Below are 71,333 nucleotides of genomic sequence, written 5' to 3'. Positions count from 1 at the left end.
CTTAGCCATTCTCACTGGTGTGAGGTGAAATCTCAGGGTTGTTTTGATTTGCATAGGGCCACACCTTCTAATAGTTCCTGAGCTGAGCAATAACAAACCAACATACTTATTATACCATCCTTAATTTGAAATAGCCAGTTTTATTACCAACTTTGACTTATTAATATATTCCTGTGGGTTGGGGATTTAGCTCAGTGGTAGAGCGCTTACCTAGCAAGCGCAAGGCCCTGGGTTCGGTCCTCCGAAAAAAAGAAAAAAAAAAAAAAAAAAAAAAAAAAAAAGAAGACTGTGGTTGCAAGCTACTCTTGCGTCTCTCTTAGAGACCACAAGAGTTCAGACCAGTCTGTCTTGTTGGAACATTTGTTTCCCAGCCTTGCCAAACCTGGGAAACTGTTAAAATCTGAGCGTCCAGAGGGTTTCTTTGCCCAGTTGCCTGGATTGGACCTTTCAAAGCTTTGTACTCAGCCACGAAGAAGCTCTTTTTCAGCCTCGCCCCACCCCCGCACCCCTTCTCTAGGACCTTCCAAATGCCAGCCTCTAGAACAGGCCAGGCTGGAATGGAGAGCTCCTAAGAGACACTGTCTCTCAGCCTGACTCCCAAACTGTTAAAACAATCGACCCCAAAGGAATAGGAATTCCCTTAGGAATCTCATGCTTGGAAAAGGAGCAGGTAGGTACCAGCCAGAAGGGGAACCTGTGTCCCTGGAAGAGGTTCCACACAGTTCTAACTTGTCAGTCCAGACAACGGTAGGTTAGTGGTGAGCGGGCACACACCTTGACCAGGCTTGCTCTGTTGTGCATATCCTCTGCTCTAAACTTTGGTCTCGCCTTTGGACCCTGAAGATGGGCTTAAGGGGGGGGGGGGGGGTTGGGAGGTTCCTGGACTTTTTTGTCCCCTTGTCCATGTGGTCACATTGAATAAACCTCCCTTTTCTGCTTCTTGCGATTGAATTTGTCTCTTTTGGTTGGCTTATTGAGACCAGGTGACTGGATCTGACTTGGGTCATACTTAGGCTGTGACACCACTGTGCTTTCTGAATTTGATGCCTTGATCTCGGTGAGACTGTGTGTCTGCCAGAGAGCTGGGAGTGTTGTAGGGACGAATCCTCATTTTCTCACTGTGCTGTGCCGCGTGTTGCCAAGCGAAAACAACTGTTCTGCATTTCCTACCCAGTTTTCTCCTTGTTTCCTGTTGGGCAGGAAGTCCCGCCCTGAAAGCGTCTGGAAGTCTCTGTAGTAGTTACTGTCTGCACAGCTCAGGTGGAGTCAATACAAATATTTTTCCTGGACAGTTCAACCCCAGTCTTCTCTGGTTTTCTCCCCCGCCATCACGGAAAAGCTCTTCCTTCCTCCTCTGTGCTTTTCTTTTCTCCCTAGAAATCTGAAGAACCACACTACCCTTGTCTTCATTTTAGTGACTGGTCTGCCTCTGCTGGTACCTGCCCCCCTGTCACTTTCTCTGGGGTGGGTTTCCTCCAGGGAGGCTCTGGAACTATCTTCCAGGTATCCCAGTCTTTCTCGTGGGGATTCCTCTGCTGGTGTCTGAGGCGGGCAGCCTGTCTTCTGACTGGATCAGATGTAGGCAGCAAGGATTCCTCCCTGTCTAGTTCCCTCTTTGTTAGAGCCCAGATGCCAGCTCAAGCTTTACCCTTTCAAAAACAGGGGACCCGACTCTTTTCTCTCCAAAATCTAAAATTATACACATATATCAGTACATTATTCCTTACACACAAACTATGTAGAAGACAGCAATAATCATCCGGTCAGCATCCAGCTAGAAAACCATGTAAAGTATCACAGCGGGACCTACTTTCCCTTCCTTCTTTCCTCTCCGTTAGGTGGTAACCAGTTTACTGAGTTTGGTGTGCTTTCAACTGTTAATCATTGTGTTAGTGTGGATGTGCTGTAGCACGTGTGTGGAGATCAGAGTACACATCTGTGCGATTGGTTCTCTCCTCCGTCTTTACCTGGGTCCTGGGGATCAAAGTCAAGTCTCCAGGCTGCCCAGCAAGTACCTTTGTCCACTGAACCATCACACTGGATCTGAATCAGTTTCTTCAATTCCCGGGGTAGGAGGGGAAGAACATTGTATTTGTAGTTTAGGGACATAAAATACATATATATTCTATGTATTCATAAGCAATACTTTACACATTTTAGTCCCATTCATTAAGGAATCCAAGGTTATCGTTTTTTTTTTTATTGTTTTTTGTTTGTTTTTTTTTTTTTTTCCAGAGCTGAGGACCGAACCCAGGGCCTTGCGCTTGCTAGGCAAGCGCTCTACCACTGAGCTAAATCCCCAACCCCCAAGGTTATCGTTTTATGAACCCTTGTGCATAGAGAAAAAAAGACAAATTAAGAAGACATTCAGCAGCATTACCAGAGACCGAGTAGCTATCCTGGAGTGTGGCTGCCATGGCGGGAAATGGAGCCAGTTAACTTGTCCATCTTTAGTCATTGCAGGAAAACACCACTGTGGCTGTGACCTGTGGCTGCTGTGCATTTCTGCTCGTTGGTACTGAGGAAGAATCCTGGGGAGAATAAAAGGGCTACCGGGAAGAACAGTGCAACCATTTCTGGGGCAGCCACAGCAGCGTTAGTGAGCCTTCCTTGGAGCCTTCCTCGTGCCCGCCCTGGGTCAAGCGCTGTGCTAAGTGTTTTCTTAGGCACTGTGTTTGTTTCCCAAAGCAACCTAAGTGAGCGTGCTTGCCTCTGCCTTTGAGATGGAGAAACCGGGACTGCACAGACTCTAACCACATCTTCCTCTTGAAGGCCAGGCCCTCTTCCCAAGTCTTAATGAGTACATTCACTTGAAGAATGCAGACATGTTAAACCCAGCATCCACAGTGTCTCTCTGCCTTTGTTCTTCTCACTCTGAATGCTTCCCAGCTAACAGCTGCAAATTAAACCTTGTGTTAGTTTATTTCCTATTGCTGTAAGAGAGCTGGTGACCTAAGGCCACTGGGAAGGAAAGGGTTATTTAGCTTACTCCTGATCACAGTCCAAAACAGGAACACAAGCAGGGCAGGAACCTGGAGGCAGGAGCTGACCCGGAGACCATGGGGATGTTGCTTACTGGCTTGCTCCCCAGGTCTGCTCAGCCTGCTTTATTATATCACCCAGGACCACCAGTCCAGGGATATCACTGCCTACTGTGGTTTGGGCCTTCCCACATCAACCATTAATCAAGAAAATACCCCACAGACCTCTCCATAGGCCTAACTGATGGAGACATTTTCTCAACTCAAGTTCCCCCTTCCCAGATGACCCAGACTTGTATCAAGTTGACAAAAAAAGAAAAAAAAATTAACAACAGAAGCCTCTTAGATCCAGGTCTAATCCAGGACTACCCCGCTCCAAATTCTTCACTAGCTCCTTGGTGTCCAAACAGTTGTGTTAAAAGGCCTCACCCTTGATGTTCCAAGACCGGCTCCCAACCTGGCCTTAAACAACCTGGCTGCCCTCCTCCCAAACCCCTGCTGGCTGTACTGTTTGGTATTCTCTGAGCAGCTGCTCACATGCCCATCTCGGCTGCCAGTGTCTGTTCTTCCTGACGGTCCCCTTCTCCTGCTCAATCATCGACATCCCACAGGTTCCCCGGTTCAGACTGGCCAGGGCTTCCTGTCACTTGTTCCTCGTCCATTAATCAGAATATTGCTCTTTCTCTTCAAGCCCTGACTGAATTTTTGTGTGTCCCCGATCCTCCTGAATTATCCTGTGCTCCAGTGTGCTTGCCTTTCCCAACTCCCAGACAATAAGCTGTTTCCTCCTCCCCTCTGCTCCTCCTGAGGTTCAGAAGGAAACAGGGCTAACTTAGATCCTTGAATTGATGTAGCACATTCCCTCCTCAGAGGATGAACACTCAGACAGTCCATGTTGAAATATGGAGCTCAGGACGGGATAGAATCGCATTCACAGAGGTTATGGCTGTACCTCACTTCCATCCTGCAGCCTCGACCCAGATCAGCTGAGAGAGACAATTACTATAACTCAGTGTGCAGCGTAAGTCAGGGCCCTGGATGGACAAGGGCATAGCTAATAAAGATGCTGGGAAGCTGTTGACATTTCACGTTGGCCTTACCCGAAACTGGGAGGCAGTGCTCGGTGGGCAGCTAAGACTTTATACCTGCTCTACACAGGCATCGTAAAGACTTTGACAACTCTAAGTGGAAGGTGGTTGGATGGGGATGATGGGTGGATGACAGGCAGCGTGCATTGCCAGTGTGCACACACTTGCACATGTGTGGCACATCACAGGCTCTCGGCCCCGTGGACAGTGCATGCTGCCTTATGCTGGCTTTCAGTTCGCTGGCACGGGAAGTATCAGAGGTAGAGGTTGTTCTCACCACACAGTCCTGCTGGCTGCTCAAGCACCAGAGACCCCTGAGGCGCGCGATAGGCCATGCACAATGGTTTCTGTCATGGTTTTTCTTTTCTGAAAGAGTAGAAGCCTGTGTTTGTATAATTTTCTCCTTTGCTCCCGCCTGCTCCAGAGTCTTCTTCGGTCCTCAGATTGATATACATGTCATCACCTCTCTTTAAAAATAAGGATCCAGCTCGCCAGCTCCAGTGACCTTAAAAAACTCTATTAACTCAACCTTGGACTCGTCTTTGCTTCCTGATTCTTCTTTCCTCTGACATCCGTCTTTTCTGCTAAAATAGAAGGGCTCCGCTTCTGCCCTTTCGGTAAAGGGTTCAATTCACTTGATATTACTGTTTTAAACCTTCGCATCATCTGTAATTCTTCTAACTTGATAGTTCCTACCCCTACGGACGGGGTGTGAATACACATGCATGCACACTCTAAACCCATGACCTTATGCATACATGCTGGCCTGGCACTCTACAACCCATCCACATCCTTAGTTCTCCATTATTTGAGCTCTTTCCACACAGCTCCAGCTGACCTTGGACTTCGCTGTTTGTTTGCATTTGTCTATTTTGGAGAGGTGCTATTGACTCCAGACCTTGCATATGTTCAGCAACTGGTCTACCACGATCGTCAATCTCAGCCCTCACATCCCATCTTTAACCAAAACTCTCTAGCATTTCTTTTGTAGCAGCCCCCACCATCTATTCCCAAAGCCACGTTTAGTTTAAACGGCTCATCACTTAGGAATTGGGGAAAGAGTAGAGTTGGGAGATTTATTTATTTTTTCCAAAACACAGTTCATCCGTCTTTTCTACCTTACGGTTATAGCTGCCTTTGGGGAAATAGGAATGATAACATGAAAAGACCCAATGGGTGTACCTGAGCACACTGCTGGGTACAATCAGTCCTGCACCTGGGCACACTGCTGGGCACAGTCAGTCCTGCACCTGGGCGCACTGCTGGGCACAGTCAGTCCTGCACCTGGGCACACTGCTGGGTACAGTCAGTCCTGTACCTGGGCACACTGCTGGGTACAGTCAGTCCTGTACCTGGGCACACTGCTGGGCACACTCACTCCTGCACCTGGGCACAGTGCTGGGCACACTCACTCCTGCACCTGGGCACACTGCTGGTAACAGTCAGTCCTGCACCTGGGCACACTGCTGGGCACAGTCAGTCCTGCACCTGGGCACACTGCTGGGCACACTCACTCCTGCACCTGGGCACACTGCTGGGCACACTCACTCCTGCACCTGGGCACACTGCTGGGCACACTCACTCCTGCACCTGGGCACACTGCTGGGCACACTCACTCCTGCACCTGGGCACACTGCTGGGCACACTCACTCCTGCACCTGGGCACACTGCTGGTAACAGTCAGTCCTGCACCTGGGCACACTGCTGGGCACACTCACTCCTGCACCTGGGCACACTGCTGGTAACAGTCAGTCCTGCACCTGGGCACACTGCTGGGCACAGTCAGTCCTGCACCTGGGCACACTGCTGGGCACAGTCAGTCCTGCACCTGGGCACACTCACTCCTGCACCTGGGCACACTGCTGGGCACAGTCAGTCCTGCACCTGGGCACACTGCTGGGTACAATCAGTCCTGCACCTGGGCACACTGCTGGGCACAGTCAGTCCTGCACCTGGGCACACTGATGGGCACAGTCACTCCTGTACCTGGGCACACTGCTGGGTACAATCAGTCCTGCACCTGGGCACAGTGCTGGGCACAGTCAGTCCTGAACCTGGGCACACTGCTGGGCACAGTCAGTCCTGAACCTGGGCACACTGCTGGGCACACTGCTGGGCACAGTCAGTCCTGCACCTGGGCACACTGCTCTGCACAGTCAGTCCTGCACCTGGGCACACTGCTGGGCACAGTCAGTCCTGCACCTGGGCACACTGCTGGGCACAGCAGTCCTGCACCTGGGCACACTGCTGGGCACAGTCAGTCCTGCACCTGGGCACACTGCTGGGCACAGTCAGTCCTGCACCTGGGCACACTGCTGGGCACAGTCAGTCCTGCACCTGGGCACACTGCTGGGCATAGTCAGTCCAGCCCTTGCTGCATGGTCACTCATCTCCAACCAATTCCTTTGACTTCTACTTCCCCAACCTGCTGTGCCGAAAACACTGCTTCTAATCTGGCATTTTCCATCAAATGTTCTCCAGCTCCTCAGCCCAGATCTCAGGTTGGGCATGAGATCGGCTCTGTCATGTGTTATCCCCTAGTGTCGCCTCAAATCTGCCCACCAAGCAGTTTCCTTGGTGCCATTCCCTACCCAGGACAGTAAGGGGCACTTGAGTGGCACTTACTCTGTGTTCTCTCCCAAGCCTCTGTCTCCAATATAGTTCTCTTTCCTACCTGACTTCACTGTCCAATTTCTTACTGGGGTCTCACAGATTTGGAGTGTCCAGCTATGTTACCACCACATCCCCAACCACATCCACTCACTCCACACACCTGGGGACCGTCCCTTCCTCTCCTATACACATCCAATAAGCCATCGAGTCATTTCCTATACTGTGTGTTTTATGTAATATATATTAAAGTACATATATTCAGATTCAGACACACATGCACACACACACACACACACACACACACACACACACACAATTCTGAGCTCCATCTCCCACCTTGCAAACAGATCCAGGTCCCCACTCTTTTGCTTTGGTCTCCTGGGTACCACTTTGCCCTCTGTTATCAGTTTGTCCTCTACACTGCCTACAGTGTAGTTTTCCTAGAATACAAATCTGGATCACATTTCTTTCCTGCTTTTTCCAAGTCTTACAGTATCTGCCTCCTGACTTGATGGGGTGCAGGGGATCACACAAAGCCTTTGGTAGCTTACCCCATCCTCACACCCCTACTGCCGCCTGCACCGAGTTCAGAACAATGTCCCCTGGGGTCCTGAGGCACCTCCTTTGTGAGGGGTCTCCCCTCCCCGTGCTTAGAACAGTTTCACTCATTTGCTCTGGTTAACCTGTAGCTCCTTGGAGGTCACAGGCTTCCATCTGGAGCCTTCCATGCCCTGCTCACCCAGGAGCTGTGGATGCTCACAACTCCTGTGAGTCTACTACTTTCTCATTAGAACACCACTATTATGAGGTTTGGGCTTTGCTTTTGCCTTTCGTTTCTCACCGCTTGTGATTTTTCCTGGGGATTTGATTTCTATTTAACCCAGTTAGAGAGAGATGGCCATGTAAGATAGAAGAAATGATTTCACAAAAGTCTAGTGTGGTAAACCAGCCAGTTTAATTGGGGTTCGTTCCAGGATCATAAGCACTTGATGGGTGGCTACACCAGAGGTATGGCTTGGCACTCATCAAATAGTGTTCTGAGGGAGACAGTGTCTCTGCTAGATCTAACCTCTTCTAAAATGAATTCTCTGTTAGGGCAGAGACCACAACATTTCCCTGTAAGATGAGCCTACAGGAGGCCTTTAATAAATGTGGTTTGCTCATATAGGTCAGCCATCCTGGATCCAGGGAGTTTTGAGAGATGGTCTTCAGGGCTAGAACATAGTGAACAGTTTCTAGCTAAGTCTGACCTGTTGGTTTATGCAACCCTACTTAGTTTCCACAGCCGGGCTTTAATTGATGTGAATTTTCACATCTGTTGATGAATTTTATACTTCAAACAACCAATAGGGCAAGGCATGTTGTGTGAGACTAAAGGACACTTTTGAATGAATGAAAACACTGTACACCATTATCTCAGTTTCCATCTAAGCTACACACACACACACACACACACACACACACACACACACACACAGATGCATACTCACACTCACACACAGAAACACACACACTCACACACACACTCACACACACACAGAGACACATACACACACAGACACACACACACTCTCACACACATACACACACAGAAACACATACACTCACACACACACTCACACACACACTCACACACACAGAGAGATACATACATACACACACACAGAGTCACATACACACACACAGATACATACACACAGATTCTCACACACATACACACACACTCACACACACACTCACACACATACACTCACACACACACAGAAACACATACACACAGAGACACATACTCACTCACACACACACACTCAAACACACACACAGACACATACATACAAACACACACACATATACACTCACACACACAGACACATACATACACACACTCACACTCACACACACAGAAACACATACACTCACACACACTCACACACAGAGAGATACATACATACACACACACAGAGTCACATACACACACAGAGATACACACAGATTCTCACACACATACACACACACTCACACACAGAGTCACATACACACACACAGAGATACATACACACAGATTCTCACACACACACACTCACACACAAACACATACACACACAGAAACACATACACACACAGAGAGACACATACTCACACTCACACACACACACTCAAACACACACACAGACACATACATACAAACACACACACATACACACTCACACACACAGACACATACACACACACACACACACACACACACACACACACACACAGAGGCTGGATTCTAAGCAAGAACAAGGGACTACGATAGCAAACAACCGGTTCACCCTCGTCATCTTTTGCCAAAACTTGTGTTCAGTTTGAATAGACTCTTCGGTTTCAACACTGAATTCAGTGTTGAAAAGAGAACACAGTTTTAGAAGAGGCAGACAGATAACCTCAGGATACTATTCTTTAAAAAAAAAAAAATCCTGAAGCAGGTAAGGCACGCCTGCGATCCTTAGAACTTAGGACACAGTGTGCCAGGGAGTAAGTTCCAGAAGAGCCTAGGCTCTGCAGTCCCAAAAGAATGTTCCTGCACGTGACTGAACTCACCGAGGGAGGCAGAGGAGGGCCAGAGGTGAGAGACCTTAAAGAAAGCTCCATTTTCTTCTCTCCTCCTATGACTCTTCACACAGGGACCTGGTGCACAGGAGACATGAGACATATAATGGAGATTACATTCATACATACCTACAGTCTCCTAGTGACTCCTCCCTCCTTCCATCCCCCTCCCTCTTCCCCCCCTCTTCCCCCTCCTTCCTTCCCTCCCTCCTTCCCTTCCTTTCAATAGGATATGCTGAGTAGCCCAGACTGGCCTCAAATATTCAACCTTCCTGCTGCAGCCTCCTAAATGGTAGGATTTTATGAACACACGGCACCTCACCTGGATTCATACATTTTGTTGTCGGTGGTAAGGGTTTGTTTGCCTTTTGTTGTTTTTGAGATAGGTTCTCCCTGAATGGCTATCCTGGAACTCACTATGTAGATCAGGCTGTCCTGGAACTCAAAGAGATCCACCTGCTTCTGATTCACACAGTTCGGAAAGATTGATAAGTTCTTGTTATGGGAGTCAAAGGAGAGGTTCTGGAAATGCCCGAGTGTTTCCAACTCAACGATTCCTGAAAGCCCTCACCTACGATTCTTCTTTCTTCCAACTGTACACAACAGCACACTGAAAATCAGTCAGCTTCTTGGCTTTTCACACTGATTTCTTCCCCCTTCAAGTCTGAGCCCAAGCAGCGAGCCAGGGAATGATTGCTGACATTCAGCGGCTGAGTATTTTAGAACAGCGACAGCCTCAAAGCTACCAGATGCTTCTTCCAGGTACAGGAAGAAAGGCCACGCACAGACTTATGTAAGAGCTGCAGATTAGCACCAAGCAGACATGCAGGCTCCTACAACCCTGCTTTCCATAATACTCCCTGAGGACAGGCACGTGTCAAAGCCCCTTCTTCCTCCAGGTCCAGTGCTAATACAAGATGCAGCCTACAGTATTTTCCTGTGGCTTTGGAGTTTTCATATCTGGTTGTATGCTGTGTAATTTGTGAAAATCTTTATAGTGATGAAGAAATGTCAGGAAGCTAATTTCTGAAACAGCAAGTTTTTCTTCTTTGATTGTTGCCTGCAGAGTTTGTTTTCTTCCAGCCTCATTTATTTCAAACATGGTTTCTGTTAAGTTTTCTCTGTCTCTTTCTTCCCAAACCAAATAAGGTATTTCCCCACAATACCATAAAGAGCATCTGTGGTAAGTTTTTGCTCATTTCCTTTGTTGCTGTGACTTTGGTAGTTTTTTTTTTAATGTACTTTTTCCTTCTGTTTTCTTTTGTTGAGGCATGTTCTCCTGTTACCAGGCTGGCCTCAAACTTGCTACATATTTGAAGCCTAGCTTTGGACTCCTGATCCTTCTACTTCCCAAGTGCTGAGCCTGTAGTATGTCTGAGCCAGCAAGACAGTGTGTGTGTGTGTGTGTGTATGTGTATGTATGTGTGTGTGTGTGTGTGTGTGTGTGTGTGTGTGTGTGTGTATAAGTTTGTCCCTCTCCCTGAGATGATCCTAAGGTTCATACTTTGTCTCCTCATCCCCAGGGACTAGCATATTGCTCATTATAAAAACATTGAGAGAAAGAATACCTGTAGGACATTATTATTGAACATGGTGAGTTTGTCAAGCTCAGGCCTTTTAGTTGCACACTGCAAAGACAATGGTACAGGACATGAACTTTACAATTCTGTCTGATTCCTCCTCTGCACAGGTCAAAGATGGGGTAGGGCAGGTGCTAGCAGACATAATTTTAGCCCGTGCTGATGGAGCACAAGGCTTCCTCGCTATGAAGAGGAGTCCAGTAATCGCCAGGAAGTGTAACACTACAGGATCTCCAGGCACATTTATATCTCTGCTCCTGTTCAATCCCCTGAACTTCTTGCCCTGAATAGATCTCCAATCTAACCATTCCGATCGACACTGGCCTTGGGGAAAGTCCTGGTTGACCAATACAACAGACCACGACAAACTGAGTTGAAATGATGAGCTTAAAGAAAAGTTTACCATTAAAAAGACAGAAATGGAACCAACTGAAAACTGACTTCCTTCCGCCTTGCCCTGCTACCAACTCTCTCTGAAGTCACAGGAATTCTAGTCATCTCAATACACACTCACATAAACCACATGGAATTTAGTCCTTGAACACTTATAAAATGGTTGGGCACTTGTCTTTAATCTGACACTTGGGGGAACAGAGGAAGGAGGATCACAAGTTTAGAGCCAGTGTAGGTAATTTGGGATGCCTCAAAAAACCAAACAACTGTGGAGTTTGGTTTAGGAAAATCAAATCAACTTATTAGTCAAAAGATCTTTCAGACAGCAATGAAAATCTTTGGTAAGGCAGTTTTGTTTTGTTGGAGACCGGGCCACACTGTAGTCCTGGATGGCCTGGAGCACACTCTGCAGAGCAGACTGGCCTGAAGCTTTCAGCATTCGACCTGCCTTTGCCTCCCAGGTGCTGGGTTTCCAGGTGTTTGCTACCATATCCAGCTGTAGATGGTTCATAGCAACCACATTTCTGTCTAGGATCCAGCTCCATTATTCAAGAGAAGAGGGTGGAAAAGGGATCTTCGACAAACACCTGTGCATGAAAGTGCTGTCTGTAAAAGGTTCATTTCTTCAAGTGGTGCCCTTCCAGGGTCACATGTCAACCCTTCCTAGAAGGCTGTGCAGCCTTTTCTTCCTCCCAGTGTGCATGCAAATGTGGGAAACAGGACTAACAAAGTGGGTGATAGAGCAGGAGCATGCCACCGGTGTGATGTAAAGTTGGGTCAGTTCTGATAGGGTTCCTGAGCTCCAGGGGTGTTCCCACATCCACTCACAGAAAGGCAACAATAACTGGACTTAGTGAGTTAGAAACAAATTATCAACCTGGGTTTTTTGATTTGTTTATTTTGAGACAATGTTACATTGTTTTATCCTTTTCCTCTCAAACAGTAACTTGAACTAGGAAGCATCCTCTTTTTTTTTTTTTTTCCTTTCAGGTCTTTGGCTTACCTTTTCTTTAAATCTTCAAAAACTTCTTCCCCAGGTGACCATTTCAGACAATACCCAAACACTGTGCGCCTCTCTCTTTCCCCCTCTCCCTTTCTCCCTTCCCTCCCTCCCTCTCATATCCATTGTCTTTATTAGAAATACCATTTCCTTGCCTTGTAGACATTTACTCTCACTTGTGGGGGTGCTGCACATTGAACCCAGGGCCTTGTGTATGCTAACAAGTGCTCTACCTCTGGGCTAAAAGTCCAAACCTGCATACTTTAGGTGACTAGAGAAGTGTGACTTCTGACTTCTCTGACAACAATAGAGAGCTTATTAAAAACAGGCATCCAACTGTTTCTCCATATTTTCTGATATTCTACATCAGGTCCAGGAGTCTGCATTTCAAATAATAGCCTCAGTTCTTTTTGAAATAAGGAATTTTGTAACTACACTTTCAGAAGCTATTGAGAGCTGAAAATTGTATTGTTCAATAGTGCCTATCTATTTCAGTAGATGCTAAGAGCAGTTAAGTAACCCAGTTCCTGCTTTCTTGGTGCTTCTGAATCTTCAGAGGAGAAGGAGCACACTGCCATCTGGGGTGGCAGGTCCTGAGGATATGAATAATATATACAATCGGAACACTAAGGGAGACATCCACTCAGGGCAGATTATTGTGCATAGCTTCACAGAGGATAGGTGTCTAGCTGGGCTTGGAAGGTTCAACAAACGGGGATGAGGTGGATCATTTCAAGATGTTGGAACAACTCTAAGTATCAAGAAAGCATGATGACTTTGTGGGATAGTGTGCCTGAACTGGAAGAAGGGGGAGAAAGAAGAGGAGGAGAAGGAAAAGGAGGAGGAAGAGTAGGAGGTAGAGGATTAGAAGAAAAAGAGGATGAGGAAGAGCATATACACATGCCTGGCAAGTCAGGAGTCAGACTGAACTTGAACTCTATTCTGCAGGGACATAAGACAAAGAACTACATGTAACTAAGAAAAGCTGAGAACTGGAGAAGAGCACACTCATTGGTTATCGAATCCCAAATGGTCACCCCTGACACATACATGTACAAGTAACATTATAGGGATTGAGCAGGTCTTATTTATATACCTAGGAATATACCTATCTCTATATATACATACATAAACAACTAAAGAAAAAGAGACTATGAATTTGAGAGATGCAAGAATGGTGGTTTGGAGGGAAGGGGGAATGATCTAATTATATTATAATCTGGAAATATATGTAAAACTGGCCCTTTGAAAGGCCAGCTGGCAGTGATCTTCAAACCCCTGAATTATGATGGGTGGTTCATTTGCAAATTGTTAAAAGAAAAAAAAAGCTTTGAACATTGTGAGGTAGTCTGGATTGGATAAGAAAGGTCTTGAAGTTGCTGATGCAGTCTGACTGAGCCTCTTTGATGGAAAGAATGTATATAACTTTTTGTTTTTTATATTTAATTTTATATTAGAAATTTCATACAAGTATTTCTTGTACATCAAACATATTCCCCTTCCATTAATCCCTTTAATTCCCTTAGACAATTTCATGTCTACTTTCATTCTGCAAATTCTTGATTTAACATACCTATGTAAAATCTAGGAACCGCAAACAAGAGGAAACAAGATGTTTTTATGTTTTTGAGACTGGCTTAATCAGCCTAATATGATTATCTCCGGTTGGGCCTCTTTTCTTACAAATGATATAATTTTGCTCTTTATGGTGGGAAAATTCTGTATACACATCATATTTCCTTTTGCATTCCTCTGTTGTACACCTAGGTTGGCTATATAATTTAGCTAAGGGAATGTTTCGAGTGTGGGTCTAGAACTCTACTTTTGCATACTTCTCGATCCTCCTCGAACATCAGGCCAGTCTACTTCACCTCAGTTTTTATGTCAAAAGGAAAAGGTGTAAGACTTGCAGGAGAGACTGCAGAGACTATTGGAGAGGGGAGATCACTTACTGTTGAAGCTCATACGGATGCCCAAAGCTAACATGAGCAGTCCTTGGCTTTAAATATAAAACTTAGACGGAATCTCCTAGGAAGAGATCCCAAAACCCCAAATCAGCTAATCTGAACTTGGCTACAGATGACTGAAGGCTAAACTTGGGCTAAGTTCGAGACGGGAAACTTCTTTTCAGAGGGAGTAGACTTGCAGAGTTCTCTGAAGTGGTAGAAACGAGCTTGCCCAAACCCCACGCGAGATCAGCGCTCAGTGAACCGCGGCGCCGAGACCTTGGGAGCTACAAATGGATTCCCCAACCACCAATTACGCGGTTTAGGACCAGAGAGAACGAAGGCCCGCCCAGGAGCCTAGCACCGCGCTCCGATTGGACAAGCTCATTCCTCTCCCCGGGCTCTTTGGCCTGTCAATCACTCCGCTCTGACACGACCTCGGCCCCGCCCCCGCTCCACTGACGCAATGCCTGGCGTTCTTGGGCGCCCCGGCCCTCGCTTTAGGTCCTCATTGGTCCCCAGGACGCAGAGAGAAGGGGGGGACACTCTTCTGCTTTTTGAGCTGACTGTGTAGTTTCCCTCTCACTCGCTGTCTGGAGGACAATTAGAGTTGAAGCGTAGCGCCAGAGTACACGGAAGCCGACCGCGGCGCCGCGTTTCCCCTTTCTCCCTCCTGAGAGCTCTCCTTTACAGTTGTGACGCACAAGGCACCCCGCTCACTGACTTCACTTGCGATTGGTTGTGGCCCGCGTCTGTCACATAGCCCCCTCCCTCCTTCCCACCCAGCTATGGACTCTTGATAGACATCCGGGAGGCCACGCCCCCTCCCCGTCTGCCGCTTAGCTCTGCGATTGGTCGAGGGAACTGGCATGCTTTCCCGCCCCGGCCCCCTCCGGAGACTCGGGAGGCTAGTGGGACCCCGCGGAAGTTGTCAGTCAAACTCCTCCCTCCACCCCCCGCGAGGACCTCCCCCGGGCCGCGGGAGCGCGCACGCACGCGCACGGAGTCCCCCCTCGCCCGTACCAGCCACCCTCTCAAGTTGTAGCAGTTGCTACCCCGGGCGTGCTCCGTGGGCGGCCGGTGGGCGCGGGAGGCTGAGCGAGGGCGACTCTCCAAAGATCGGGGCGCGGGTGGCCGCCCCGGGCGATGAGGGGCCAGCGCTGACAGGAGAACGAGAGCTCGGCGGCAGCTCGCGCGGACCCGCGATGGAAGCGCCCCGGGAGGAGGCTCCCGGCCGGGCGGACGGCGCGGGCAGCAGCCGCTGAGGATCTGCCCGGGCTCGGCGCGCCAAGGGGCCGCGAGGCGCGCCCGGCGTCCGCACCCGCGCGCTCTCCCCAGCCGTCCAAACTTCGGGCTCGCCTCCGCCCGCCCTCGGCGCCGGGCGTCAGCAACTTGTGCGGCCCGCGCGCCCCCGCCCTCCCCTCCGCCAGCCCCGGGAGGTGGCCTCGCGGCGCGGGGATGCGGCTGTGAGGCGCTGTCGGGTGAGGAGCAGCTTGCGGAGCGCGAGGGCGGCGCGGCCGGGGCCCGGGACGCAGGGGCGCAGGCTCGCCGTGCCCGTCCCCGTGCCCCGCCGATTTCCCGGGCCAGTCGCCTCGGCAGGCGCCGAGCGCCCGGGTCGCCGAGATGTCGTCGCCGTCGCCGCCCGCACCAGTTGCCTGCGCCGCCATCTCGGCCTCGGAGAAAGTGGACGGCTTCACCCGGAAATCGGTGCGCAAGGCGCAGAGGCAGAAGCGCTCTCAGGGCTCGTCGCAGTTCCGCAGCCAGGGCAGCCAGGCGGAGCTGCACCCCCTGCCCCAGCTCAAAGGTAACCCCAGCTGCCCCTGCTCCGCGCTCCCGGAGCAAGCCCCACTCCCCTTCCCACCTGCGCGCTTGCCCCACCTGCCCTGCCTTGGCGACTCCAGGGTCGCCAGGTACCTGCGTTCCCTTTCGTCGTCCAGTCCCCCTACTCCCTACTCCGCTGAGCCTCGGCTCTGGTTTTCTCCACGCTTAGCTAGTTCATCACTTTCTCTACTTGTCCCTCAGTCGCCACATCCAGGGTCCGAACAAACTGCTGCCGAGTTAGCTGGCCTGTAGGTTTAGCTATACAGAACTAGCTTGAAACCGGGACCAAGTGACACCTTACAGTCTCGTTAGACGTAAATGTTATTTCATAGAAGACCTCGATTGTCTTTGGAGAGGTTATGAAGGAATCGTGTTTCTTTGTAGTGCAACGGGAACTTGGTTCGCACGGCTGTGCTTCCAAGGACTTTTGTAAGGTTTTGTAAGTAAATTCAAATTGGTATCCGTGCCTAATGCCTCGCAGGAATGCTTGGCACCCCTTTTGGCTTACTTACTTTTCCCACCACGTTTGGGGACTTTTCACGAGTTGTTTACTGGTTCTGGCTTATTCTTTGAGAATTACTATCTTTTGATTTACTAATTTCACATCCTTGCCTTTTATGAGCTAGATGTCATTAGTGGAAACGATAATCACGTTCCTAGATATTTAAGAAATTCTTGTAACCTGATAGAAACCTAGAGAATGATTTACAAGGCCAAGAAATTAAAGACTCATGCCAAAATAGATAAATGATCAGCAGATTTTTCAATTCGTTTGACAAAGATCCAGCATCCCTTTCAAGGCCAATCTGGTTGTGATTTGTCTTTGAGTCTATGAATCCTCACTTAGTTTGGCAAGGAGTGTAAAGAAAACCCTAGATCAAATCAACAGTTGACCAGCAAGAGCTTGGAACCCCATTTAGACTCTACATCTGCCTCTAGGGGTGCTTCTGAATCAAGGACGTACCACAGGGTAGACTCACACGGACTTTGGAAAATAGTTTATGTTTGGTGTGTGCTGTCTCGTTTGTTGATTGATTGCCCTTTAACATGCCAGAATTGTTCAAACTGATACAGCACAGTCAGTGGAGTGCAGCCAGAGCCGAAAAGTAACCCTGTCCTACCTATTAGGATAGTGAATTGCTATTCAGAGGTTTAAGCTTTTATACTTAAATTAAAAAGTTATTTTATTCTTTGATTGGTTTTAATTAGTTTATCGTGTTAATTTTAGTTCAAAAGTCTCGATACTAGCATTTTTTCATATGTATTTAATTTGCTAACGTGGTTTTCTTCTTAGTGTTGTACTTCTTAGTTCCTCTGATCTAATAATTGAATTTTGAACATCTGGTTAGTCTCAAGAGATGCCTCTGTGATAGATTTTGCCTTTAAGACTGGCAAATTCACAGATCAGTAATCAGATTCAAAGTTACATGATATTTGATTGAAGATGTAGCAGGTATGGCCAATGTTTTCAGGTATAGAATTTGGTCGGTAGTTAAAAAAAAAAAAAAATTGAAACCCTAGGTTAATTTCAGGCATTTGCATGTATAGTGTTCCTCATAAGGTACTATTCATGATAAGCTGGTGCAGATTCAATTGAGGAAGTACAACGTTTTACTTGAAAATAAAACCCTCAGTAGGAAAAACAGCTTTAAATTCAGTTGTCAAAAGGCTTGAAAAGTGTTTTGGGTTTTTTGTTTGGTTGTTTGGTTGGTTTGGTTTGGTTTTTGTTGTTTTTTTTTTTTTTTTTTTTAATTTAGTTGTTTTACTTGGTACTTTGGCAGTGCCCTTGATACCACCGTGTGGTGAGCTTTTTCTGTCAGTAGTATTTTCCCCCATTTGTGGGCTTAACAAAAACAACAGCAGAAAACCCTTTCGTATGAGAGAGAATTTCTCTTACTGCTCTGAAATACAATCTTACGGTGGAGTGATTCAGATATCTGTGGGCATCCAAGATCTTTCACGTATTTTATATCAGCCAACCTGCTTGCTTTATACTTTGTCCACATGGATCTAAACTGGAAGGGTGCCAAGTCGTTTTCTTAAAAGCAGACAGTGAGTAAGGATTAACAAAACAATCCAACCTTTTCAGTTTATTTTCGCAGAATCCTGTAGGTGAGTGGGTTGCTTGATTTAAAAATAAATAGTAATTCCTCCGAGGGCCAGAAAATGAAACCAGGTTCAGTATGTGGGAATCACTGTTTCTGATCTGAAACTTACGTTCATGTAGGTTTTTCTGCCTAACACTTATATGGTAATGAACAATTAGGGGACTTGTTTAAAAAAGGTAGCCTTTCAGTGTGTTTAGCCTAATTTGGCTTAATTTCTGAAAGGATTGGCTTGGTAAAATAGCTGGTCCTTTCCGTGTACGTACAGCTTAGTATTTCAAATAATTATCTTTGAGAACAAAACAAGAGCACATGAACCAGTATTGTCCATGACAACTGGAACAGCCTAAAACTGTATCATTGACACTTGTTATGTGCCTTTTAACCTACTATGGTAATGCTATTAGGCTGCTATCTGACAGTCTGGGGCTCAGTGTATTTTCACAAATATCTTTTTTTGAGGTTTAAATGGGTTAGTTTCGGACCTGTGGTTATCTGGATGGTGCTTTGTCCGACTTTGGGACTCTGGTCAAATGCCAGTAGTTTTGCTGTAAACTCATTTTACATAAACTTGAAGTGGTATGGTTGAGAAAGTCTGGCCAGGAGAGGTAGTCAGGGTGGAAAGTTTTTTTATCTTCCTGGGTTATTTTCCTTATCTCCCTGGATTGGAGGGATTAAATGAAATAATTTAAGTGCCTGTAATAAAGCTAGCCTCCATTCTCTTGTGTTTGAAATACAGATTAAAATATTTTTAAATGTAGAATTATTAATAGTACTTAAATAAAAGCTTTTCCGGAACATTACTTTTAATTATGCGTATGAGGTGCATGGGTACTGTTGTCTGTAGAGCTCAGGGGTGGTGGATGCCCTGGAGCAGGATGCCCGGGAGCTGGATGCCCTGGAGCAGGCTGATCTTACAGATGGTTGTGAACAGCTCTAACTTAGGTGCTGGGAATCGAACTGCAGTCCTCTGGGAGTAGTACATACTTCTAACCTTCTAACCATCTATCCAGCCTGTAGTAATAATTTCTTACCAAAAAAAGGAAGTTTGTCATTATGGCTATACAGACACATTTCTCTTAATAAACAGCAAAGAACAGAAACTGATTTTGAGATCGAACTCTTCTTAAGGCAGAGTGGCTGGAAAGGTGGCTCACTGGTTAAGAGCACTGGCTCTTCTTCCAGAGGACCTAGGTTCTGATCACAACCTCTCTAACAACAGTTCCAGAGGATCCAAAGCCCTCCTCTGATCTGTGAGGACACCAGGCACACAAGTGGTTCACAGACGAACACCCATATACAAATAAATAAGCAAACAAACGACGAACAAATTTTTAAAAAGATGAAGTAAAAAACTTGGAAAATCATCCAGTTTCATTGTTGATCTCTGAAGACTGAGACCGGAACATTAATGCTGACTGAAGAAGTAGCTTGAAGTAGCCTTCTTAGAATTAGGGGGAAATGTATGCTCTTGTTTTGTTGAGGTATGTGGTCTTCTGAGTGAATTGTGACAGAATTTTTTTTTTAAGTTGTTTTGATTTGGGGAGGGGCACTCCTCCCCTTCTCCCCCCCCATTTAATGTTTAAGGTTCATGGATATTCACACAATACTTTGTAAATAGGGAAAATATAAAAGTTGAAACTCATCTGAGTAAGTTAAGAGAAATGCTTCAATGGGTTATAACATTTTAGTTATTTTGGGATTGTTTTCCGACTTGTCATATCCCATCTACAAGATATAATTAATTTTTTTTTACTATTTAAGAGTATACTTAGAAAAATTGCTAAATATTGTGTCTAGTACTTGTCTTCACATGAAGAAATCTTTTCTCCTTTAACGCTAACATCTTCAGAATATCTGTTTACGATCATATCCCCCTTATTTTTTCATCATCTTTCTTAAATTAATTTTGGACTATTTTTGGAAGCATCTAAACAAGTAAAGTGATAATCTAGGAAAACCTATCTAGCAAATTGGTGAGACCATTGGAGTAGAGTACTGGCCTGTAAATAGCAGATTTGAATTGTCTCCCTGCTTCAGTGATGACTCACAGTCGCTCCGGGCTAGCTGTTTAACCTCTATGAACTTTCGGTTTTTTCACCTGTCGGAATAATGTTCTCCTTGATAAAGGCACTGTGATGATTGCATTTAAGTTATTATTGCCCCTTTGAGTTTTAGAGTCAAAGGTTTAGCTACAAAATAATACATTTGGGGAATAATAGGTTTTTCTGCTTTGTTTTGTTTTTCAATTTGACTTTTAACATTGTAGCATATAGTGTAGAATCAATGTGTTGAGGACTCTGTGCTACATAGTATCGTCCTCCTTAGGCACTTGGAAAGCTTAAAAAAAAAAAACAGCTACACCTGGTCCACATTCCTCAGAGGCTGCTAATTGGTCTAAGGTGGAATCTAGGCAGGTTTATTTTTTAGAACGTCCACGGTGATCCTCAGGTGCAGTTAGGAGTGAGGGTCAAGCATCACTAATATAGTGTTAGGCATCTGCTGGATTAATTCATTAGCTGAAGCTTTGTCTTTCTCCGAGTCTCATGGTTCCTTATTCTCAGCCCATTAAACTTTCCTGCCCTCACTTAACCCTCTGGTATTTACAATTCACTCTCTTAACTCTGCTGCCCTCTATGGCTGGCTAATCGGTGCTGTTCTGTGTTTTCACAGGATGAGATGGTTCTGTTGTTTTCTATCTAAATGAAATCCCAGCTGTTGTCATTCAGTGCCAGATGATCGGGTTTTTGCTTGTTTGTTTTTGTTTTGTTGTTTTGAGCTGAGATTGAGTAGGCCACATTTCGGAACATGAGTTTGGTGTAGCTTTTAATATCATTTTTCGGGGTCACTGGTAATGATGCCAGTCACTTTGGAGTATCAAACTGTTGTCGCCTACCTGATGTCTTCTATTTGTTGAAGATCTTAGCCTAATATTTCTATGGTATAATAAGCAAAATGTAATAGTGACTGGCCCACACCCTTTCTTCTGCTACTAGAGTCAAGTATGAAACCATCCTGGTTTACATAGCAAATTCCACGCCAACCAAGGCTGCATAGTGGACCTATCTTTAAAAGACAAAGCAAGCAAAAGACTAGTGGGAAAGTGAATTGTTGAATTTAACTGTTTTGGGTCATGTCTTATATTTATTTTTTTAGCAAGTGTTTTATTCCAGAGAGTTTTTCATGTTGACGTTCAACTTAATCTTGACCATGTCTTTTTGTGAAAGGTAGCAGCGAGCCTCCAGAGCTGCTTTTAGTCCATAGTCCTAGTTTGTCTTTGGGCTTTCTGCTATCCACTCTGGATAGTATAACATTTGTTGATGTGCTGTGGGGTGAATGTTTAGTTGATGTGTAGTAGTTTGCTCTCCAGAATAAGATGGTAAATTTTATTTTGCAAAAGTAGATGTCATTTTTTTCATACCAAGTAATAAAATTCCCCTTGGTTGTCTTTTAGTCACCTACCTTCCTGCATTGATAGTGTTTTTTTCCAGACTTTTCAATATTGACTATGAGATCCATTCTTTTTTGTTTGCTTTGTGTTTTAACATATTTATGCCTAAAACAGTCAAGCTAAGTAAATGAATTCTGATTTCTTAGTACTTTGATCACAGTAAAGAGTAGGTAAGGCTCTGGCTTGGTCTAAAGTATGTGAGCTGCTGAAGTGAGCACAGGAAATGCCGGCTTAAAGCAAAGATACACCTGCCCCTGCATCTGACACAGTGTCACCCAACACTGATTGTTCTAGGAAAGCAGTCATGTACAGTTGTGTGGAAAAGTAACACAGGATTAACTCAGATATGGGCTTTTGTATTTAAAATTGGATAAACTGAAATAGTTTGTATTTGTAATTTACATTTTTTCTCTTTATTTTTTTGTGGTAAGATCCCACTGTGTATTCTGGACTGACCTTAGACTCACTATGTATAGTCCAGACTGACCTTGAACTCATGATTCTCTTTCCTCCCAAGGGATGGCATTACAGGCCTGCATGGTCTTACCCTGCTAGTTTATCTCTAAATTTGAGGCACAGTCTTAATTTATGAGGTGTCCTTTAAGAAAATAAAAAAAAACCAGACTTAAAATCTATAATTACTTTTAGAGCATTATTGCATGACAAAAAAAAAAAAAAAAAAGAAAGAAAGAAAAAGAAAAAAACCTAATTGCCAGAAGTTTGACATGACAGGCTGGGTTTGTGTAAAATAGACTCTACTTGTCTGAGCAGATAATTGAATAATAAGCAGTTTCAAGACTTTTATGTTTATCTTTTTTTTTTTAACTTTTTGCTGAAGGGATGTTTCTATGAGCTTTTTGGGTGAGTAATGAAAAAATTTTAAATCTTATTTTGATTCACACTTCTGTAAAGAACCTAGGTTTTATTTGGTCATCCCTGTCATTTGTAGTTTGCTGACTATGGTAGGTTTACATGATCTAAGAGAACCTGTTTCTAGCTTGGACACTGAGTGCAAGGGAGCCCTTGGTATCACACTTCACCTGGAATAGCTAAGCTAACTCACCTCGTCAGTTGAGCTCTCTCGGTACTGAACAGGAGGCCTCCGAAGTCATTCTCTTGAGCCTCCTTTGGGAATTGATTTCACTCCTATTCTAAATAAATAGCACTCTAGCCATTTCATCAGAGAGTCTCTGAAGAGAGAGGGGAGGTGGCTGCGTTTTGTGATGTCAGGAAATATGAGAGAGACACAGCCTAATTTTGTTGTAGAAGAAGAGGAAAAGGAAAACTTCCTGAGGAAAAACATCAGTTGAGACCTAAAAGCTAGAAGAGGCTAGTTAGGCAAAGATAGATGGGGTCAAAGACCTATCCCTGACAGTACGTTCAGGCCCACAGCTGAGCACAGCATATCTAAAGATTGCCAGCTTTGTGTGGTTAGAGAAGATGCTGGAGCACCAGTGAAGACCTTGGTTTTGCTTGATGTCCTATGTTAAAGAAAGAGTCAACAGGCATCATACTGCCTTTATACCTGACCATTGTGAGGAATGCAGGACATCTTCCTAAGTGAAGATGGAGTTATATCTCAGGCAGAGGACTTGGTGAAAGGAAGTCAAGAATGATACTGCTTTTCCTTGAGCAACGAGGTATATGGTAACAGTTTGTCAGTAGGAACCCAGGGTAGCCTCAGATGCAACAATCTTGCCTTACTTAGCCATCTGAGTGATTACAGGTGTGTACCACCTCACCCAGCAGAAAAAGCTTATTGAGAGACAAATCAAATTTGGGGGAAAATAACATTTCTGTGGTGGTGCCTGCGTGCGTCTGCCCACCCATCCTTCCTTCCTTCCTTCTGAGATAGGATCATACTGTAGTGCAGGCTGGCCTTAAACTCATGATGATCTGCTTCAGCGTTGCGAGTGCTGAAATTACAGGTATGAGCCACCATGCTAGGCTTTTAAAAGTAATCATTCTTTTGTGGGATAAGTTGAAGTACCTGTGGGAAACTGAAGTGAGGCTGACTGTTAGGACTTTAATTTGGGCCTAGAGCCGAGTACATGTGCCTGTGGTAGTAATTTGGGAGTTTTCAGCTTGTCCGTGGCATTCGTAGCAGTGGAAGTTGAAGCAGCGGCTCAGTAGAAATCTGTAGAGCGAGAAGAGGCCAGAGATTACCAACATCTAGAGACAAGAGAGACAGTGTGCATGGGCCCAAGGCGTCAAGGTAACAAGTCTTAATAGCTGGGTAGGTAGAGCGAAGCAGCCTGTGGTTTTGGCAGTCTTCCTGCCAGCATCCTTGGTTTTTAGGGGTATTTCAGAGGCTTGATAGACTTGAAGCAAGATACCTGTAGGTTAAAGGTTGCATGGAAATGGTGGAAATACAGCCAGTAAGTAAAGATAACTTTTAGAGATAGTTGGGGGGGGGATGTATTTGCACATGTGTGTATTTGTGTGTGTGTGTGTGTGTGTGTGTGTGTGTGTGTGTGTGTGTGTATGTATGGGCTTAGAGACATGGTTCAGTGGTTAAGATTATTGACCACTCTTGCAGAGGACCTGGGGTTCATATCCCAGCACTCACCCAGCAGCTAACAACAGTTCTTAACTCTAGTTCCAGAGGATCTGTCACACTCTTCTTAGCTTTCATAGGCACCAAGCATACATGTGGTGTACAGACATACATGCAGGTAAAACATCCATACATGTAGAAGAAAAAACTTAAGATATATATTGTGCTACAAAGAGTAGAATGGATTGTGACAGAACAGGGCATTAAACAAAGGGAAGGGCCAGCGTGTGTGTGTGTGTGTGTGTGTGTGTGTGTGTGTGTGTGTGTGTGTGGGGGAGAGAGAGAGAGAAAGAGAGAGAGAGAGAGAGAGAGAGAGAGAGAGAGAGAGTATGTGAGTCATGCTAGCTCCATCCAGAATGTCAGCTGCAGAAATGGGAGGAGGTTTGTCTGAAGTACCTATAGATAGGACGTGTTAATTGTTTGCAGTGGGCAGAGGTAGAAAGTGGAGGACATGTCATTTAAAGGTGTGTTTATCTGGACACTGGGTGCACAGCCCTGCTGAGGAGGATGCTGGTAAAGGAACCAAGAAGGGAGGGGGGGATCCCATTTTATTTTGTAAGCATTACATTTGAGATCCTTTTGAAAATACAGTTCTAAATATAAAAAAGACCTTTGGATCTTCCTTTGTTACACAGATTTCTCTGTGTGTGTGCACACTTGCGAGTGTGTTTGAAGGTCAGAGGACAAGCTGGATGGTTTGGTTCTCTCTACCATATACGTTCTCAGGATGGAATGCAGGTCATCAGATGTAGAGAGCCATCTCACCAGCATATATGTTTATGTATGTGCATGTGTATGGAACGGTGTCCTCTGAGCATTTCTGTGACTAGCAAGCATAATTGCATTTGTTCTTTTACCCTCGGTAGCTAAGACTCTGAGATTTGTTGGTGAAGGACTTGTCACAGTTGGATTTGCCAGCCACTATGGGTAGTGTCCTTGGTTTGTTTGTAGCCGGAGATGATGTGCTGGGAGAAGTACGTGAGTGAGTGAGTTGTCCGTCTGTGCCTTTACACAAAATGCCTTGGAATCTGACACCTGCATTTAGAGCCTGCAGGGTGCTTATCGAGTGAAATAATGAAGCAAAGGCTATTACTAAGTCCATTTAAAGAAAAACATTTTATAGCTGTGAAGAGACACGATGAACAAGGCAGTTCACAGAAGGACGAGTTTATCGGGAATTTACAGTTTCAGAGAATTAAAAGTTCATAACTGTAATGTCCGTGAGCATGGCAGCAGACAGGCTGGAGCAGGAGCTTAGAATTTGCCTCTTATATGTAAACAGGAGACAGACAGACAGACAGACAGACAGACAGACAGACAGACAGACAGAGGGGAGAGAGAACTATCTGGGAATAGCATGGGCTTTTGAAACTCAAAGGCCAAGAAACTCCAGTGACATAGTCCTTCAACAAGGCCATACCTCCATCCTTCTCAGATGGTTCCACCAGCTAGGGACCAGTAACCAGCACAGGAACTGCGCATATAGACCAACATTCTTACCGTTTCGTAGATAAAGAAACCAAGCCCTAGGCCAGGTTGTATTCTTCGCCGCTCACTTACAGTTCGATCTTCCCGGTTGGTTGCTGATTCCTTCTCTGTCGTGCTAAACTGAAGATGCACGCTCACTGCCTTAAAGTCAAACTGAGCACCTTCCTTGAGAGATTTCTGAGAAAGCTGCTGGCTTCTTAGCCGCAGGAGAAGGGGCCGTGGGTGAACGTGCACCACTGTTTCACTGCCTTTAAACGACCTAGCGTTTGCCTTGAATAGTAGAGATCATTTGCTCCATGATTGATAACAAGATGACTGCTAATGGTGCAGCACCCCGGCGACGCAGATCGGAGTCACCAGTCGCTCAGTCACTGCTGGTGGTAGCTTGAACGTGTCATCCCAGATGGTCAAGAACGGAGGCTTTACCCGTCTTTGAGATGCTGTGTAGGATATAAGAACTTTCTCACACTTTGGCAACGTTAGCCCAGCACTGTCTTTCCCACTGGTCCCCCGCTCTCTGAAAGCAGGAAATGAAGTGGTCCGAGATAACAGACTTGTGTGTGAACTTAATTAGGAAAATTCGCCAAACATCACTGATTTTAGTCTCCTCAGGTTTCTAGAGGAGATGAACCTGGACAATCGTGCAGCATCTCTTTAAGGAGTATTCCAGATACATTTGTTCCTGTAGAGAGCCTTAACCTGAATGTAAGGACGACTGGAGGAGCAGATGTGACAACGACATGCTCCTTTGTTAGTCTGACGTCCTGTCTCCTTCCTGGGGAAGTCTGGTCATCCAGAAGGAGAGGGGAAAACATCTGAGCTTTCCTTAGCCGCTCCAGCTCTGGGGCAGCCAGACATGGAGTTGGTGCTTGGTGTAGCTGAGAGCTGGTGTTTCTGTGATCACCTGGATAGCCCTGCACACACTTGGAAGCTTGTTTTTAGTTCTAGAGCAGTGACGACTATTTTAGGATGTAATACTCGGTGTGAGTCATAAATGAGCCTCCCTTTCATTGTTTTCTGAAATAAGCCCGTTGAAAGAGTACACAGTGAGAAAGATCATTCTTAACTACCTCGTTTCTTCATGTGGCTGTTTTTGTTTTGTGTTTGGTGACTCCCCTTTCAGAGCAGGCCTCGTGCTTTGCTGTCAGTGAGACCAGTGTAAGGGAAGGCTAGCCTGGTCACCTCATGCTTTTTTTTTTTTTTTTTTTTTTTTCCCCCCCGGAGCTGGGGACTGAACCCAGGGCCTTGAGTTTGCTAGGCAAGCACTGTACCACTGAGCTAAATCCCCAACCCTCACCTCATGCTTATATAATACTATAAACCACATGACCTTTCTGAAAGGAAAACAACGCTTTTTAGATGATTCTGAATAAATTACTTATTCCTAGAAATAGTGAGTTGGGTCCTTTGAAACCTTTCAGGTAAATTGCACATGCTAGGGTTGTGGAGATGGTTCAGCAGGCAAGTGACTGATGCCAGGCCCAGTGACCTGTGTCTGTAGCTGTCCTCCGATTCCCACTCCCACCCTGTGCCCCGAGAGCACACACTCAGTCTAACATAAGTAGATGCTAATAAGTAGATAAATAATCTCACATACCAAAAGGAAGCTTTCTTTTTAGAAGTCGTTATTTACTTATCCATATGTGCATCTCTATGCATGTGTGTGCCCTCACACAGGCATGCCTTGGCACGCGTGTGGAGGTCAAAGGGCAGCTTGTGAGAGTTGGCCCTTCGGCATCTAAGGATTCAATGCAGGTTGTCAGGCGGGCAGCAAGTGTCTTTACTTGCTGACCTATCTCTTCTGGCTCAGAGCGTGCTTGTTTGTTTGTTTGTAGTGTTGAAGATTGGATGAGAAGCAGAAACTACTGTGGGTAGCGTTTCTAAGAGCCTTGTTTTAAGAGTTTATACATAGATTTATTAGAAAATCTAGTAGTCCATCATTGCCCCAGGAAATATCCTCACAGAGCCAGCCTGTGGTGGCGAAGGAACTGGAGCGGGTGTAGTTGTGGTCCTTCCATACCTGTTGAAGAAGGCAATGTTCTCCGTAAGAGAGCGGCAGGTGTTTCTTTAGGGTTGTGTGGGCATTAACACAAGATAGTTTCCTCCCAGCATCACAGTGAGAGCCATAGTTTCCTCAGCCTTCTACTTCATGTGTAAAGATCTGCTTAACATTTCTGGTTCCTTAAAAGTCTCAATTCAAATGAGATTAAGGAGATGACCCAAGTTTTCCATGTGTCTCCCAGTGACAGTTTTCAGCAGCAGTTTATTCATTTCCACGGCCAGGACTCTGTATAACATAACTAACTCATCCTTGTTCCCTGTTCTCACTGCTCGATTGGAAGTGAGGTCATCTGTGATTAGCTTCTCCTCCTCTCCTCCTTTCTCTGCCTCTCCCCTCCTCTCTTCCCTTTCTTGACTAGGTTATGCAGCCCAGGGTAGCCTGGAGCTCTCAGTTCTCCTGCCTAAGCCGTCAAAATACTGAGATTATAGGCACCTTCTAGCTAATAGTTAATATTTTGGAAGAAGAACTAACCTGTGTCCTTTAATTTTTCTAAATAGTAGTTATGGATACAGTTATATTTGAATGGTAATTAAAGCTGCTGTTAAGTTTAGGCAGTACTGCAGTGGTTTCCCTTAATAGTCCTTTATATATTAAGATATCAGACTGATAGTGTGCTGTTGACATTTCCTCGGGTGTGCTGTCTATACTTTCTTGGTTTTCAGTTGTAACGAAATCACAGACTCTTAACTCAGTCATAGTAATAGTGCTGAGTCATTTGTTAATAGATAAATAATCCCATTGCTTCCTTACTAAAGCCTGATCCTTAGTTTTAGATAAAAACTAGTTTAGGCTCTCAGTTATAACGTTCTCCGATATTGCCTAAAAGCTGCATGTCCTATATCTTGTGTCAGTCTCTTAAATTAGAATTCTGGACCACGTCCTCTGCATGCCTCCGAATGGTAGTTGGGTTGCTATGATACTGTGCTCATTCTGTTATTTGTAGCATGAATCTTATATGAGATGTTACTTTAGAATTCAAATAAATGAGCAGCAGTAACTGGGGATTATAAAATCATCTTATTGCAAATTATGCCTGCCCCTTTAAATATTTGTTACTAGGCACAGCACTAGCAAATGAGAGAGTTGAAAAACTTGATTGTGCTTGGGTTTTCACACTGGCTTTGGTGAAGGTGGTGAAGAAGAGGACAGCTTTAAGATGGGCTGTTCACACATCAGTGTTCCCTCTCCATCTGGCCGCAGCCATCATGAGAGACAAGACGTGTGCACACAAACACATCCAGGAGCCGTGGAAGAGGTAGCACTTTCTTCTCTGCCCACTGCTGGCCAGACCAGCGGCTCTGTGCTGCACAGGGCTTCCCATCCCACCCAGCCCGATAAAGCTCACAGACGGGTACAAGGCCAAGCAAGCTTATGTCATGTACAGGGTTTGCACAGTTCCTAAGGGTGTAACTTAGGCAGATCTGTCCAGGGTAACAAGCCAGCTTGTCTGAAGTCTTCAGTCTGTTGCCAAGGAGAGAGCTGGATGCCACTATGGGGCTTGGAGAGGCCTGAATTCTTTTTTTTTTTTTTTAAGACCTAATTTATTCTATATATGAGTATACTGTTGCTATCTTCAGACACACCAGAAGAGGGCATCAGATATCACTATGAATGGTTGTGAGCCACCATGTGGTCGCTGGGAATTGAACTCAGGACCTCAGGAAGAGCAGTCAGTGCTCTTAACCACTAAGCCATCTCTCCAGCGAAGTCCTGAATCCTTACTGGGCTGGTGAAAAGTCCACACACAAATCCTTTGAGGTTGTCCTCATTGTCCTCATTGATCTGTTCCACAAACCTATCAGGAGAAATCCTGACACCCAGTGGATCAGCAGACTAGTCCGGAAGCACAGGGGGATGGGTGGGCTGGTATCTGTAGGATGCAATTGCTGTGGCCTTGGAAAGGGCCACAAGTCCTACCACACCTTTGGTGGCTCTGGCCATGCAGCCTGGAGAAGGTGCAGTACTGTCCAGCTCTAGCACGGTGTTATTACTGGTGACAGGCGCACTGCCTGTGAGAGTCCATGCAACAAGCAGTTTACAACGGGGAACAACAGTCATCTTCGCCGTCATATTATACAGTAGGGCCAAATCGCACCACTCCAGCATTTTATTTTATTGTATTTGGCTTTGGTTTTATGAGCCAGGGTCTTACTATTTGCTCTGGTTGTTCTGGAACTCACTCTGTAGACCAGGCTGGCCTTGGACTCTGAGATCCACCTGCTGCCTCCCGAGTACTGGGACTAAAGGCGTGCACCACACCCGTCTTCGCTGTAGCAATTTCTAACAGTTTGACAAACTGTTCTACAAACCAGTCCTATGTAGCCATGTTCGTTTTTATCATATCTTTAATTTCTTTGTTGATTTGGAGTTCTCATGAGTCCTTACAAAATTTTACTGAATATAATTTAGTATTATAAACTATAAATGCTTTATAAAGATAAAAGAAGGGGATCTAAGCATGTGTTCTATATGTGTTGTGATGGGGTGAAATTTATGACTTCATCAAGGACAGTGGTCTTTAAACTGTTACTGTCTCTTAGTAATGTCAGGCATTTGATAGGAAAGTATTTGGACTGGACTACATTTAATTTTATTTTTTATTTTAATTTTTTATTTTATTTTTCTTGGATATTCTATGTATTTACATTTCAAATGTTATCCCCTTTCCCGCTGTTCTCTACCCCTCCCCCTATTTCTATGAGGATGGTCCCACTCCCACCCCAACTCCCCTACATTGGGGGGGAGACAAGCCCTCACAGGACCAAGGGCTTTTATGTGTACTCATTGGTCGGTGGTTCAGTCCCTGGGAGCTCTGGTGGGGTCTGGTTGTGGACTACATTTTAAAAACAGCCTTATTATGAAAACAATACAGGGCTGAAGCTCAGTTGGTAGGAGTGCTTTCCTCATATGTGCGACCTAGGTTCACATAACCAGGGCGGCATAGAACAGATTGCTGCTGGTGCAGTGTGCTTGAAATCTCAGTACCTAAAGGTTAAAGGTAGGAAGGTCAGGAGTTCAAGGTCTTCCTTGCCAACACAAGATATTTGAGGCCAGCTTGGGATACACGATTCTCACATCATATAACCTGCCCATTTCCACAGTTGAGCAGGCTTTAATACATGCAAAGATGTGTGCCACCATCAGTCACAGAGGTGTGCCACCATCAGTCACAGAGGTGTGCCAACATCAGCCACAGAGGTCACAGGTGTGTGCCACCATCAGTCACAGAGGTGTGCCATCATCAGTCATAGAAGTGTGCCACCATCAGTCAGCTTATTTTCATTATTTTCATCACCTGGGCTTTTATCTGAGAATGTCTTCATTTTTAAAATAGCTTTGTTGGGTATAGGAGTTTTGGTCCAGTGTTTTGAGACTTTGAATGTGATTCTATACTCTGGCCTCTGTTTTCTTGGTTGAGAATTCAGCCATTAATCTTAGCTCCTGTAAATAATTGTTGTTTTTTTGTTTTGTTTTGTTTTGTTTTAACATTAATTTTATGAACGTGAGTACACTGTTGCTCTCCTCAGACACACCAGAAGAGGGCATCAGATCCCATTACAGATGGTTTATGAACCTCCATGTGGTGCTGAGAATTGAACTCTGGAAGAGCAGTCAGTGCTCTTAATCACTGAACCATCTCTCCAGCCAAAAGTAATTGTTTTTATCTTGGGCTTTTCAAGATTTTGTCCTTGTCTCACTCTAAGAACTTTGACTGCACCGAGTCTGTAGTTTATGGGTCTCCTGGATTTTATCGTTCCTTTGGGTTTTTCTGTTTACATTTGTTTGCTGCATGTATGTACGGGCAGTGTGTGGGTGTTTGCTGCATGTATGTACGGGCAGTATGTGGTGTTACCACAGAGTAACTTCAGAAGCTCGCTTGTTCTCTGCACTATGTGGATTCTAGCTTGACAACAAGCACGTTACTGGGTGAGCCATCTTGCTGGCCTGAAATGATCTCAGATTTTTTTCTGCTCTTTTTATCTCTCCTTCTGGACTTCCATTATGAATATTTTAGTATAATGATAGTATTCTATAGAGCACTGTTCATTTTCTTCCATTTTTATAAATTAGATTCATTTGTTTTATTTTATATGTGAATGTTTTTTCTGTATCTTACATGCTGCACCCTGTGTGTTTGGAGCCAGTGGAGGTTAAAAGCCCGTTGGATTCCCTGAAACTGGAGTAATCCATGTGGTTACTGGACTTGAACACAAATTTTTCATTTTGTTAGACTACTCAAATCTATGATCTCCATTGGTTCTCTTTATTGGTATTTTTCTTTATCTCCATTTAACGTGACATTGTCATGACACTTTTTTTTTTTTAAGATTTATCTATTTATTATATATAAGTACTGTAGCTGTCTTCAGACACACCAGAGGAGGACATCAGATCCCATTACAGATGGTTGTGAGCCACCATGTGGTTGCTGGGAATTGAACTCAGGACCTCTGGAAGAGCAGTCAGTGCTCTTAACCACTGAGCTATCTCTCCAGCCCAACACTTTTCTTTAATCATGGTTCCCTTAGAATAATGGCTGCTTGGAAATCATATTCTGTTAGACCTAGTGTGAACTCTCATGAGCAATGAAGTTATGCTGTGCCCTCTTCTCCCCTTCTTGTTAATCTGTGGGCTGTACTTGTCCAGACAGAGGGGTAGGGATGGAAGTAGGAAGGATGTGGACATGACTTTCATACCAAAAGGCTCCCCCAAGCTGTTCCCTTTTACAGTTCTCTTCTGACAATAAGTCAGCCTATGGCGTCCTTGGTGAATCTGGAAATCTCCATCCTTCCCTTCCTTCATAGCCCCTGCTATTTCTGAGAGCACTTGTGAATAGAGTAGAACTAAAGGTTTCTTTGGGAAAGAAGAACTAGCTTTTATGTTCAGGTAATAGTAGCCTAAGGTCTTTTCAGCTTGCATACAATGCTAGGGGTAGGGTGATTGGGGCCACATACTTAGTGGTGCTGCCCCAAAGCACAGTCTCTGTGGTAGAGTGGAGTAGGAAGGGAACCCTCACCTCTCTGCTCCAGCAGGATAGAAGTTCCAGTGTCTATTGGTGCCCGAGGAAGGCTGTCAGGAAGATTGAAGAGGGAGCCTCTGGTTCTTGGAATAGAATCCCTGCCTAGTTGGACAAAGGGAAAAGCAGCTGTCTTTGTTTAGGTTCCGCTTACTGAATTTCCATAAATTATTTGTGGCATGGGGCTCAAACCCAAAGCCTTGTTCATACTAGGTGAGTGTTTTTCCACTGGGCTATTGGTGCCCCAAGTTTTCACAGATATTCTTAGATAGGTGTTCCTCACTGACTGTTTGCCCTGGGGTCTGTTCATAGAGTCTTCAACTGATGCTATATTGTTTATTTTAAAACTTACTTTATTTTATTTATTTAGAAAAGGGGTCTTTCTTTGTAGCCCTGCCTATTGTGGATCTGTATGTAGACTATATGTAGACCTGGTTAGCCTTGAACTTTTGGTAATCTTCCTGCTCTGCCTCTCAAATGCTGGAGCACAGGCAGGTACCACCATACTTGGCTACACAGTTATTTTTAAACTGAACTTTTGGGAAGCAGATAGATCTCAGGAATTCTTACCTCGTCTTCTTGGAAGCTAGTCTTTGACTTGACTACAGTTTTAACTTGTTTTATAGTAATAACTAGTACATTTTATTTAGGGTATCATAGTTTCCAGGTACAAAGTTACACACTTATATTTGAAGTCTTAGAGGATATGGAAAAATTCCTTGAAGTAACTAGCTTTCTAAAACCAACATAAGAAACAAAAATTTCAGTTGGTGTGTGTCTATATGATTGAGTCTAAATTAAGAAAACATTACTAGAAAATAAAATTGCAGAGCAATGTCTCTTATGAACATAAACTGAAAAATCTTTAGTAAAATATTGGCAGATTAGAATTCTAAAATATATGGGTAGAAATAATGTATACTGACCGTGTAAGATTCATGTCAGGGATATAAGCCTATCTTTGTTTTGTTTTTTGACTAGCAATCATTTCTTGACCTTTTGCCCAAGTTCTAATGAAAGCATGACTAATTTTGGTTCTTGACAAAGATATAAAGAATAGGGATTAGGGGCTGGGGATTTAGCTCAGTGGTAGAGCGCTTACCTAGGAAGTGCAAGGCCCTGGGTTCGGTCCCCAGCTCCGAAAAAAAGAACCAAAAAAAAAAAAAAAAAAAAAGAATAGGGATTGAAGAAAAGACTGCCTTCTTAGCAACAGAGCCAGAAAAACTGGATTCCACATATAGAAGAATGGGACCTGATCCATGTCCACCACCCTGCACTGTGGTCAGCTTGGGATGCATCAGAGGCCTTCAGGTAGTAGGACTGGACCTTCCTTACACTGCTGGAAGTAAGCGCTCAGACAGATCATAGGCCAGGGCATGTCGGAAGGATCCCAACAGCCCAGGAAATAATCCTGAGAATTGGCATAACTGGAATTACACAAAAGTAAGCGTCTCTACAGTAAAGGAAACAATCGCAGAGACAGCTTACTGAATGGGGAGAAATAAATCTTGACCATCTACTCATCAGACCGGAGATTTGTCCAAATGTGTAAAGAGAGCAGCAAATATTAAACATACAGAAATCATACAATTAATAAGTGGACGAGTGGCCAAGTAGATAGTTCTCAGTAGAAGAAATAAAATGGCCAATAGTACTTTAAAAGTGTTCGATATCCTTAGCCAGTAGGAAAAAGCAAGTTAAAACTGTTTTGAGAGCCCATCTCACCCCTGCCAGGTTGGCTGTTAAGAAAGCATATGGCAGCAAATGCTAGCAAGGCTTTGGGAAAGGGGTCCTTATTCACTGCTGGAGGGAAATGTGCAGCCACTATGGAAACCAGTGTGGAAGTTTCTCAAATAAATAAAAATAGAACTACCTATAACCCAGCTAATCCACTCTTGGTCTGTACCCAAAAGACTCTTAACTCAGAGATGACTTACACACCTGTGTTTATTGCTGCTACACTGTTCACAATAACCAAAAAATGAAACCAGCCTAGATGTCTATCAAACAAAGAACACAGTGCATGTATACAGTGGAATTTTATTCACCTTGCGTTAGGGTTCTCTAAAGGAACAGAACTGATAGAATGAATCTGTATTAAAAGGGAATTTATCAGAGTGGCTTACAGGCTGTGGTTCAGCTAGTCCAACAATGGTTGTTTCTTGAAGGAAAGGCCAAGAATTTGGTAGTTGTATCCACAAGGCTGACTTTTAGTTAGTGTTGGAGTCCTGAAGAAGTAAGTTGTTTTGTTTGTTTGTATGTATGTATGTATGTATGTGTGTGTGTATGTATGAGTGTGTATGTATATATGTATGTATGAATGAATGTATGTATGTGTGTTTGTATATATCTATGTATGAATGTATGTATGTATGTGTATATGTATGAGTGTGTATGTATGTATGAATGTATGTATGTGTGTATGTATGAATGTATGTATGTGTGTATGTATATATGTATGTATATATGTGTGTATGTATATACGTATGTATGTGTGTATGTGTGTGTGTATGTATGTGTGTATGAATGTATGTATGTATGTGTGTATGTATATATGTATGTGTGTATGTATATATGTTTGTATGTCTGTATGTGTATATGTGTGTATGGATATATGTATGTATGTGTGTATGTGTGTATGTGTGTATGTATGTATGTATGTATGTATGTGTGTAATGCCTCAGCAACAGGATAGGTGAACTTGACAACTAGAGTGAGGGCAAGCAGACAAAAAGCAAAAACTTCCTTCCATGTACTTGGTGGTGGTATACAACCAGAGGCTGTGGCCTAGATTTGGGTTACCTGCGATGAACCAGTCAAGAAAAGTCCCTCATAGGAGTGTCTAGTCACTTGGGATTTAATTGATTCGATTAATATTGACAATCAAGATTAGCCACATATAGCTATAAAGAGAAAGTGAAGCTGTGACACGTACAAGAGAAAGACAGACAGACTGACTGAAATCATTAAGAGAAGTGTCAAGTGCCAAAAGTCAACAAGCACCTGCTTTACTCTTATGCAGAGCCCAGATTTAGGGGCTGGGGGAAGAGAAAAGGTCATGAAACTAGGAGAGATCATGAAAGGGGAGAGAAATCTTAGAGGTGCGGTAAAATGAGGGTGATTGGATACATGACAGATACACGTGACATGAAAGTAGCGGAGGACACTGCCTGGGCTGTTCCTGGTTTCTTATTTGTCTAGAGCAGCGGCTCCCAGCTCTCCGCCTTCCTCATGTACCTTTGATACAGTCCTCATGTTGTGCTGACTCCCAACCATCAGATTATTTTTGTTGCTACTTCATAACTGTGATTTTGCTGTTTTCCTGTGGTCTTAGATGGAAGGACCATTTGACCCTGAAGAGGTTGAGACACACAAGTTGAGAGCCATTGTTATAGCCACTGTTATAAAGGAGCGTCGGAAGCCATCGATGGCTTCATTCCCTTTGCATTCCAGGTGGCTTAACCTCAGCTTCATTACCAATTCACTTTATCGACGTTGGTCTGCCTAAAATGGATCTTTTAGTCTTTTTATTTGAAGAGAACTAGTATTTTTATTCGGGGGCAGGCACTTCTCTTCTGTTCCCCGGCTCCTGATATTGTAGCATTTTACATATTGTAGAATGGTATGTCTTTTGTTAGGGTTTTACTGCTGTGAACAGACACCATGACCAAGGCAGCTCTTATAAGGACAGCATTTAATTGGGGCTGGCTTACAGGTTCAGAGGTTCAGTCCATCATCATCAAGGAGGGAGCATGGCAGCATCCAGGCAGGCGTGGTGCAGGAGGAGCTGAGAGTTCTACATCTTCATCTGAAGGCAAGCAGGAGTAGACTGGCTTCCAGGCAGGTAGGGTGAGGGTCTTAAAGCCTATGCCCACAGTGACACAGCTACTCTAACAGGGCCACACCTCCTAATTGTGCCCCTCCTTGGGCTGAGTATATACAAACAGTCACATGGCATCTTTCAATCTTTTAAACTACAGACTAGCATGAAGCATGCCTTGCTTTACAACTGAGGACCCAAAACACAGTGCGGTGGAATAATACGGTCATGTGGTATCTACAGTCACGTGGTATCTGCTGTGTTTGCCTCACTCTAGTCGTGTCCATCAGAATGGTTACCAGTGTCCAGTTGGTTTCAATCCACACTTTGAAAAACAGTGTCTTCCAGCAGTGCTTTTAGACTGTGAGCCAGGTCCATCTCAAGTTGGGGGGCTGGGGCAGAGTGGGGGCGGTGTGACCCAGAAGAGTTTAGGAAACACCTAACAGGGATTTGGGAGAGTGTTTGAAGGTGTGTAATGGATCTCCAGAGAGGAAACTCCTCATTCCTCCAGAACTGTCTTGGTCTTGCCTGCTTGTCAGGGACTTTTATTTTTAACAGTGGTGAAGTCTTTAGCGAAATACAATTTCAATCATAATAAGATGGGAAAGTTACATGCATTTTAAAAACCCATATTCCAGCCAAGTTTAAATTAATTATGTATTTTGCAAAGGCACAGCACATGTGTTTCTTTTATAGCTCGCTCCTTGATTGTGCAGTTTCTCCTGTACTGTTCCTAATGGTTAGTAATGGTTCCCAGGGGAGTCCTTTAGAGTAACCTTAGCTCTGAGGATGTCACACGGTTTGGTGTTACAGGTCATATAATATTCTTCCCCAGCCAACATAAAAACACTGAGGCATTGAAAATTGTTGACTGTGCTGTACACATAATAGTTCTGAGTCGCTCTTACTTGGAGGAGATCAAAGTCTACTGCAGGCTTTTGTAGGATTGGCTGTGTGGTATCAGTTAGACCCACCTTCTGAAGTTTCCATTATCCACCAAAGTGCCAACAACCAGCCGGGAACCAAGGGTTCATCTCAGGGGCTTGTGGGAAACATTGTATTTTCCCAGAACACTGCCTGAAATAGATAAATGGCATTATAATAGGTAAATAGAGGCTAGCCTTTAAGTCTTAGGAATCCTCCTACCTCTGCCTCCAGGGATTAAAAGAATGAGCCACTACTAGCTAAGGCATTGAGTGAGAGACATGGCCTTACAGACAGGAAGAAAACTGCTGTCCCGTGTGTCGGTGGGAGCGAGGGAAGAGAGAGCAGGACTTGCCAGTGGATGGTGATCACGTGGTGATCACATGTGCAAGTGGGTAAAGCCTAAATTCGTTCATTTCAGCATCAGGGAAGAAAATGCTCAAAAATATCTTAAGATGCTGTTAGAACTGAGTCAGCTTCTAAAGACGGCACCTATTATCCCCAAATCATCATTATAATGGGATCTAATTACAGTAAAGATGCAGTACAAGGGCTGGCTCGGCTCAGAGGTAGAGGACCAGTTTCACATGTGTGAATCCTGTGTTCAGGCCCCAGTGACACACACAGAAGACTACGATGGATGCAGACGTGCTGTCTATTTGAGTAAAGATAAAGCTATATTTGAAGGATACAGGTATTTTTTTTTAAATAAATGAGTAACTGCAAGAACTATGAGGATTTTCTCTACCAGTTAACAAAGGGTTCTTAGTAAGACAGTCACCATCATCTTTGTAACTTTGTAACACATATGCATTCCGAAAAGCTTAGCATTGTTAGAGTTTATAAAAAGCAAAGATGTTTTATCTCCTAGATTTTTTAAACTAATGAACTTGGTACCAGTGTTAGGGAATGGCATTTATTAATTGAAGTTAAATATTTAACAGAAAACTCCAAAGGATTTTAGAAAAAGTCGTTCAGATGTGACTGCCTTAGCAGAGGTGAGCAGACTCCACTACTGAACACCACTGGTGTTTGGGGCCAAGCAAGGGGAGTCAGCCTGACTGCTGGCTGTGTGTGTCAGGGCTGTCTCGTTCTCTCCACAGTGTATGAAGTCTCATTCCAGAGCTCAGGCAACTCTTATCCGCAGATTTAATGATCCTTTAAGAAACGTTTAGATATGTCCACTTCAGAGTAGCTCCAGAAAAGGTGATTAAATTAAAAACAAAAAACTTGACAGTAATAAGACTGCTGGGGCTGGGTGGGCGTGGTGACGGGTCTCATAATTCCTGCACTAGAGAGGCAGAGGCTACAAAGTAACATTTGTTACCCCTGCTCCTACCCCAGCCCCCAAAGAAAAAAGTCCACTAAAGAGTGGAACAATGGGAGGGAAAAAAAAAAAAAAAAAAAGACTGCTATGCGGGGCTCGAGACCCCATATGTACAACAATGCCAAGCAACCAGAGCTTCCAGGGACTAAGCCACTACCTAAAGACTATACATGGACTGACCCTGGACTCTGACCTCATAGGTAGCATTGAATATCCTAGTAAGAGCACCAGTGGAAGGGGAAGCCCTGGGTCCTGCTAAGACTGAACCCCCAGTGAACTAGACTGAGGGCGGCAATGGGGGGAGGGTTGGGAGGGGAACACCCATAAGGAAGGGGAGGGGGGAGGGGGATGTTTGCCCGGAAACCAAAGAATTATTATTAAGTATTAAATAAATTAAAAAAAAAAAAAAGAATGCTATGCGCTGACACTCAGCTTCACATCAGAGACCCAGGCTGGCCCCGGTTCAGAGCAGGAGACGATTATCTGTGGTTGTAGAGCTGTCTTAGAAGCTCAGTGGCTCGGCCTCAGATGTCTGTTACAGCACATTCGAATTTATTTTGTAATTTTTATCATTCCCTCCAGAAGTCATGTGAATTATGCTGGTCTTTATAACATCTACACTTTGCTATAATAAAGAAAGGGGGAACTGGGGAGATGGTTCAAGATGGGCCATGAAGTTGTGAGAACCTGAGTTGAATTTCCAGTACTCACACAGAAGCCTACAGTCCCAACGCTGAGGAGATGCAGAGACAGGAGGTCCCTGGAGCTTGCTGGCCATACAGCTGGACAGCTTGGCAAATCTAGGCTCGCTCACATATGCACGTCCACACCCACTCATGGGAACACAAAATCCACTACATACATCCTCACACACATGCAGACACATCCATACATGGGGACATATAAACCCCCCCCCTACATGTACATGCACACACATGTACAGACACCTACTTGCAGATGCCTGTGGTGAGATTTTAATCTCTTTGCAGATCCTTTTTGTATCGTTATATAAAATAAGAGCTGGTTTTCGATGGGGAAGTGATTTTACATCTATGAGCCTAAGTATCAGGTTTTACCTCTCTGATCTTAGAAATGTAACCTCAGTCGTTCAGGAGACTTAGATGAGTGAGCTACTAGAAGGTCCCTATGGATAGATTTGAAAGCCCAGAGTTTAAATGTAATTTTTTTATGCTAAGAACAAAACGCTATAATACATCTGTTAGGATCAGCATAAACCTTGCTTTTGTAACAAGCAGAAGGCAAATATTCATTGAGTGTCTTTTATGTGTCAGGCTCTATGCGGGGCATTCTAGGGAAGAGGGACACAGTAAGCATGACGTAATACTCGGTTCCTGCTTTGAGAGACCTCTCATAGATTAGGAGTATTAGAAATACAGGATATAGGGGTTGGGGATTTAGCTCAGTGGTAGAGCGCTTGCCTAGCAAGCACAAGGCCCTGGGTTCAGTCCCCAGCTCTGAAAAAAAGAAAAGAAAAAAAAAATACAGGATATAATTACCATATGATACAAGAAACACTGTATCAGACATACACACCGAAAATACCTTAGGGTAAAGGTGGATTAACCAGCCAGTATAGTTTCATCTATTAGGAAAACTCCTGATTAAGGACTTAGGCCAAAATGGAACCAGTGAGTAGAGTCGCCAAGATCTGTGGGGACGTGGGCATTCTGGGCTTAGGAACAGCCTGTGCTCTCAGGAGCCCCAAGGGTTCTGGTTTCCAGGATGGAGAGGCTTGGTAGTGTCGAAAGGTGACTTAGCACTGGCAGCTGTACTTGGATACAATGCAGGGCTTCGTTTTCTAAAATATGGAGGGTCTTACTGGGTATTGATTCTTTTAGGAAAGTCAGCTTTTTAAGTAGCTTACATAATAAACCAAAAATGAATAATTAGTTATGAATGATTAGCCTGTTGTGACTCAATGTAGTTAAGGGACGGTGAGCATCTAAAATAATTGGGGTGATCACAAGAAAGGTATGTTAGACTCGGTAATACTCGGTGATTGGTTGTAGACAGCTAGACTAGGCCAGTGTAAATCCCTGTGTGAAAGGACACATGGGTTTACCACTCAATCCCTTACAGTACTGTACGCATGCAAATAGCGTCTACAAAATTATATTTAAAAAAAACCCAAAGTGACATTCAAGTTGGTTTATTCAGTGTCTCTCTTTCTGTTTATAGATGCTACATCAAATGAACAGCAAGAGCTTTTCTGCCAGAAGCTACAACAGTGCTGTGTACTGTTTGATTTCATGGACTCTGTTTCAGACTTGAAGAGCAAAGAAATTAAAAGAGCAACGCTCAATGAGCTGGTTGAGTATGTTTCGACTAACCGTGGTGTAATTGTTGAATCAGCGTATTCTGATATTGTAAAAATGGTAAGCCTCTAGATCTCTATTCCTCAGATTAATGTAAGCTCAAAGATCTGAGGTGTGTACAGTGACTGACATGCCCAAAAGAACATTCGTAGGAACATCCCCTGGGGCCAGGCATGGGGGTACACACCTTTAATGCCAGCACCTCAGAGACAGGTAGGCGATCTCTGAATTGTAGGCCAGCCTGGCCTGTGAAGTGAATTCTACATCAGTCAGGGTGACATCATGAGATTCTGTCTCAAAAAAGTCCATTTGAAAGATTATCTATTTCACTGACGTGGCCGTTGATTATAGGAGTTTGGGAAATTGGTAGGTATTGTAGCTCTGGATACCTTTTTGGATACTGTAGACCTTAAACTTAGAGCAGGATGTAGGCTCAAGCATACTGTTCTTGTATAGGACAGCTGGAATTCAGTTCCCAACTGGCAGCTCTCTGCCTGTTCATAGCTCAGCTCCAGGAGGAAACCTGAGGCACCTACACTGAGGTGCACATATCTACACACAGGCACATACATGTAACTAAGACTAAATCTTAAAAATAACCAACCATATAAATTCAAGTTCATACAGGTCATAATGTGTGAGTGAGTGGTGTAGGCAGTGCTTAAGGAGTTAAGCTAGTTCCGGCTTCAAAGAAATCCTATTAGGACATCATGTTTGTAGACTATTGTGGTAAAAATATAAAAATAAAATGGTATTGGTGTCTTTTACCCCGCTAGGTCCACACCGCGGTGCCCCAAGATATCTGCTAGATATCTTGGCGGAAACACATCCCAGCAGCACACTTTCCTACACTCAAACCCTCACATAAAAGAACACACAACACAATAATCTTAGATCCAATTGGTAAGATATAATTGCCCACTTAAACATACAAAGCCCGGTACTATCCATCCCTTAGGAACATTGATAACAACCTGTAAATACACAGAGCAGACTCTTAACATCACCTGCCATGGCTTCTCCCCCTCTCCTCTCTCATGCCTCTTCCTTTCTGTCCTAGTCTCCTCCTCCTCTTTCAAACTGCTCTCCTGCCCATCCTTCCTTCTCCTCCAATGACAGGCCTCCTTCTATCCTGTACCTGCCCCTCACCTGTTTTTCAAATTCAATGGGGAGGTTCTGGTGAAGTCACCTGAGTCCCTGAGTACAACTAGGCAGCTGTCTTTGGGGCAGTGTAATTAGCATCAAAATACAGATAACTTCTGGGCAAACCACAACAGACTATAACATTTTAATTATAATTCAACCTATAAGGAGGTAAATAGTACTTCTTATCACACCTTGTTAATGTAGAAGCCAGAATCTAAGCAATTTTGAGCACTGAAAAACTCTGGAAAATTCTACTCGTGCCTTGATAAAGTCCAAATAGGTTAACTAAAAACTGACTATAACTACCTTTCCAGTGTGTGTATGGCTTTCTTTTCATCCTGCTTGAAGACCTGTCAAAGGAACTTAGGAATTTTTGTTGCATTTCTAGATCAGAAATTAATGCCCTAGTAGGCTTGTTGTTATCTATTTGTTTTAGCTTTAGAGAGAACACTAACCAAAACAAAATTAGCTTTGTAAACTCACACAGATAGTAAAAGAGAATGTAAATATTAAATACTGGTGAACTTCCTATTTTTTATTTTATTAAAATTTCAAGATTAAGGTTATTGCCTTCTGTTAACTGACTTCCAGTGGTTTCAGTTGAGGAATTTTGATGGAAGATACTCTATTTTAACTAAAAATATTCAGACATTTGATTCAGATTATTCTTTAATTCTCTATATGTTATTCTGTGATTTAATCTCTGTACTCAAAAGATGCGTTTTCCCTTGTTTTTGTTTAATTTCTAGGTAAGAGTTGGGCCATCTGATCAACAGGTTATTTTACTGGTGGCTACAAGGCTATCTTTCCATTTTACTAGTGACAATTAGGAGACTTCCTCTATTCTTTGTGAAGCTGGCGCCCATTACATGGGTACTGGTTTTACCTTTAAACTTGGTTTTGAGAACTGGGCATGGTGGCACGTGCCGTTAGTCCTAGCACTCAGGAGTCAGAAGCAGATGAATCTCTTGCGTTTGAGGCCAGCCTGGTCTACAGAGCTAGTTCTAGGACAGCAAGGGCTACATAGAGAAACCTTGTCTCAAAAAAAAAAAAAAAAAAGAAAAATGTTTTGAGTTGTAATCGATGAAGTTCTAGATAATTGCCTCTTTGGGGCTATGGCAGTGTTGCTGACAGGCATTTACCTGTTCTGATGCAGCTTTACAAGAAGAGTTGGAAACTTGTACATCGCTTGTATTACCTTCCTGCCCTAGGTAGTTTACTTCAAATAGTCATCCCCCCACTATAGTCATCCCTTCACCATAGTCATCCCCTTACTAGCTCCCCCTTAAATGTTTACTAAGCCATCTGTTCATCTTTCTTAAAGGAAATAGGCCGAGTGTAGTGGCACACACCTTTAATCTCAGCACCGTGGAGACAGAGGCAGGCAGATCTTTGTGAGTTTGAGAGTAATCTGATCTATATAGTAATTTCCAAAAAGCACAAAAGAATTGTGGGCTGGGGCCATAGTGTAGCTTTTGGTGGGGAGGAAAAGGTGTGCATGGTTTGCTGGGTCACGGACTCTAGAGTGGGTCTCAGGGCCCTTCTTTGTTTTGGGGTTTTTTAAAGTCTCAGACCTGACAGTACTAAAATGGAGGTGGTTTTGTGACTTTGATAATTGGGAGGGCATTTTTGTTACAGCTGTAGACCAAAGCTAGGCTCGAATATGGGAGGAGCTGTAGAATGGCCAAATTAGAGACAGATAAAGTTGGTGGCTTTGCCTCTTGCCCATGGTTCCCTCTCTTCTCTTCCTGATTCTGTTTTATTTTGAACAAGTTTTGGAAAGAGCAGCTGGGGATGGAAGCGTTTGGAGGTAATCTGTGATCAATTGGAGGTGATCTGTGGTCCTCAGCTGCTTGGGGTCTAAGGAAGTTAGTTACTCCAAGAGAAACATGTGCCCTCTGTGTCCTGAAGGGACTTATAGGGCTGAACTAAATGTAGGGCTTTACCCGTCTTTTCTGTAATAAGATGGTGTTAGAATGCTTTGTATTTCACTGTTAGATTAACTTACACACAGAGAACATGAGTCCAAACTTAATTTCTTTTCAGATCAGTGCTAACATCTTCCGGACACTTCCTCCAAGTGATAACCCAGACTTTGACCCGGAAGAGGATGAGCCCACACTTGAGGCCTCTTGGCCTCACATACAGGTAATCACTTAGTCTGTGTTAACAATGATGACACGTCAATACTCTGTTGATCCTGAGTTTGAAGCTGCATGTGTGGTCACCTACCTGTAACCCTTGTCCATGGGAGGCTGAGGCAAGAACATCATGAGTTCAAGACCAGTTTCAGTTGCATAGTAAGAACCTGTCCTCCCCAAAATATAAACACGAGCCACTGAGGTGTGGCCGTGGGTAAGGGTACTATGTGCTGCCAAGACTGATGACAGACTTCAGTCCCAGACCCATGTGGTGGAGTGAGAAAACTGATCGTAAGTGGTCATGTGGCCTCCAGATGCAAGGTGTGACACATGCACGCCCTCCCCATTCAAAAACACATAAAATAAATGTTAATTTTTTTAAAAGAAAAATCAAAATAATATATTTATTTTGAATACATTTTCTTAACCTTATTTCGTTTTCTAAAAGTAATGTTTTGCTGTTTTGAGACAGTCTCTCTATGTAGCCCTGGCTGGAGTGGAACTTACTCTGTAGACCAGGCTGGCCTTGAACTCACAGGAATCCACCTTCCTCTGCCTCCTGAGCACTGGGAGGCTTGCACCACCACAGCTGGCTTAAAACTTGGTTTTTCTTTTGAAATTAGGTTGTCTGATATGAGTAAAGCCATTCTAACTTTGGCTGCTGTTTACCTGACTTATATTCTCCATTCTTTTACTTTTAATGTCTGTTTCTTTGAATCTAAAGTGTGTCTCTTACAAATATTAGTTAGTTAGAGGTGCTAGATTGTTGTTGTGTTTGAGATATGTTCTATTACGTAGCCCTGGCTGATCTCGGGCTTGCTATGTTGACTAGGGTGGTCTTGAACTCAGAGACCTACCTCTTTCATGCCTCCTAAGTGCTAGGATTAAAGGTATGCACCACTATGCCAGGCCCTTGAATTATTTTTTAATAGAGTTAAGTCCAAGTTCATCTGAAGTTTTCTGCTCTAGCCGGTATAAAATTAGGAGTACTATATTTAATAACGGGAGGGTTTTAAAAGCATGAAATTCTCATCCGCCAATGTTACTCTCTTTTTTTATTATGTGTAGCTGGATGGTCTTTGGAAAAGACTTTTAGTTTTTGAAAGTTTAAAAGCAGAGACAGATTTTCTATCAGGATATTTTTATATACTCACAGAAATTAACATAAACTCAGCCAAGTAAACAATGTGTTTCCATTTTTCACTCGTATAATTTGAGGCTCCGTTTAAATTCCCCGAGAGAAAATAGTTCTTAACATTTTAGGAGATGGTAATTGCCATCAAGATACGATCTCTAGGGCTGGTGGGATGGCCCAGTAGATGAAGACACACGCCGTCAAGCCTAGTGACCTGTGCTCGGGCCTATAACCCTTGTGGTGAAGAAAGCCAACTGCACAGGCTGTCCTCTGACGGAGCACTCCACCTGTGCCCTCTGCCTCTCTCCACCTCATGGGATCTCACTCAAACAAAACCAGATTGCACAGGCACACAAGCAATTTGCTTTCATCTGTGGTCTGTGTATGTCTAAAATTTTAAGCTCTTGAGTTACCAAAATTTGGAATAGCATTTAAATTTGGCAATGAAATGCTTTGGGGCAGTCTGAAACTCCTTAGGTTTCCAGTATGGTGATGTCATGTACTTAGGCAGGTGTTGTGATGGGATATACAGCTGCTCTCAGTGAGATCATAGGAAGTTACCGTGCTAGGAAAAGGTGCACAATGGAAGGTTCTTTTTTTTTTTTTTAAAGATTTATTTATTTATTATATATAAGCACACTGTAGCTGTCTTCAGACACACCAGAAGAGGGCATCAAATCCCGTTACAGATGGTTGTGAGCCACCATGTGGTTGCTGGGATTTGAACTCAAGACCTGTGGAAGAGCAGTCAGTGCTCCAAACTGCTGAGCCATCTCTCCAGCCCTCGATGGAAGGTTCTTGTGCCTCTGTACACCTTAGAGATCCATGTATGGCACTTTAGTTGTAAGCGCTACTAATGATCTCCACTGCTCTCTGGGTGTGGCAGGGGAGGCTTGCAGTGTTGCACAGGCTGTTTATGAGTTCTTGGGTTCAGGTGATATTGTCTCAGCTTCTCAGTAGCTGGGGATACAAGTGTTTGCTACCCTGTCCAGCATATGTTTTGCTGTATTTTGAGATTGTATTTTAATTATAGCATTTCGTCCTTCTAAACTCTCCCATATGCTACCCTTCCCCAATTCTTCAAATTGATGTTTTTCATCATTGTTATTAAGTACGTGTGTTACTTGTATGCATGTTTTCAGGGCTGACGGTTGAGCGCTGTATAATTGGTGTGCTTGACCCAGGGGAGGACCATGTCTCCCCTGCCCAGCTTCGCTCAGTTGCCTGTAGTTCTGTGTAGTGTTGAGGCCTCACAGGCTTTTCTGTCCAGTTTGGCATGTTTGTGTCAAAGTTTTGTTCAGTGGATGAAAGACCAGAGAGAAGGTCCAGGCTGAACATATTTAAACAGCTCAGTATTTTGCAGAATCTCTGTCTTGCTCTCTCAGATGTTTAGAGAAGGATTCACAGAGAATTGGACTTCTGTTGCTGCTCCCTGTGCCCAGGCAATGTTCTAAACATGTAGTGTAAACATGTTCTAAACATGTAGTGTAAACTATGTGGTATAATATGTTCTTCTTCATGGATTCTTTCATGGAACAAATCGTTTAGAATCCCTTCATATCACTTTCCTATTAAGAGACTTTGGAAAGCACGTGGCCACCCTACTCCTTGGAAAGGGCCTTTTATATACCTAGACCCACTGCAATTGCCTCTCAGTCTTTTCTTCTCTGGTCAAGATGTTTCCAGTTTCGTTAGCTCATATGGGTCTTATTTTGAGATTCTTTGGTGTTTGTACTGTTTTCTGGTGGCCATGTATCTTTTTAGTGATGAAGAACAGAACTTTTTAATTTTATTGTTTCACCTTAGGAAGGGCATTTTCAAACATGAGTACCATAATGAGGTTGGGTTGTAGTGTACTTGGTAGGGTGTGTGCCCCAGATCAATTGGTATAGTGATGGATCCCCAGCATCAGGAGGTGGGGCAGAGCCATCCCAAGTTCACACTCATTACCAGTTATATTTTAATTCTGTGTCCAAGGCCAGCTTGGGCTACATGAGACATTGTCTCAAAAGACTGAGTAGTACGGCTTCTGTGTATCTCGTCTTTAGGGTGTGGGGTGTGCTCTAGTGTATACAGATGGCAGGCGGCTAGCCTTGTAACAAACGTGTCAAGTCTGCTAGTGCATTAGTGCTGAAGCTGTTGTTGACGTGTGTCCCAAGATTCTTAAAAGCAAATTATAAGTCTTCATGTGGACATAGAGAAACCTCAGTAGCTGCTGAGAAACAGTCGTGTCAACTGTGATGTCATATGGCTAGTAAACATTCAGGCCTCCATTGTGTGCTTCCGACACCAGAGGGAGGAAGGACCCCTAAGACACCCCCTCAGGCCCTAATGACTGTGTGTTTTATGGTGTACACCCAGAAATGAACACTAGTCAGATGTGATAAGTTCAGGAGACACACTGTAGGGTGAGCGAGTAGAGTGGCTCCGAGAACAAGCTTTGCTCCTCTAAGATGGTCTTACTGGGACGAAGACTGTCTGTTCTGTAGGCCCGTGGTTTCGTCCACCTGTGTACAGTGTGCACGCAGCATGCATTAAACCGATAACCTTGCCTTCCCTCAGTGCGCCAAGTCAGCTCCTGACAGCAGGTATTTGCATCTAGATTAGTCATTTCATGTGCTTGCTGTCGGGGAAGTTATGCAGATGGAAAATTATTTTAAAAATTAGGCATCTGGAGAGATGGCTCAGTTGATACTGGCGGTTCTGTTAACAGAGGACCCGGGTGTGAGTCCCAACAACCAGCATCACAGCTCCAGTTCCAGGGAGATGTGACGTCCTCTTCTGGCCTACTTAGGTATTACATGTACGTGGTGCACAGACAGACATGGGGCAAAATAATACAATTTAAAAAATAAGCCATGTACAGTTTATGAACGGCACAGTGTCCAACCACACATTGGTTTAGGAATCCGGGGCTTGGGCTTGGTGTCATAGAAGTCCCCCAAGGGATATGCTAGTTCTCTGAAAAGTTACTTGTTGTGCTTTCATTCCAGGCCTATGCTGCGACATAGTTGTGCCCCACAGCACAATTATTTTTTATTATACTCTTAATGCACAATTAACATTAAAAATTAGGTATCTTGGGCTGGAGAGATGGCTCAGCAGTTGAGAGCACTGGCTATTCTTCCAGAGGTCCTGAGTTCAATTCCCAGCAACTACATGGTGACTCACAACAATCTGTAATGGGATCTGATGCCCTCTTCTCATGTGTCTGAAAACAGCGACGGTGGACTCAGAGACATTAAATAAAAATTAGGCATCTCTCAATCAAATAAACTTTGTTCCCTGTGCCCAGATGGGTAAGGTGCCCTGGCTGGCCTGGAACTCACTATGTAGACCAGGCTTTCACCTCACAGAGATCCACCTGCCTTTGCCTCCAGAGTGCTGGGATTACAAGTGGGTCACCCCACCTGCTTAGCTTTTTTTTTTTTTTATTTTTAAGATGCATTATTTTGTATGTGTGTACATGCATGCATGCTTACATGTGTGTTGTACACGAGTGCAGGTGCCCACAAAGGCCAGAGAAGGGCATCACATTCCCTGGAACTGGTATTAACCAGCCTTACAAGCTGCCTACTGTGGGTGTTGAGAACTGAGCTTTGGCACTCCTAACTGCTGAGCCATCAGAGCTGCCCACACATCCGGAGCCTGTCCAGCTTTTCACAGGTGCTAAGGATCTGAATTCCAGCCCTCACACGTGTGAAGTAAGAGGTTTACCCATGGAGCCATCTGCCCGGACCCCAGATGTTTAAGTGACCTTGTACTGGGACCTAATTCTCTTGTATTCTTAGGGTTCTTAATTGATATGTTTGCTTATAAATTAAGTTGTATCTTGAGGCCAGTTTCTTACCTTTCATAGCTATTAGGTTACTTACTGTTTTTTTTTTTTTTTCCTTCAAGACAATGTTTCTGTGTAGTACTACCCTGGCTGTGCTGGAAATCACTCTGCAGACCAGGCTGGCCTTGAACTCATGGAGTTCTGTATTCTGAGTGCTGGTATTAAAGATGTGCACCACTACTGCCTGACTCTGGCCGTGCTTGCTCCTGGATTACTTTAGTTCTGACTTGCAGTGATAAGGGCACTGTGCTGTCATCCAAGCTGCATGGGGCTTCTTGGTACAAGACTCACCCTCGTGTCTGGTTTATTTGCTCTGGTGTACAGTTCCTTCCTCAGGCCTGTGCTTCTACAGTTTAGTTTGTTACTCTCCAACTGTGTGTGTGTGTGTGTGTACGTGTACACACATGTGGAGGTCAGACAGACAAGCCATGGAAGTCTTTTGTTTTTTTTTTAACCTTCCACCACATTGGGTCCTGGGAATTAGCAGCAAACCCTGTTACCTTCTTGAACCATCTTGCTAGACCCCCTACCCTAGTTTAATAGGAAGGCTTGGTTTTTCAAGCTGGTATGGCCACACTGCCCACCCTCATTCTGAGCCTGTGCTTAAGGGACTCTAGGGGATAGGGGGACATAAACCTTGGGCACTCGTAAGTTAGCATCATCCACTGAGTGATGCAGAACCACAGCTCTCCCGGACTGCAGCTCAGGACGCCTTGCTGTGAACACTGTGACCAAGAACCGTCTAGGAGGAGAGGGCAGCCCGTCATGGAACGACTTACTAGAGACAGGGAACTGACACGGAGCCATAGAGAAACACTGCTTACTGGCTTGCTCAGTTTACTTTCTTACAAGCCTCAGATCCACCTGCCCAGGGATGGCACTGCACAGATCAGTCATTAATCAAGAACGTGCCCCACAGGCAACTGATGGACATTCTTATCAGTTGACTTCCTCTTCCCAGATAATATATTGTGTCAATTTGATAAAAAGCCAATCAGGAGAAAAGCCAAGCTATAAAGATAAAGGTTATTTAAAACACTGTTTTTAGGGGTTGGGGATTTAGCTCAGTGGTAGAGCGCTTGCCTAGGAAGCACAAGGCCCTGGGTTCAGTCCCCAGCTCCGGGGGAAAAAAAAAAAAAACAAAAAAAAACCCCACTGTTTTTAGAGATAGTTACCCACTCAGGCTGGTAAGAACGGTGTTTTGACAGGAACTGTAACTCAGAATATTATCGACATCATTTTGCTTTTACTTACCTTCTCACACAGCTGGTGTATGAATTCTTCTTGAGATTCTTGGAGAGTCCTGATTTCCAGCCCAGCATTGCAAAGCGATACATTGACCAGAAGTTTGTACAACAGGTAAGGGACTCTTAGATCTCAAATGTTTGTATCTTAGCACTTGCTTATTAACAGTTGTTGTTGAGGTAATCGTTTAATCATCATGACTGAGCTACGGATGCCTTTCTGCACACCAGCATCTGAACTCCAGTTGCTTGTCTCCCCGACCCCACCGCACCCCACCCCAGGCCCCACTCTGACCAGTTCCTTAAGCCACAGGTAAAATAAAATGGGACCATTAGAGCACACGGAATGAATGCCTTCTTGGTTTTTAGAAACTGGTATTACCACTATTTCTTGACACGAACATGCAATTAATTTCTAGGAATGTATCCGTTGGTTTTTACTGTCAAGATCGTTTTAGACTGAACAGCCTCTTCAGGCATTTGAAGTTGTCTTGTCAGTTGAACCATTCTTTATCTATTTTCTTTTAAAGCCATTATCACGGTGCAAACCTTGTTAGGAATTTGATGCTGAGAGCACAATTTGCCTCCATTATGAGGACTTTTCAGACCACTGTTGGGTGTCCTGCATGATAAAGATTCCACATGTGGGCGCTGGAGAGGTGGCTCAGCGGTTAAGAGCACTGACTGATCTTCTAGAAGTCCTGCGTTCAATTCCCAACAACCACGTTGTGGCTGTAATGGGATCTGATCTTCTGGTGTTTCTGAAGAGACTACTCACATACATAAAATAAACAAATCTTTAAAAAAAAAGATTCCACATATTTTTGAACTGTTCCTGGCTCATACATGGTAAATAACATCACCTGCCTATCTCTTCAAGAGCCCTTCAGAAACTACGTAAGATTAGCTGTTCACTAACAGTAGAACATACACATCAACCAGGAGTAAAGTCAGTCCAATCAAAGCAGGGTCTTTGGGGTTACTGCAGAGAACCACACTTACTTTCTTGTATGGTTCGCCTGTGGAGTGTACTCGGGTTCTTGTGAGGCCACACGCATTAACTATCTCCGATGGCAGCAGGTTGACCTTGAAGCAGATGCTGCAGTAACCTAGGTGCTTAGACTGCTGGGCTTTTCTGAGGAGAGCCAGGAGAAACCTAATAGAGCAGGACCGTCTCCTACCTTCTACCTCAAACTCCTGAAGTGTCTGGAAAGCCAATGCAGTTAACTATCTGATTCCGACAGTTCCGTGTACTGCCCACAGCTGCATCCCTGAGGTACTAGGGGGTGCTTCTGCCTTACAAGAATTCTCAGCTTTTGAAAGTTAAAACTCAGAAGAGTAGGAGAGATTTTGTTGAAAGAGCTGGGTTTGGGGGTAGGGCATACTACATAACTTAAATTTATGTTTAAATAAGATAATTTCCCAAGATTGTTTTTTGTGACACAGACCTGTCGTTTGGATACTTCATAAATGTTATGCTTCTTGTAAAGAGAGTGCCCACATCCAGTGCCACACAGCTTGTAAATGACACAGTCTGGATTTCAACTAGAGCAGTGTCACCCTTCCTAATGCTGCAGCCCTTTAATATAGTTCCTTGTGTAGTGGTGACCTCAGCCATAAAATTATTTTATTGTACTTCATATGTGTAATTTTGCTACTGTTATGAATCGTAATCTTATATGCAACCCCAAAGGAGTCATGACCCACAGCTTGAGAACACCGAACTAGACCCTCTTACCTTGATTGAATTGTTCTTAAAAATAGTTTGAGGGCAACAGAGCCAGAAAAGAGAAAACAGGTTTCCTGCTACAAATATAGGTTTATTTAATTATAATATTTCAAAACATGTCTAGATTTGAAACTCGGCTAACAACTGCTGCTGAGCTTAATGCCCCCATAGAGGTAAATCTACTTTGAACAAAGTCATCTCTCAAGTAAACCAACATCAGAAATATGAGTTTAAGGCTAAAATGAGAAGGCTAGCCATGTCTGATTATAATAATTTGGACCAGTGCTTTGTAGGTATTTTGGGTGGGGCCTCATGCAGTACCTTAACCTAGCTAAAAATGAGTGCAAACCATAAGGAAGTTGCTTGTTTAGGGCACATGAACGTGATGTATCAGTGCCTCTGGACGTCTGCGTTGGTTTGAAATCTGCACAGAAGGACAGAGGGAAGAAAGAGCTTCGCCTTCCCTGGGCATCTCTGTTTAGAACAGGAGAACCCTGCAGCTCTGTGTATCTGGAGATGGGCTTCTTGTTCAAGGCAGTCTCACCACGGAACTTTGGATCAGCCTGGCCTCAGACACTAGCACTCTGGGAGGCAGAGGCTGGAAGACTGCAAATTCAAGGCCAGCGTGGGCTAATGAGTCTCTGTCTCAAAAACAGATAAATAAAAATAAGTTTTATCAAAAAAGTTAAGTATGATAACACCAAAAATTATGCTAGGAAAAAATTTTAAAGTCACCGGGGTGAGGTTAAAAAATTGTATTTTTAGAACGTGTTTATATTCTTTAAAACAATACAAAGAATGTATAAAAAAGAATTTAGTGAAAATATTTATACCTTTCTTAGTTTCATTTACTTAGCAAAGATAAAATCTAGTAAGGCAGACTATTTAGGGAAAATGTTACAGACTTCATAGGTAATCTTACAGTCAAAATTAGAAAAAAGAACGGTTTTAGCTCGATTATTTTTTTAAAGTAATCTGTCAGATCTTTCTTAAAGCTCCTGGAGCTTTTCGACAGTGAAGACCCACGAGAGCGTGACTTCCTGAAGACCGTCCTGCACCGGATTTACGGGAAGTTCCTGGGAATGAGGGCGTTCATCAGAAAGCAAACCAACAACATCTTCCTCAGGTAGGCCCGTCCTTGAGAGCATAGCATTCCCCCCTCGTGCTGTCTCCTGAGCCACGCTCCTGGAGGTGAATCTTCCTATCTGAAGCCCAGCCCCGCTGATGGCACCTCGGTCATCCTGCCCATCACATGGTGGCAGCCTAACAATGTAGAAGCTGTCCCCTTTACCAGGCAGCAGTGGTAGTGAGGACAGTGTTGGATGGATGCTGTGTTTTGAGTTGAAAGAATAATTTGCTCAAACTTTCTCTGAATTTTTTTTTTTTAAACAATCACAGTTTAAGCCAATACCTGCAGAGAAGAGCTTTCTTTTGCTGATAAAACTAAGATCCACATGGGAATGTGGTTTAAGTACTGGTGAGGCCTGCGTTTCACATCAGAGTCCACATTACCATCTGTGTTTCAGGTTCCTTTCCCTGGTGTCAGTTACTGAAGATGTGACCTTAGGCTCGCATGGGAGATTCGGGGCTGCCTCCCCGAGTCTCGTGTCAGTGTCCCATCTCCTCAGCTCTGCAGCCCTGGGTCACGCCCACCTCATGCTGTCATTGGCTTTAGAGGCAGTTGTGACAGTAGAAAACTAGATAGCCTACGCCATTTGCAGTCTAAACTCTCTGAACAGGTGAAAACGTAGACCCCTTGTCCTGGGATGTTTATGTGAGTAGTGGCCTCCTACTTTGAGACAGTTGCTCCAGGCCATCCGTCTTTCTTGTATGTTAAGTGTATAGAATGATCCGGATGGAACGATATTGCTGTTTTCATGTGGCAAACTTGAGCAGAGTCTGTGTGACTCGGGGAAACAGGTCTTGTGTTGCTACTGCTCCCAGTCAGGGCTGGGGCGTAGCTCACCCGGTGCAATGATAGCACACACCTGTCGGGCCAGCAGGATCAGACGGGCGGTGGGGATTGGCTACAGTCTCAAGACAAGACCAAAAGTCTGGTGTGAACCAGAGCCTTGGGGCCAAGCAGCCAGTGCTGCGCTTAATGCTGCCTTGGCTGACTTTCTTCACCTTCTTGCCTGTTCTCTGGTGTTTACAACATTTTAATATATTACGTCTATCTTTATTTCAAATTCAGGTTTATCTATGAAACGGAGCATTTCAATGGAGTGGCTGAGCTCCTTGAAATACTGGGAAGGTAGGTTGGAGTGGGGTGGGGTCAGGGGTGGGTTTTTTTTAAAGAATTAAGTTACCGAAAGAATGTTTTATGTACTAAACAGCTGGAGTTGAAATGAGTTCCTATTTCAGAGTTTTGAGCACAATGCTGGAGGCCCTGGGTTTAATCGCTAACAAACAGAAGACAACTTCAGGCTTCAGGGCTCTGGCATATATATAAAATAGTGTTGTGCGTAAGGCCTTGGGTCTACACAGCCTTCCCAGCTGGGAAGAGATGAATTCATTCCATCAGACGTTCACTAAGAATTCTTTCCCAAATGCTGACAGACCATTCCAACTCTAACTGTTCCTTTCGAAGAGTCTTTGGTTTTATATACACATTTCCTTTCTGTTCACTGCATACCAGAAATGATAGAATTATCTTAATTCCAGATTATTCAGAAATGTAGGGGAAACTCCCCAGTTATCATCACTGAGCATGCTGGAAATTCTAGTAGCGTTGGGACAGTCAAGTCGCTCCTGTTGCTTTAAGGGAGGAAGTTAAAGGCAGCTGTGCAGAACTAAAGTGGCAGCCTGTAGATGTCAGATTGCAGGCTGCCCTGGAGGGACAGACTGCTGCAGTCTGGAGTGGCTGCAGATAGTGTAGCCTGGGGAAACAAAGTGACTACTTAACCCTTCCCTGCCTTTTCTTCCCTCCAGTATCATCAATGGCTTTGCGTTGCCACTGAAAGCAGAACATAAGCAGTTTCTAATGAAGGTTCTTATTCCTATGCATACTGCAAAAGGACTGGCTCTGTTTCATGCTCAGGTAAATTTCAGAAAATTTACACATGGACATTTTCAAAAACAAGCATAAAGGCAAAATATTTGAGAGGTATCGAGGGGCTGGTCTCGTGGACAATTAAGGAATGTGCTTTGACAGATTTTTATTCTGAGTTGTTCACTACTGCTGCAGCTTTAGGTCAGATACAGAAAAGATTATCAGGCTTCCTGGTTCAGGTCTTGGTCACTGTTAACATTATAGGATGTACCCTGGAAGACTAAATCAAGTCTAGAGCCAACAACCTGTTGAACTTTAATAAGAATGTATTCATCTCCTACTGCAACTTAAGACTGAAGTGACACTTTGTGTCAGTGTGAAACTACCCCGTTATCCCTAAACGTTACTTCACTAACATCTCTTAATCTTGGCTCTGCCCTTTAGCTGGCCTACTGTGTTGTGCAGTTCCTGGAGAAAGACACGACACTGACAGAGCCGGTGAGTGTTGGGTTCCTGCCCATGCGCTTGTCTAATCACCTGTAGCGGTGTTTCACTGCAGCCTGGGTAGTCAGCTGTCCCACAGTAGGAGCAGCACGCATGCTCAGGAGGCAGTAGGCATAAACTGAGGGGTAATAGTTATGGCGTAGTAGGACCCACTGTTCACCCTCCTGTCACCTCTTACAGCGAGGACACACCGGGTCCCAGAAGCCTTTCCTTGAACTTTGTTCAGAAATAACACACAAAAGACTTGAAGGTGTCTCCTCACCTTCAGCAGTTTGGATTCCAATCTCAGAACAGTGAGGAGAGTCTTAGTTATTGAGAAAAGGGATTGAGATGAGCCAGCGTGAGAGCAGGAGCTCAGGAGCACAGTCCTAATGAACTCGGAGCCTTTAGCCATGGCTGATCTAGATCTAGAGCTGTGTTTAGCCTACACTGGCCTCAACCTTGTTGTGATCCTCCTGCCTCAGCCTCCTAAATGCTGGGATTTTGAGCTCACCGAACTTACTATACAAACCACTGTAACCCTAAGTAAAGTGAGTGTTTTGAGGTAGAATGCTTTCTAAGCACTTTAAGTATAAATACTGAAACTGAAGGGTTAAAGGTCATGTATCTTAGGCTAACCCTAGGGGTGCTTGAAATGTTTTATGTATGTATATGGCATAATTGTTGAAATAGACAGCCTCCTTTTAAAGTCTTATTTTGGCAGCTGTGAAACAGGTTTGGGCCCAGCTCTTACAATGTGTACTGCATAAGTTTCGATAATAAGAATTATCTCTTAGGGTTGCCCCAGTGAGCTGAGGCTTGACCTCAGATGGTGAGTGCCGGCCGGCCGGCATGCACTGGGCCCCGGGTTCAATCCCCAGCTACAGTATATGGTCTTTGAAAATCAGAAATGTTCTCCTAACTTCCTTCACACCATACATCATTTTCTTGTGCTGTAAGTGTCCACTCATGTTGGTCCTGTTACATGGAAACCACAGACTTTGCTCAGCTGGGTGTAGCGGTGTCTGGTCCATCCCAGGCCCAAGTCCTAATAAAGCTAAGTAGGGATTTTCATGTCCTGAGTGATAACAGTCTGGCCTGAATCCCAGGCTGGTCTAGAACTTGGAGGTGTGAGGCAAGAGAATTCCAAGTACTAGGATTGTAGATGGTGCACCGCACGCCCAATTGTTGAATTCTTTCTAAACTCTTCTGGTGTTTTTTAGGTGATCAGAGGACTCCTGAAATTTTGGCCAAAAACATGCAGTCAGAAAGAGGTGGGTTTTAATAATAATAAATGCATTTACACCAAGACTTTGTAATCTTGGCCTGCTCTCTGAACTGTGCCCACTCCCTGACATACACCTCTGCCTTCTCTACATTAGCACCATTTGTAAAAGAAAAATTTTTTTAAAACCTAGGTGATGTTTTTAGGAGAAATTGAAGAGATCTTAGACGTCATTGAGCCAACACAATTCAAAAAGATTGAAGAGCCGCTTTTTAAACAGATATCCAAGTGTGTCTCCAGTTCTCACTTCCAGGTACCAACTGCCTGTCTGTGACAATCTGACTTTGTGCCATCCTTTTCCCTGCGGATTCTGAGGTTTCTCGTGTCTTTTTAGGTTGCAGAGAGAGCACTGTACTTCTGGAATAACGAATACATTCTCAGTTTGATTGAGGAGAACATCGATAAGATCCTGCCCATCATGTTTGCCAGTTTGTATAAAATTTCCAAAGAACACTGGAATCAGTAAGTGGTTGTTGTTGGTTTCAGTTTTAACACAGTTTAAATAGCACAGGCTGGCCTGGAGCTCAGGGTCCTGCTCAGCCTCAGCACTGAGATTACAGGCATGTGCTTTACCTGTCGCTCTTTCCTGTACTCATCGGAGCCTGTGCAGACTTGTAACCTATCCTGACGGCTAACATCACAGTTCTAGATACTACTTATCTTTGCAAAGCTCTTTGTGGATGTTCCTCAGCAAACAGTCTTACCAGCCAGTGCTCCGGTGCCACTGTGGAAACGGATGTGGCTGAGCTGGCTGCACCTGGCCTCCCCACACTAGACGCTGAGGGCCATAGGGAGATGTGGCATTCGGACATTCTAACTTCTGTGACATTTTTATCCTGCTACCCCAGGGTCTAAGGTGAGATGACGAGAACCCGAATGTTATACCGGGTCCATCATCAATGGCATGTGTGGCCAGAGTTTTTGCACTTTAGTTACAGTGTCTGACATTAATTACGCGTTCAGTGTTGCTGGCCTCTAACCCAGAACTGGCTTCTCTTCCAGGACTATTGTAGCTCTGGTATACAACGTGCTGAAAACCCTAATGGAGATGAACGGGAAGCTTTTTGATGACCTTACTAGTTCCTACAAGGCTGAAAGACAGAGGTACTTGATGAGCTTTGAAAATTCTATGATACTCAGTTTGGAGAGGTCTGTCTCTTAGCTGTTGGGTGAATAGATCAGGCATTATAATTTGAAAGCCACTGTCCAGCAAAGTAATCCTGTTACTTTTATAAATCTGTTAAGGTCATTACATGACTTTCCTCCTCTAACGGACTGTGGTTTAAATGTGGATCGTGCTTTTCCAGAGCTGAAAGAGTCCAGTAGTTTAGGAGCATGTACACAAACCCTTCGTCTACACTGGGTTCCCTGAGGGCTTCGGATCATCAGAAAGTGGTTTCTGAAGTCAACATACCATCCCAGCTCTGGCTTAGGATGCCAGTCAGGTCTTTCTCTGTGACTTTAAGGCCAGGAAGACACAGTTGAGACCCTCTGTCAGACAAACAAAAACATCACAAGGTTCAGGGAGAAATTAGAACCACGACCTGAGTCCATAAAGCAACAGGCAGGAGAGGTGTGTAGGAACCTGTAGACCGGTGAAAGCCCATGTTTACAGCCTGTACTGATGGGTGGGCAGATTGCCTCTCTGCACATGTGGGAAGGGTGGGGCTTCCACCTGTCCCTACAAGGCCCTCAGTGTCACTGTAGCTGGCCTGGAGCTCTCCTGTATCGACTGTGGTGAGTTAGTGCTGTGTAACACCACATGTGTCACAGAAGCCACAGGCAATGAAATGCTCATTCCCACAAGGGACTTCGCTGAGCTTCCCACTAAAACTGCCGATTTCTCTACAGAGAGAAGAAGAAAGAACTGGAACGCGAAGAATTATGGAAAAAGTTAGAAGAGTTGAAGCTGAAGAAGGCTCTAGAGAAACAGAACAATGCTTACAACATGCACAGTATTCTCAGCAATACCAGTGCCCAGTAAAAGGTCAGCTCCCCCTGCTGGGCGGCAGTGTTGTACACTCTTGGAATATATAAAAACTTCAAAGCCAAACCTCATCAGTATAATGTAATTAGGAGGCCAGTTTTTCCTGGCAAGCGTAAGCGAAAGAGATAAGGACTAAACATAGCCCTGTGCTGTGTCACGGCCACAGTATATTGTAAACTTTGTCTAATCATGGAGTGTCACTGTCATCTGTTGAGTGAGGTGACTGTGGGAGTGGCGTGAGTCACACGACTTAGCCCAGGTGTGCTGCACACACAGATCAAGCCGGCCTCTGCACACTTCCTTTATCATGTGCTTTCACAGTGCTGCACACCTTGGGTACTTCTGAGGAAAGAACCTTCCTTCATGAGATAAGCTGAGGTGTTGCCCTTCCCTTCCCCTCTCCTAGAGAGGCGGGTGGGGAGATAAAGGCCCAGCCTCATTAAAGATACTGCCATACTCTGGGTTTTGCAACATCTTGCGTTTCCAGGCTTCCGAAGCACAAAGTATTAAAAGCTGGGGGGAAGTAAACCAAATGTTGACTGTTCCCAAATCCCCTGCAGCAGCAGCACCCAGAGCGTGCGCAGAGCAGCACCGGCGGGTGGACCCTAGCTCACCTCCTTCATTCCTCCAAGGCTGGAGGCAGGGCCTTCCCAGTCCTCAACCTGCCCGTCCCAGGCCTGCCTGCAGGGTGAAGGAGGCCCTGGGTCCCACAGTGTGATGCGGACTGCTAGCTATCACTGCCTGGCTTTGTGTAAGGGAAATGCAGTGGGCAAACTCTGAATTGACTGCGTAGAAGCCTTGTATGTTTTTACCTGGTCGGGTATTTTTCACACCTGTTGTTATCAGTACCATTCCAACCTCTTGCCTTGCAGTTGTATGGAAAACCGTTTTATAATGAAAGATCTTCACTGGGGATTGAGCAGCATTTAATAAAGTCTATGTTTGTATTTTGCCTTATGTCATTTGCTCTTTGGTCTCTGGAAGATAATTTATATATTAGAAAATTTCAACTCATGGAGGTATTCTAATTAGAATTAGGGTGCTTTGTGGTCCATGGATTAGGAGTCTAGCCATTTAAACAATCTTTTAATAAAATCTCAAGCTTCTTGTCCCTCTGTGTTCTAGGACAGGTGGTTTAACATTAAAGCTAGTTTTAATTAAAATGGGGGCAATCTTGTATCGATGACAGCAGCAGTTCTGGGAAAAGCTGGAAGACTAACATCGTCTCAGCTAAACACCATTTAAAAGGAGCACAGGGTGACAGCAGCCTCCATGGCCCCTGAGAAAACTCCCTTCAGTACAGTGGCCTGTATTTTTACTATATTCTTAATCAGGGGCATTCTACGGCCATTGAGCAGTTCAGTGACACTGCTCCCCCCAGGCCACTGCTTTTTCATACTTGGGGCAACCCCACACAGAACACAGGGCTGCCTTTCCAGAGTGGAAGTCGGGTGTTTGATTCTAAGAATAGATAGATAAGAACACCTCCCAGTTATCTAGAGCAGGTTAATAGCAGCTCAACGCTTCACAATACAGGAAGTAAAGCGTTAGTGTTCACCGAGGCAGATGGTGACTGCTGAAGTGATACACAACTGTGGCTTTTGTAACCAGGGACTACATGCTCAGCACACATCCTGTGGCTGGGCTGCACACCCTTGCGCCATGGCTTTCTGTCCTCCATGTTCTTACTGCCATTGATGCTTTGTGCTTGGTATTTGTGCTAAAATGGTGTTTTATAATAAAAGATCTAGGCTAAAATCTAAATTCTTGTATATCTGAGACAGAGGTAGCAGGAATATTTTCACTATCCAAGTTTATCTCTAGGGATTTGGGCAAAACAGAGCTTCTTGCTGCTAATTTAGAGATAAAAAACGTCTTCCTTACACCTGTGAGTAGTTCCCTTCAGAGTCTCTAAGGCCTAATTACGAATTCTTCGGTGTTACTGTGTTCCCTCTGGCCACATGTTTCATGCAGGTACTGTTTGTCAAAGCCCCAAAGGCCACCCTTTCAGGTGTGTGTTTCTGTAGGTCACGGTGACGAGCTTGTGTGGTGTGTCCCTCCTGGCCACCTGTCATTCCCAGCTTACCTCCCTGGGAGCAGCGACTTATGCTGGGTCGGAGCCATTGTGCTGCGGTCCAGACTCACACTACCCTCGGGGTCTGCTGGTCACAGCATCCACGTCCGGTGTTGCTGCCTGCCGGTTTACTGGGTGGCCACACTCATCCCTTTTGTGCTAGCCCAACTTTATTTACCTGTTAATGAAATCAAGATACGCTAAGTAGGCGCCTACTGTGTACGTCTGTGCTAGCACTTCTAGTGCATCAGAAATGGTCACGGGTTTCTAGTAGCCTTTAAGGTCTCATGTAAAGCCGGGTGGGGTGGGGGTGGGGGTGGGGGGTGATGTAGGCTCTTATTCCCAGCAATGGGAAGGCAGAGGCAAGCCTGGTCTACAGTGATTCCGCTAGGGCTACATTTTATTAAAAAACAAAAATTCTGATCTAGTTCTTGTTAAGTAACAGTAGATGGTATAAAAGGAGTTTTGTATACAGAGCACATCAGTCCACTTAAAAGGAAAAAAATATCCTAAGGTAAAGAAGAAACCTTAACTTGGAGCTTAACTATTTAATGACCAAATAGGAGGAAGCCGCCTTCCGCAAACCTCTCCAAGGCACTAGGCAGCTCTGCAAATGTCCGTTAATAATTTAAGTACTTAAATAAGTTTCGGGTTATCCACTGGGTGTTTCCCTTTGGGCCCAGGACAGTGTCCTCCTGGGCCAGGGTTGAGCATCCAATGCGACAGGCCGTCCTTCCCTGCGAGGTCCCTTCAAGTGAGTACAGGAGTGCTGGTGGCTCGGTTTGTCGGAGTGCTGGGGCACAGGCACTTCAGCTTATGTGGTTTGTCGCCTGGCCTCTCCGTTTAAGGTATCGTTTCCTGATTTTGATCATCCATTTCACACTTAGTTTGGCAAACTCTGCTGCTTTAAATAATGCCAGGAACGCCCCGCAGAGTAGGGCGATGGTGTTCCAAGGATTGGCCGTGATTATCTGGAACAAACAAAACCGGGGTGGTTGGTTGGCATCAACCTGACTCTCTGTCAGCATTTGGGAGCCAGCAGAGACACACATGCATCTGCTCACTCAGACAATGTCCAAGCTGCTCAGAAGGGGACTGTGAGTCCCTCCACATAAGGGGGAACTCATTGTGTAAGTCAGGCATTCATACTGAGCTTTCATTTTGTGGCTTAATCTAACAAGTGACTCAAATAAATTTCCCTAAAAGTATAGCCCAGCCACAAGACTGGTCCCTCTGCCTTCTCAGTTACCTCAGCCTTCGCTGTCTCCCTCACACTCATCCTGAGGACGCTGCTGCAGGCTGATGCTCCTTCCTTCCCCTCGCTGGGATGTTCTCCTATCCAGACTTAATCCCTCCAACTCAGCCAAAACCCTTCTTTTCCCTTCACCAAAGTCGTCTATCCCACAGAGCTCTGTGACAGCTGTCACTGTCAGGTAGGTATGATTTAAAGGAACGGCTCGGCCCCCATTAAATACTCTCATCTCTATGCAGTGCTAATAGATGGACTCCAGGCCTTGTGCATGCTAGACAAGCACTCTTCCTCGGAGTCTACTCACTCTCCAAACTCAGGTGGAGTTCTTACATTTGCAGATTCCCCTGTGCAGTTTAAAGAAGGGAAACCCACTTGTAAGCCTGGGTCAGCGGGATCTGAGACGGAAGAGCCTGTGCTGTTTACATACAGTGGCCACGCCTCGGCCTGCATGATTTAAGGGCTCTACTTGGCCCAGAAGCCTCTCATTGCAGGTACATCAGGTTCAAACTGGTTCCTTTCACCCTTCTCATCTTAGTAAGCCTCAAGCCTTTATCCCTCACACAAAGCCTGGTCAAACTTCAGGGTCATGGGTGACAGCAAAATATGTCTGTCTCAGACTCGGTCCTGGGACCTGAGCTTTGGAATCTCTTGCCGGTTGCCATGCTCATCCTGGGACATCTTGTGGTAATGGAGGAAGACCCTTCTAGCAGTACTTACATCCTGGACTTTCTGGATGAAGGGATCCTTCCATTCAAAGACCACAAAGAACAACTGAGTACTCTTCTCGGCTGCCGGCCTCTGGTCAATATAATTGACCACGCTGGTCTAGGTGCAGAACAGACAGAATTATTAATTCTTTACCACTTCTGGGCCCTCCCTTGCCTGGACCAGAAGAGAAAGAGTAGGTAGGACTCATGGCCCTTGGCTCTCCTAACAGCATCTTTTGGGGAGGGAAAGTCAAGCCTCATATATAAGACCTTTAAAATGGTACAAGAGCCAGGACTTTACTGTGGCTGCCCGAGTTCTTTGGGAGAGAAAAGATCATAACACCTGACAGTGTTTTGAACTGTCACCAAAATCTGCCACCGGGTGTCTAGACCCAAGCCATTTTCAATCTACTTCAGAGGACAAATTCAGAATGTTTAAGAGCTAAGTAGCCTAACCCTTCATTCGAGTCTACGGGGACAAAGTGGCCCCCACTCCATACTAGGGCTCTGTAAGCATCTAGTACGCATCCATGATAAGATCAGCCAGTCAACTATAAAAGAAGTGGCGCTGCACAGTGGAGGGAGGCACAGGCCCGTCTGTGACCTTATGTGTGACCCTGACCACAGGAAGATGATGCTAAGATGTGTTGCAGGGCTGTCAGTCATCAGCATCTTACAATAGCATCTTGTGGTCTTGTTTCCAGGGGTTGTCACCCCCTAAGGCAAGAAAAACCCTCTCTCTTGACTAGACCTAAGTGCCAGGGCTCATGTGCACAGGGAGAACGTAGCGGCTTCAGTGGAGCCTCCAGAGGGCTGCTTGTGATAAGACAGCACTCCCAAGGAAGCAAGCCAGATAGACCCCTTTGCATCCCCACAGTGGGCCTTTTTGGTCTTTCACGGTTAAAAATCCCCAGCCATCCTCTTGACTTAACACCCATTATTTCCTTGCTCCTGGCCAAGGACCAAAAGCTTTCTGATCAGCTCCTCTTCTCAGCATCCTAGCAGGTCCTCCCCCCGTCACTGTGCCTGGTCCCCCTCATCTGCATCAGTTCTTGGCAGCAGTGGGAATGTTCCCCACTTCTACAGCACAGAGATGGTGCTGTGGGCAAGAGTCGAGCTGCTCTAGACCGCCTCCAGCGTGTGATACCTTCACGTGGGCTACTAAAGTTCTCTCTCATCCCAGGCCCCACTCAAAAGCCCCTTCCTCTCAGAAGTCTCCCTCCATCCCAGATTTAATTGTGGAAATCATCACATGTGCTGAGGAAACAAAACGCAGTTGCTACCTCTTGCCGGAACTCAACGGCTTCTCGCCCATCCTCTTCTTTGGTCTTCACCAGTGACATCTTGACCCAGGTGCGGAAGCCTCCGGAGAACTTCCAGCTGGAGTAGGCACTCTCACAGGCCTGCATGAAGCCCGCCTTGTCCGGGCTTGGCGGAGAGAGAGAAGGAAGGTCCAGGTTAATCCGGGCCCCTCCAACAGCTGGAGTCCAATATGGCCAGAGCAAACTCTAGTCCGGTCTCAAGCTGATTTTGTTCCTCGTACAAAAGTCCGAGTACCCCTCAAATCTGGCTGCCTTACCCAGTTTGTTAGTTGGCATCAAAAGCAGTGCCTGGACCACCTATACCTCCATTTAGTTTCCAAACAGTTCTACCGGTAGGAGGGTGGCATGATTCCTGCCCCCAACCCCACCTCCACTATGGCATACACTCCCCTTTCCACAGCATCCCTCCCAACAGCTCAGTCACCCACCCTTAGGTTTTCCAAAGCTCCCTGAAGTACGGCTTGCTGCACTCCTCAGTGAGCTCTGCCTCCCTCTGAAAGCCAAGCAGTGGGAAGAGCATCCCATGGGCACTGTGCGCATAACAGAAGCAAAGCCCGGTGAGCAAGCACAGACGCAGTGCAGAGCCTGGCAGAGTGGTGCGTGCCCGTCAGCTCAGCCACCAGCCACCGGGAGGCTGAGGCAGAAGGATTCTGAGTTTTGGGACAGCTTGGGCTACAGAGTACTACTGGGCCTCAGAAACAGTGCTTGCCCCTAAAAGGGACAGCTATAACATGCCCCACCTGAAGGATCAGGGAACTCAGAACACTGCAGAAGAGAGGACAGGAGGAATGTAGAACCAGAAGATGCAACAAGGCATCTCGGGACGTGGCAGCCATCGACCTCACTGCACAAGGCTGGACCTGCCAACACTCCATCCTGAGGGATCATTAGCAGCTAGTTATTGGTTGCTGGGAGAGAAGCTATCATTTCTTTCGGCAGTGTAGCCACTGTAGTACCACCCACACTCATGTAGGCAACTCTAAACAGTAGTGCACACTGGGAAGAATGGGTTTCCGTGGGGTCCAGTGGGGACGAGGGGAGGCTGGGAGAGAAAATGACTGAATTGCACTATATACACACGTGGAACTGTCAAAGAACAAGGACAAAAGCAACAGTGCCCGGCTGAGGACCCTTACTAAGGCAGCTCAGGGCGACAGACAGGGGTCTGACGGCGTCCGGGAGGGAGACAAGACAGGTGGGCCACAAGCAAGGAAGGTGCTGGCTAGGAGGTCTGGGGTGGGAAGGACTGCAGAGGCAGTTGGAACTCGCTGTTCAGGGGACTGTCACCTCACTGCCACCGTGATGTATCTTCCTACATCATAAAAGTGGAGCCTGAAGCTCAGCAGGACCAGGCAGGAACAGACAGAAATATTCCTAACCCCGGAGATGGCACTGCAATGTTCCCCAGTGTTTGAAACCAACAGGGACGGTCGCAGGTGGGGCCCTGCAGGCAAGAGAGCTCACGGATCCTACGGAAGGCAGTTCCCTCTGCTCCTCAGAAGCCCAGGCCAACCAAGAACCCGCTCTAGGACAGCATGCATGCGGACAGCAAGCAACTCTATCCACATCTGCTGAACTGCAGGCAGTGTAATGGGCTACCAGGTTCTTAGGGTGGCCCCTGTTCTGGACCAGCTCTGCTGCCCCTCTTCCTCCCTTCACCCCCACATTTCCAGCATGGCAGGAGACATTGAGAACCCATGAACTCTCCACAGCCACCTTTGCATGAACTCCCGGAAAGAGGAGAAGAGGAGATAGTCAATGGCACTGAAGTCCTCGTCGCTCTGGTTCAGGCGGAACTGGAGGAACACCAGCTCCCGCTTCTTCACTTCCTGGGGCCCCTGGACAATCAGGGCTGACTGCTGCAGGGAGACAAAAGCCAGAGCCTTAATGCTCGGAACTGCCCCCAGCCCTCGCACAGAGGCCCACAGAGACTTCAGCCACAAGCACTGCCGGGCAAACACACAGCAGCCTCCAGGGACACAAGCTGGCCAGGGACGCAAGGACGTCCCAGCATAGCACCTGGAGCCCAGCTGAGTGCACACAGGCTGTGCACACACAGAATGTCTGAGTAAGGGTGTCTGCTTCTGTCTGCTATGTGTTGGTGTCTGGCCTCAGTGTCCCAGTTAACCTTGTCTTAATGCCTATCACATGGGAGTTTCCAAGTCAGAACAGAGAATGACGCTTGTCTATCTCGTATGCCTTCTAGGTTGGCTTGCTAAGATATGCCAACACTCCAGCATTCCCCAGTATGTCCCTGTCATGATTCTAACGTTTTGTGGGTTTTTTTTTTTTTTTAAGATCTATTTTAAGTATATAAGTACACTGTTGCTGTCTTCAGACACACCAGAAGAGGGCATCGGATCCCATGACAGATGGTTGTGAGCCACATGTCGTTGCTGGGAATTGAACTCAGGACCTCTAGAAAGGCAGTCAGTGTTAACCTCTTAACTGCTGAGCCATCTCTCCATCACCCCCTGTTATGAATTTAAATCTTACATGTACATACTGCATAGGCCCAGCTTTAGTTTTGAATGTGGCACCCTAGCCAACCAGCTCCCAGCCCTGCTCCTGGCCTGAATGCAGCCCATGAAGCAGTGCACTGCTCTGCCCCTTAGCCAGGACTGCAGCCCACAGGTGGCAGTACCTGCTCTGGAAGGGGACTCCAGCCTGGGCCAGTCCCTCCCACGTTATTCTTCCAATGTCCTAACTGTTTCGGTAAGTGCTCTTTGCTCTTCTAAATGTGCTTTAAAACTAGCTTGTAATTGCTCAACTGAATGCACTATGATGTCTCACTGAGACCGAACTGACCGGATGGAGTAACACAAGGAACAACACTGCTGGGCAGTCCCATGATGCAGCGGTGCCCATGTGAGCCTGCCTGCCTACCAGTCAGTCAGGCTGCTCTCAGACGCTGCCTAGGCCTCCAGGCGGCTGCCTCAGGAAGGGTGCTGGCACACAGGAGCTAAGCCTGACCCGATAAGCACACTTTGTCAGGTGAGTGTGTCAGGAGCTAGAGAAGCCCCAGAGACAGCGTGAGCTTCACCCGTGGGTGGTGGAAGAACCAGGCAGTGAGGAAACAGACTGGAAAGATGGTGGCCCTGGCTGTACAAAAGGAAATCATTGGCTGCAGGCAGGCCACACGAAATCCAGAGCACAAGGAACCGGGAAAGCAACATAAGCCTGCAGTCTTAGGCAATGTGACCCAACAAGACCCTCAATGGGGGTCGCTGTCACAGGACTCAGCCAGCCAGAGCCTGCACATTAACAGCTCACAGCAAAGGGTTGTGGGAAGGGCAGGGTGAGAACAGGCCACCTCAGCCCCAGTCCCCAGATGACTCAAGCTAGAAGCGCACTGCAAAAAATGCTGGTGCAGATCCCAGGGAGGGCGGCTTCCTAAATCTGTAGGATGTGGCTGTCAAGGCTTGCGGGAGTGCAGATTAGCCGGTGGTGAGGCCCAGGCAATCAGCGCTTCTCAGAGAGCCGCAGGGAGGACTGCCTGCATGCTATAGCAGATGGACGCGCAGGCCCTGTGTGGACATCACCAGGGATTGTAAGCAGCTGTGAACACTCCAGCTATCCCTGCCCCACAGACATCCAGTGCCTGAACCTTACTCTTGTTTCTTTCTCTGTGGTGCCCAGGTTGAACTCCTGGGCTCCAGCAAGGTCCTCGTGCCTCAGCCTCCCAAGTGCCCAGGGTGCTTGGGTGCACACTCCCACGCCGGTCTGGTTACATCTTTACATGCCGGTTTTTGCTCAGAGAGCAGTTGAAAGGGGAGGAGAGGACTTACTTGAGGGTCACAGCTTGTGGATAGAACGAGTTGATGAGGAAGACTATCCACCCCCAGAACTGGGGTAGTGAACATGTCTAACTTCCTTCCTGTGAGCACAGGTTACTTCTGTGCCCCTTGCCTCTCTTAAACTTACATCAAAGTTACAAAGTATACAGCAGTAAAAGTTGCGGGTGTGGGCAGCTGGCTCCTAGGAAGCATGCCAGTCCACAGGGCAAGAGGAAGAAGTTCCCAGACCGGGCACGGTTGCACCCTAATGCCACTGTGCTTCTCAGGGGGAATGAGGAGAGCCGGGAGCCTCTTCCTGCCTGGATACTGTTGTTTCAAGTCCTTTTACTTCAACTTGGCTTCGTGAAAACGTCCAGTGGCCACCAACCACCCACTCTCAGTTAGGGATAAAGGGGGCGTCTCCCCAGTGCTTGCCTAATGCTCTCCCGTCACACGCTGGCAGACCAGGTTTTCCCAAGGAGATTCCTGCAGCTGTGATGATCCAACCCCAGGCCTGTCTCCATACTGGCACAGAGGGCCTTCCCTCAGCCTGTGCAGCGGCTGCTCTGGGGCCTGGTACCTTACCAGGCAGCTCTGCAACCAGGAAGGACCAAGTCCTTGAGTCACATCAGTCAGCCCTCACTCAGTCACACTCAACTGGGGGCTAGAAGCTGGCACCGCCCAACAGTCCTGCCCTGGGTTATGAGCCTTCCTTCTCTGACTAGCGTCTCTGGCCTTCTGGTCTACCTGTGCCGGCTCAGTGCACCGGGCTGTCCTCATGCTGTCCTTGGCTCCTGTCCCTAGCCACAGCTCACATTCCCCTCCACGTCCTTCTAAGCCACTGCCACCATCACTTTGCCCAGAGGCACGGGGGCACAGTGTTGGCCCTCTCTACCGCAGTCAGTCACATCAGTGCCCCTGTTCTGTGGCTATGAAGGGACATCACAATCGAGACAATAAAAGAGAGCATTTCGTTGGGTCTGGCTTACAGGTTTAGAGGGTTAGTCCATTATCACCGTGGCAGGGAGCATGGCAGCACACAGGCAGGAGGACATGGTGCTGGAGAAATAGCTGAGAGCTTACATCCTTATCTATAGGCAGTGGGGGTGGAGGATGGAGAGAGAGAGAGAGAGAGAGAGAGAGAGAGAGAGAGAGAGAGAGAGCGCGCACACAAGTAAGCCTGTTGTGCTGGCTGGTTTTGTGTGTCAACTTGACACAAGCTGGAGTTATCACAGAAGTAGTAGCCTCCCTTGAGGAAATGCCTTCATGAGACCCAGCTATAAGGCATTTTCTCAATTAGTGATGGGTGCCATCCCTGGACTGGTGGTCTTGGGTTCTATAAGAGAGCAAGCTGAGCAAGCCAGGGGAAGCAAGCCAGTAAGTGACATCCCTCCATGGCCTCTGCATTAGCTCCTGCCTCCTGACCCGCTTGAGTTCCAGTCCTGACTTCCTTTGGTGTTGAACAGCAATGTGGAAATGTAAACTGACTTTCCTTCCCGAGTTGCTTCTTGGTCATGTTTTGTTCAGGAATAGAGATCCTAAGACACCTGGCAAGGGATTTTGAAACCTCAAAGACTACCCCCCAATGACACAAATCCTCCAACAAGGGCACACCTCCTAATTCTTCCCAACTGGTTCCTCTAACTGGGCACCAAGCATTGGGGGTGGGGGTGGGGGTGTTCTCACTCAAGCCACCATAATCTGCAATGCCCTGGGCACAGCAAGTGTCTGTGTTGATGGGGAGCTCGCATATGACCCCTTCAGTCCCTCTTAAAGGAGGGAAAAAGCCAAGGCACAACAACGCAAAGCCATCTCCATGCCCAAGGACCCTCAGAGGTGCATTGTGCATGGTTTGTGCTGTGTGGTGCGGCTGTCAACAATCTTTACCATCCGACCAATTGGTGCACCATCTTCATGATGGCAAATTTCTCAAAGAATGGATTCCTAGGCAGTTCCTGGAAAGTGACATATTCAGTGACAGACAAGCAGCAGGCGGACTACCTTCAGCCCCGCTACCCTCCCATCTCAGGGCAAGAAGCCCCAGTAACACACACCACCCCTCTCATCTGCGAGGGAGCCCATGCCAACAGGCTACAGGGGAAAAGGCTGGAACCTTAGGGCGTGTGGCGAACAGAATCCAGGGAGGCAGGCATTACCATGGTGTGATTGGAGAAGGGGTGGGTGTAATTGATCCTCTGAGTGGTGCAGTTCCTGTCTCCGGGCTGGCCAGGGCTGGCAAGAGGTGGGATGACCTCATAGTGGTGCTTACAGCTGAGCAGCTGAGCCTGACCGGGGTATAAGGCAATCCCTGGAACAAACAGAAATTGGCAAGCGTCAACAGTGACAGTACTGAGCCCCCAACAGAACTGTACCCCTACCTCCTTGGGAAAGTACTAAGGTGGCAGCAGAAACGGGGGTGGGGCAAGGCAGAGCCCTACCCCAGTGGAGGGCACTCACCACCTCAGTCATTCCGCACCCTGCCCAGGGAATGTGGCTTCCAGGGCTCATAATACTCCCAACCAGAGCACCTCCCTCACAGAACTCTGCTGCCTCCCAGGCCCTGTCTGCTTGGTACTGCAAATGCCCAGGGCTGTGATTTCCCAGGGCTCATTAGTTATCCTCTGCTGGGAGATCTAGAATCACACGGCCCATAGAGCGTCATTCTGTGTGCCCTTGGCTCAGGCTCCCGGGAGACACTGATGACAGCACAGGCATCGAGGAGGAGCTCAGGGATGAGAGCAAACACTGCACTAAGAGCCCATGAAGAGGCAGAAGCAGACACAGCAAAGCCACAGAGGAAGAAAGAAAGAGAATCAGGCCTGGCTGTAGGGCAACTGTCTGGGGGCTCCTGGCAGGGAAACTCCCAACTCCCGCTCCAGCCTGTGTGCGGATGCCCTGTGTGTCAGGGTCAGAGTGGGTGGCACGCTCATCGTGGGCAAGCCTGAGCCACATTCCTCCCATGCCAGCTAGATCACCCACTCTGGTAGACAACAAGGATCAGTCACTCCCAACATGCAGAGAAAGGTACAGGGGCAGCCTGGAGTCCCTCTGGGCTAGGTCCCGCCTGGATGGCTGCTCACCTGCCTCTACACCCCATGGCCTTCCTGTGCCGTGCGCGCTC

General features: G+C 45.6%; 2 protein-coding genes across 5 annotated transcripts in view; one reads left to right on the top strand and one right to left on the bottom strand.

Annotated features, from left to right (window-relative positions):
• Positions 1-15,639: 15,639 nt before the first annotated feature.
• Positions 15,640-60,036, top strand: Ppp2r5a (protein phosphatase 2, regulatory subunit B', alpha). The gene is made up of 13 exons (NM_001107891.1): positions 15,640-15,997; positions 40,965-41,161; positions 44,294-44,395; positions 50,628-50,720; positions 53,330-53,460; positions 54,529-54,588; positions 55,266-55,374; positions 55,771-55,824; positions 57,033-57,083; positions 57,228-57,347; positions 57,429-57,556; positions 58,097-58,198; positions 58,946-60,036. The coding sequence occupies exons 1-13, from the start codon at positions 15,817-15,819 to the stop codon at positions 59,076-59,078; spliced, it is 1,461 nt and encodes a 486-aa protein (NP_001101361.1). The 5' UTR covers positions 15,640-15,816; the 3' UTR covers positions 59,079-60,036.
• Positions 60,037-61,529: 1,493 nt separating this feature from the next.
• Pacc1 (proton activated chloride channel 1) overlaps positions 61,530-71,333 on the bottom strand; it is a 25,106-nt gene continuing 15,302 nt past the window's right edge. The window contains exons 3-7 of one of the 4 annotated variants that reach the window (XM_006250481.5): positions 70,369-70,520; positions 66,153-66,295; positions 64,398-64,542; positions 63,125-63,232; positions 61,530-62,126 (exon numbers count right to left, since the gene is read on the bottom strand). In XM_006250481.5, the coding sequence (XP_006250543.1) occupies positions 61,965-62,126; positions 63,125-63,232; positions 64,398-64,542; positions 66,153-66,295; positions 70,369-70,520 (710 nt within the window). In that variant the 3' untranslated portion in view covers positions 61,530-61,964. Of the gene's footprint in view, positions 62,127-63,120; positions 63,233-64,397; positions 64,543-66,152; positions 66,296-70,368; positions 70,521-71,333 lie in introns of those variants that run through there. The other 3 variants (NM_001007679.1, XM_063272397.1, XR_010056921.1) reach the window with 3 other exon arrangements.

This window comes from Rattus norvegicus, chromosome 13 (genome assembly GCF_036323735.1).
Source record: "Rattus norvegicus strain BN/NHsdMcwi chromosome 13, GRCr8, whole genome shotgun sequence".
Taxonomy (NCBI): Eukaryota; Metazoa; Chordata; class Mammalia; order Rodentia; family Muridae; genus Rattus; species Rattus norvegicus.
The sequence above is the reverse complement of the archived record's forward strand: the minus strand, read 5'-3'. Positions and strand labels throughout refer to the sequence as shown.

Bases quoted from the DNA above. Each gene is read 5' to 3' on its own strand.
- Ppp2r5a (NM_001107891.1), top strand. From the start codon at position 15,817: ATGTCGTCGCCGTCGCCGCCCGCACCAGTTGCCTGCGCCGCCATCTCG. The intron at 55,825-57,032 runs GTGAGTGTTGGG...GGTGTTTTTTAG, and splicing joins ACACGACACTGACAGAGCCG to GTGATCAGAGGACTCCTGAA. The intron at 57,348-57,428 runs GTACCAACTGCC...GTGTCTTTTTAG, and splicing joins TCTCCAGTTCTCACTTCCAG to GTTGCAGAGAGAGCACTGTA.